The sequence below is a fragment of the Coenobita brevimanus genome, chromosome 54 (assembly GCF_032717465.1).
Source record: "Coenobita brevimanus isolate Jiangsu-jjx chromosome 54, ASM3271746v2, whole genome shotgun sequence".
Classification (NCBI taxonomy): Eukaryota; Metazoa; Arthropoda; class Malacostraca; order Decapoda; family Coenobitidae; genus Coenobita; species Coenobita brevimanus.
The window spans coordinates 4,155,058-4,227,146 of NC_137007.1; the positions used below are offsets into that span (position 1 = coordinate 4,155,058).

General features: G+C 42.1%; 1 protein-coding gene across 1 annotated transcript; it reads right to left on the reverse strand.

The window, feature by feature from the left end:
- Nucleotides 1–27,396: 27,396 nt before the first annotated feature.
- On the reverse strand, nucleotides 27,397–51,765 carry LOC145400991 (complement factor H-related protein 4-like). Its single transcript, XM_080273350.1, has 17 exons — nucleotides 51,712–51,765; nucleotides 50,313–50,359; nucleotides 47,492–47,685; nucleotides 47,097–47,184; nucleotides 45,420–45,538; nucleotides 43,798–44,007; nucleotides 42,976–43,161; nucleotides 40,901–41,022; nucleotides 38,596–38,689; nucleotides 36,015–36,091; nucleotides 34,154–34,274; nucleotides 33,775–33,969; nucleotides 31,683–31,762; nucleotides 29,629–29,749; nucleotides 29,156–29,347; nucleotides 28,457–28,642; nucleotides 27,397–27,458 (listed from the first exon to the last, which is right to left on the reverse strand). The coding sequence occupies exons 1-17, from the start codon at nucleotides 51,763–51,765 to the stop codon at nucleotides 27,397–27,399; spliced, it is 2,148 nt and encodes a 715-aa protein (XP_080129476.1).
- Between the last annotated feature and the right edge of the window lie 20,324 nt (nucleotides 51,766–72,089).

The window sequence follows — 72,089 nt, forward strand, 5'->3', positions numbered from 1 at the left end:
ATCACACACGCATTAAGGGTATGACAACTCTGGCAGATTACCACCTCTCCTCCCTAACCATACACTTCAACTCATATAAATCTTCTCGAGGGGAACGATGAGCAGCGTGTGAAAGGTTGTTGATCAAGATGGCGCACGACGGGGAAGGAAAACTTAATTCTAAAAACACACAGGGTATCCTCACTACACAACCACAGACATATAAAGACACCAATAATTCTTGACTACAACCACTCACCCCACAAATCTAATCTCTCTATCGCCATAAAATAGACTGAGGTTCGTATTTTTATGGGTTTAGGGACTTCCGTAACACCTCTATCTCAGCGATTTATTTTTCTTATTGCGCCTTGACATCCTCTTTCATGTCGCTATTAAAAAGGTATAAATAGCATACTAGGGAATGTTAAGCTGCTTAAATGCTGCGGAAATCACTAAGGAGGAGTTGCTACGAAGTCACCTATGCCAACAATAACACGTCCCAGAGAGAGAGAGAGAGAGAGAGAGGGGAGGGTATGGTAATGTGTGAGTGTGAGGCGTGTATGGGCGGCCGTGAGAGAGGTGCAAAGGGACGCAACTGCCGGGGGTGATGGAACAACAATGCATTCTGGTGTCCTGCGTTAACCACAATTATGTCGAGAGCTACACTGAGGGAATATAGGGTTTTTACTCCTCCTCAGTTCCTTTACAGTGGTCGGAATTTTAACACCTATGCAGCTTGGATCGCTATGGGCCAATACAGAGTAGTAACTGAGTGCTTACTGGTGTACTGAAATTGTGTTCCTTTGGATACCGCGATAAATAAAAGCGTATGAATCCGCTATGTAACGCAGCACATGTAGGCTAAATACTTGGTGTGTGTGTGTGTGTGTGTGTGTGTGTGTGTGTAAACAGCAATTAATCACTAACTAAAACCTGTACCAGCAAGGAAATAATATGATGCCGCAGTGTATACCAGATTCCCTGTGTACTGATGGGTGGAACAACTTTTGGTACAATATAAATGGGCTTAGGTAATAAAGGGCTTGGTAGGCTGGAGATTTTTTTCATATCCACTGAGTCATCCATCATCAAGGTCATCATTATCAATTTACTGTGAAATAAAATAGGTCATATGTAACTTCATGAGATACTTGCGCACACAATTAGTCGATTCCATAAATGAGAAGTCGAAGCAAGCATGTAGGTGTAAGCTGGGGGCACAGAATTCATCAAAAATATTTCAGGTCAGTAAGAATGAATGCGCTACTAGTAAATAAGTCTTCCTTTAGGTCTGATCTGCATTAATAAAAAGAAATAGATGATAAAAAGGAACTCTCGGGGAGTGCAACATCCGCTCCCTACAATCGATCGAAATGCGGAATGTTTGACCTTGCACTATAACCTTCATGTGTGACAGATTGACCCCAGAGTCGAATTACTTCATCCTTGCCTTGTTTAAGTTAACCTTGTCCTTTGACCTTGACCTTTATGCTGTTTCATGCAACAAAAAAATGTTTTACTTTTTGACTGAACCGCAACCATTTCACCAAGTTTGGTTCAAACAAGATCAGAACTGTTTGAGTTATACCGTTCACAAACATACAGATACAAAGACAAAACACACACACACACACACACACACACACACACAATACACCCGCCACGCCACCGCACGTGCGGATATAAATATTGCAGAAATCAAGAGGCAATGCCTCGAGGTTAGATGACTGTTTATCAGTAATGTATGGTACTTTAGATATTTATCAATGCTCTAGCAAGATTCTAAATATCTCTGTATTCTTCCTGGTGACCATGTGGACTCCTTTGTACCTAGCGGTATTGTAGCGACTTTTGGGAGCAGGTTCAGCAACATTCGTGGATTCTGAGCTGGCAACTCTGACGACATCTGATAAGGACGTTTAGGCCCGTATTCTCGTCGGGTAAAGAAGATCCCTAGCACCTCTTCCTTGGCGATTTCGTTTTGAATATGACTGGTTAATATCTTTTCGCACGTTATTTATGCAGAGTATGTTGATACTGGAGAATAGTTGGATGCAGCATGCAAACTAAATCGCAAAGGAAGGGGCATTTGGAAGACTCTGCGTGTGTCGTGGAAAGAGCTATCGTTAATGATTAGTGACAGAAACGCCTGAGGGTCCTTTTGTCGAGACCTGCCCCTGCAACATACGGCGTCAATAAATATATATAGATAGATAGACAGATAGGTAGGTAGGTAGGTAGTTAGGTAGGAAGGTAGGCAGGTAGTTAGATGAACAGATAGCTGGATAGATAGATAAACAGATATATGGATGGGTGGATGGATGGATAGGTTGGTAGGTAGGCACATAGTTAGATGGACAGATACATAGACTGAGTGATTGATTGATTGATTGACAGATTGATTGATTGATTGATTTACAGATTGATTGATTGATTGATTGACAGATTGACTGACTAACTGACTGATTGATTGATTACGAGACCCTACACCCGAAGAGAGCCATGTGGACATGACCGACGCTATCAGACAGACCCAGAACAGCAATTTCCACACCGCAATTATATCAGGTAGGTAGGTAGATAGACAGAAAGATGGATAGACAGATAGATAGATGGACAGAGAGACAGATAGGTTACGAGACCCCAGAGTTGAAGAGAGACCTGTGGACATGACCGACGAGACAAGACAGACCCAGAGCAACAACTGTCCACACCGCAGTTATGACGGGTTAATTGCAATCGTAAACCATCGCCTCACCTCGCCCTCATGCAAGGTGTGGTGGTGGTGGTGGTTTGGGGAGTGGTAGGGGGGATGTAATGATAGTGGTTGTTGTGGTGGGGGTTGTCGTGATGAAGGTTGTAGTGGTGCAGACTGGAATGACTGCAAAAACAACGGTGACGGTGGTTGCTGTGGTGGGGATTGTTGTGGTCAAAGTTGTTGTGGTGAGGGTTGTTGTGGTGAGGCCTGTTATGAAGGATGTTAAGGCTGGGGTTGTGCTGGTGATGACTGTGGTTAAGGTTGCTATAAAAGTTGCTGTGGTGGAGGCTGGAATGATTGCAGAAACAAGGCTGACTGTGGCTATTTTGGTGAGGATTGTTCTGGTGGGGATGTTGTTGTGGAGATCGTTGTGGAGGATGCTGGGGTTGTGGTTGTGTTGGTTGTTATTGTGGTTAATGTTGTTGTAATGAAGGTTGTTGTGATGAAGACTGCTGTGATGGGGAATGTTGTAGTGAGGATCGTTGTGATGACAGTGGCAGTGGTTGTAGTTATGGCCGTTTTGACGTTGATGGTAATGGTGATGCTGTTAGTAGTGGCTATGGTGGTGCCCGTAATGATGAAATAAGTAGTAGTAAAGTAATTCTGTCGTTAACAGAAGTGACGTAATAATATTGGTGGTGGTGGTGGTGGTGGTGGTGGTGGTGGTGGTCTTGATTATGGTACTGGATGGAATGGTGACAGAAAGAGATGGTAGTGATGATGATTGTCGTGGTGCTGGTAATTCTATAGTCAGTTGTATTAGTATGCAATGATGATAGTTGTGATGATGTATACGAGCGAGTAAGCGATGTTTACTATCAGTTTAGTTTGGAAATGAGCGGCCCGGCCCGACCGTCACACTAAGCTGAAGCTAATAACTTTACTCCTAAGTGAAGTAGAGTTGAAATTCTTTCTGCATGTGATACATTCATTGACTAAATTTTGTTATCAACTAAAAACTCATCCATACAGGAGCAGATACCACTTGGAATCTCCACTTTTCTAAAGGAGTGTTCGGCTCTAATTGGTGAACGCCTCAATTACGAAATCAAAATTTAAAAGACTTTCCCTCGTAAAACTGGTTTTTGGTATCAACTCTAGCAATTAAAAATCGGTGATTCAGCCTAAAATTTTATTTCAAAGAGAAATTGTGATAACAGAGCGCTCGCTCTCTCGCCACGCTCTCACAAAGCGCACTTTACTGGTTGTTATAATGTTGGTAAGAGTTGTAATTGGTAATGGTGATGGCGACCGCTTGGCTTGAGGTTGTAATTGTGACAATTTTAGCAGTAATTATGAAAATTATAAGAGTAGGTGAAATGGTTAACGGAGCCAGTATAGGTTAACTGAAGAAGTGGAGGTGCCACTGGAGGCAACAGTAGCAGAGGCAGAGATGGAGATTGGGATAATATCAAGAGTGAGAGCAGTGGAAATGAGTTATTTAAGAGGAGCCTGTGGAGTCACATGGAGAGACAGGCTGACGAATGAGGATATAAAGGAGCGTTGTGGTGTTGATGTGGATGTGATAGGAAGCGTTATGAGGAACATACTGAGGTGGTTTGGCCATGTGGAGAGGATGGAGGGTGAAAGACTGACGAAGAGAGTGTATGTGAGTGAGGTGGAGGGGGAAAGAGGGAGGGGGAGGCCGAGGATGAGATGGAGGGATGGGGTGGAGAGGTATATGAGAGAGGGGGGTGTGAGTTGGGAGCAGGGGAGTGAAATGGCGGGGGACAGGGCGACTTGGAGGCGATTTGTTTGTGGCCACCCCAAACGGGACTGAGGCGTCTGGCAATAGATAGATAGATAGATAGAAATATCATTATCATCATCATCATCATCGTCACCATCCTCTTTCCGTTTCTATTCAGACTCTTAAAAATGAGGATGGCAGGATCCATAACTGAAACAGGAGGACAAAAACACTATATAAGGGGAAACTATCATCGCCCAGTGAAAACAGGCCACACATGCAGTACGTGCATTCACCTACCATACCCTCTGAACTCTCGGCTTCATCCCAGCTGGTCTCGTTTTTTTTTTCTTTTATACATGACCACAAAATAATAACAATATAACCAACTTAATATTTAGCAGGAAGATATTCTCCAGTATCCTTACAATTCAAGCACACAGTATATCCAATGAAGTGTACTGGTGTTGTTCTTGATAGTCAAATTCCAAGTTTTTACAACATTACCAGTAAATGATTCCCTTTCTGCTGAAGCTGTCTTTCATTAGTACCCTAGAAGCGAGATGATGGTCTAAGGGTTAACGATACTTGAATCATGGGTAGGCCCTACTTCGAACCATCCAAACCTTGCTATAAATGTACTAGTTACCCAGTTAGAGACTTCGTTTTCTATTATGGGTCACTTCCACAAAGAATAAATTTTAAAGGAGTAACTAAACTATCTCAATGTCATTCGGGCACTTATGGTAAACGATGGTGTAGATGGCTGTGTGTGTGTGTGTGTGTGTGTGTGTGTGTGTGTGTGTGTGTGTGTGTGTGTGTAAGAAAGAGAGAGAGAGAGAGAGAGAGAGAGAGAGAGAGAGAGAGAGAGAGGAGGGACAGGCATCATCTTGAAAGCAATTCAGATTGTTAGTAAGGCTCTTTACATACATACATACTTACACTTTCTGGCAATAGTCAGATTGCTAATAATGATTTTAAAAATGAATCGATTCAAGTAAACAAGTTAATATTTGCCTCTGATTATAAACATTGCAGGATCTCTCTTAGTCGCATGCTCGTTGACCTAGGAAATTTCGTAACCCCTTTTCCCTAAAGATTTATTTTGCTGAATACACCTTAATATATCCCTGTATGCTACTGATGCAAACTATGTGGATAATATTAACATATACTGTTTATAAAGGGCAAAGGAATTTTTAAAGTGCTACGTCGAAATCTCCCGTATCAAAAAGAATACTCATACTGTATATAGATTAGATTTATGCATTTCCATATCATTATTTAGAATAGCTTTGCGGGTCCTACAGACACTGGGGAGGCATACAGAATTTACAAAGGCATGAAAGTAATAAAATGAGAATAATTTGACGAAGAAATGTGGAGTTCAGTTGATGGAGTTCCCTGAGTATCTAATGAAGTAAAGTATCTGAACACTGTCTTTCTATTCATCCATCTCTCTCTATATATTCTACCTATATTCTCACAGGTGTATATTCCCCCATGGACCACTATTCCCTGTATGGATCCATTTTCTCACACGGACCTAATTTTTTCCCAATGGACCCACGAGTATTTAATCCCTTGGGCCAATCTTACCCTATGGACCTATTTCCCCATGGACTTATTTTCGTTCATGGAGATAGTTTTACCCATTGATTTTTTTTTTCTCCAGTGGACCTATTTCCTCTATCCCCTGTGGACCTAATCTCTCCATAAGCCTATTCTACCCACAAACCAGCTTTCAAATTGGACCTTATTTCCACCATGAGCCTTTTTTTCCACACTGACCTACACTATTTTCCAACCACTGACCTCTTTTCTCCCTTGGACGCAGTTTCTCCCTGGATTTATTTTCTCCCTTGGGGCTATTATCTCCATGGACCTATGTTTATTCACTGATCTGGTTTCTCTCAAGGTAAAACACTGAATCTGTACATGGACCTGTTCCCCCATGGACCCATTCCTCTCTTCGACCCATTTTTACCCATTAGGTCTATGTTCCTACTTGGGCCTCAGGGGCATACTCCCCATGGACCTATATAGATAGATAGATAGATACAGCTAGACAAACAGATAGATAGATAGATACAGCTAGACAAACAGATAGATAGATAGATAGATGGATGGACAGATATAGACAGATAGACTATGCTGGGTACTGTCGAGGCTGGGTGGGGTAGAGTGGGATAAGGGCTTTGTTGGGTGTAGTGACGAAAATATGACCCTTGAGTATTTGGGCTGGAAGTTAATAATCAAGTTGGAATGGAAATAAGTTGCCTAACTTGAAAAAATTTTTAGCCAAAGGTGAAAATTAAAGCATGGCGAAGATAAGGTTAGCATAATCCTACTGTTTTTCACCTTAACTTGGTCAGGACTTTCGTCTACTTGTAATTTAATTCAAGTAAATGACAGACAGATTGATAACAAAAGGTTCTATACCATTCAATAGTATTCCTTCGTGACTAATATCGCATTCTTGTCCATTGTTATAGCTCGGCATTTAGGAGAGACAGAAATCAATTTAGGTCAAGGTAAGGTGAAAAAAGTAGTGCTGGAATGATATTATAGATAAATATTACTCAGCATGATAAAAACGAGCCTGCCTCGAATTGGAGCTTTGTGAACCACAGAAGCTTCGAATCCCGTCAGTCACCCTCTAATCGTGAGAGGATGATGATGCTGGAGCTGTGTGCATAATTATTTCGTCAGTGTTAATAGTGTTTACACAAATTCCCTATCCTTCCGAGATAAACAGTGGTAAGCAAGGATATTGTTTATCTGTTCTTTGATAGCTACCGGCTCTTTCATCTGAACCAAATCGTCTTTAATGGTGTGAAAAGTGAAGTAGAAATAAGTTACCGGAGAGGAATGTAGCGTTAAGTGAAGAGACAGACAGACAAATGAAATGAAGGAGTGTTGTGATGCTGATGTGGATGTGGAGTTAGTTGAGGAGACAAACAACTAAATGAGGAAGTGAAGGAGCGTTGTGGTATTGATGTGGATGTGTAATTACGTAGAGAGATAGACAAGTGAGGATGTGAAGGAGTGTTGTGGTGGTGATTTAGATGTGAAGTTACGTAGCGAGATAGAAAGACAAATGAGGAAGTGAAGGAGCGTTGTGGTGTTGATGTGGATGTGGAGTTACATGTAGAGTCAGACAGCTAAATGAGGAAATGAACAAGTGTTATGGTGCTGATGTGGATGTGGAGCATGTAGAGTTAAGTAGAGAGACAGACAGACAAACGAGGAAGTGAAGGAGCGTTGTGGTGTTGATGTGGATGTGGAGTTACATGGAGAGACAGATAAACAAACGAGGAAGTGAAGGAGTGTTGTGGTGATGATGTGGATGTGGAGCTGGGTGGTGAGACAGACAGACAAATAAAGAAGTTACGATTCATTGTGGTGTTGACAGGGATGTGCAGGAAAGTGTTGGGAGAAGTACATTGAGATGATTTGGCCATGTGAAGATAATGGAGAGCGAGAGATTCAGTGGGAGAGTGTGTTAGTGAGATGGAGGGTGAGAGAGGGAGAGCGAAACCGAGGAAGGGGGTGGAGGGATGCGGTAGAGGTACGTATATGAATGAGGATGATGTGACCTGGAGAGGAGGACAGACTGATGATGGAAGTCGAGGTGACATGGAAGCAGCTTGTTTGTGGCTACCTTTTGCGAAATTAAGGAGTCGGGCAATACATAGATTAAAAAAATATTATGTCTATAGTAGAGTAAGGTCAACTGAGAGACCTTTTATCGAATTGCTGTTATGATTCCTTCTGTTGAGAACCTTACCTTCTAATCAGAGGAAGTGATAGCGAGAATTGGTAACTCACAGCACATCTTCATTACTTGCACAATTTTCCAGCGTAAATCTGTTGTTACATCTCAGCTCTGAAGATGGAGAGACTTGTAATAATAATAATAACGGGCTAATGATGATGATGATGATAATCTATCTATCTATCTATAGCCCGACGCCCTAATGATAATAATAATAATAATAATAATAATATGATGATGATGATGATGATGATGATGATGATTATAGTGATGATGATGATAATGATTTTTGTCGACAGACAGATATACAGAACTGCAGGAAATCCACAGCACCCCAGGAAGAAAGTCAGCCAGGAAGAAAAACGGAAAGAAAGCCAGGGAAGAAAACAGAAAGACAGCTAGAAAGAATACCAGGAAGAAAACCAGAAAGAAAGCCAGGATGAAGGCCAGGAAAAAGCCAGGAAGAAAGCCAGGAAGAGATCAAGTTAGAAAGTCAGTAAGTCAGACAACCATCACTTCCCTCCGAGGTAAGTTATAATATTTTTTTTACTAAGCTGTCGTTATCTTTCACCTGTTAGAATAGATTCAGATTAAACAGATAGATAGATAGATAGTTAGTTAGACAGATAGATAGATGGATGAATGGATGAATAGACAGACAGATAGGCAACTTCACACTGCCACATTTCGCACTACCACACTTTACTATACTTCATACTGCCTCACACACACACACACACACACACACACACACACACACACACACACACACACACACACACACACACACACACACACACACACACACACACACACACACACAGCCTCACCTGACTTTTTTAACACTGACCATAGAATTAAGTCCTACAGTACAGTTGTATCCATCCCAGAAGACATCTCTGGTAGCTGATAGAGTTAGTGGAGACTGTTTACAACCCATTTACCTATGAATTATAATTATTAGACTGTGCCAGGAAAAATATTAGAAAGCCACCATGGTCCTGAAGAAGTAAGGAATTTTCAGGAATACGTAAAACCACCCGAGATATTAATGCACCTGTTTTGATGCCATTTATAGATTGTACGTGAATGATATTTTTTTTATTATGAACTCAAAATGTGGCATCCTGGCTTGTATATCTGATGCACACAAGTCTTCCATCAGTGACCCTCAAAATCTGGGGTCTTTCATACTTCTTTGGCCTCTTAGTTTTGAGAATATGAACTGCCATAATAGGAAACATTGAAGACAATCTATATCATTTCTATGTATATTTTTTCCAGGCGGGGAAGACGGAACCAAAGGCCATTTTACTGGATACCCCAATGACAGGTCTCCCACATTTATTTATTCATTCTTTTTAATGTTCATTTTCTTCCCCCACCTCTTTTCTTCTACTTCTTCCTGTCAGCCTCATTCCTAACAGTAAGTACTAATAATATAATACACGGATAATATTTTTTTTTTTTAGAGACAAAGAACCAAAGGCTGATCACCTACGAAAGTTTGCACTAAAGGTGAAGTCAAACAAAATCAAGCCAAACTCAAGACCATGCTTGGATACACTGCGTTAGAGAATTGGAGGTGTAAGGCCGGTTGAGTGGTAGACTGAGAAAGAATGCTCAAAAGGTGAATTTTTGACAATGCAGGTGAGTGATTGCAAGACATAGCATTTTCACATAATTTCAACAACCCCATAATTTTGGTGGCGTTTTCATGTCTGTCTGTCTGTCTGTCTGTCTGTCTCTCTCTCTCTCTCTCTCTCTCTCTCTGTATACACACACACACACACACACACACACACACACACACACACACACACACATCTTTATATATATATATATATATATATATATATACTATATATATATATATATATATATATATATATGTCACTCAACCTTCACCAGACAAGACTTCTCTTCGTCATGAATTATACTCTCAGGTGGTAAAATAATAAATACATGTGTCATCGTAAAGTTCATTAGGTTCATAACACACCCCTTCGATCTGACGGGGTTAATGTGTTTATCCCATCATCCTGTGATTTTTTTTTTTTTTAAGCTACAGGAAATAGTCTGAAGCCAACAAAGAGTAAGAGTAAAAAATATTGTAAACAGACTGAGATCGATGTGTTCTACGTGCCACGATTCGAGTCTCGGAGGTGGCAAGATGTTATTATATATGTAAGCTTTTTTATATTTAATTATTGCAACCTTCAGACGATTTTATTCAGCTTGGGGTAGCCTTGTATTATGGAAGTAAACTACATTTTTTTCATGTATCCGACTTTGGGCATAGGCTTCTCAGCCTATCCCCAAGGCCCAGCAGTCCTGCATACGATACACCTTAATCTACCCCACCAAAACTAATCTGCTTTTACTGACTCCCCTGTCATACCCTGCCCTACCTAACCTACCCTGTCTGACCATACCCTGCCCTAATCTACCATACATTGCCCTGACAAACCTAACCTACCTTGTCTGACTATCCTGCCCTTCTCTATATAATCTAACATATCTGATTCTACCCAACCAAACCTAACTTATCTTGCCTGAGTACTTTCCCCTACCCTACACTACTTTACCCTACAGTACCCTATCCTACCCTACATTGCTGTCCTCTACCCTACCCTACCTACCGAACTTAAATACCTACCTCACTAACTACCCTACACTACCTCATACCTGAAACCTACCCAGCACTGCATCCCCAAGCACTCCATAATCCGGGCAAGAGAGAACATTTTTAAATCACCCTGCTTTAAGTTTTTTTCCCCCAAAAGATAAGTTGAATCATAGTAGAATGAGGTTGGATGGGGTGCAGTGGGGTAGGGTCCGGGTTGGGTGGGGTGCAGTGGGGTAGGATCAGGATGGGGTGCAGTGGTGTAGGATTGGGGTGGGGTGGGGTGCAGTGGGGTAGGATCAGGATGGGGTGCAATGGGGTAGGATCAGGGTTGGGTGGGGTGCAATGGGGTAGGATCAGGGTTGGGTGGGGTGCAATGGGGTAGGATCAGGGTTGGGTGGGGTGCAATGGGGTAGGATCAGGGTGGGGTGCAATGGAATAGGATCAGGGTGGGGTGCAGTGAAGTATGATCAGGATGGGGTACAGTGGCGTAGGATCGGAGCTGGGTGGGGTGCAGTGGGGTAGGATCGGGATAGGGTGCAGTGGGGTAGGATCGGGGTTGAATGGGGTGCAGTGCGGTAGGATCGGGGTTGGATGGGGTGCAGTGGGGTAGGATCGGGGTTAGGTGGAGTGCAGTGGAGCAGAATCGGGGTTGGGTGGGGTGTAGTGGGGTACGATCGGGATGGGGTGCAGTGGGGTACGATCAGGATGGGGTGCAGTGGGGTACGATCAGGATGGGGTGCAGCGGAATAGCATCAGGGTGGGTTGCAGTGCGGTAGGATCTGGATCGGATACAGTGGGGTAGGATCTGGGTTGGGTGGGGTGCAGTGAAGTACGATTGAGGTTGGGCTGGGTGCAGTGCAGTAAGACTGGGGTCGAGTGTAGTGTAGTGGGGTAGGATCTGAGTTGGGTGGGGTGCCGTGGGTTACGAGCAGGGTTGGTTGGGGTGTAGTGAAGTAGGATTAGGATTGGGTGGGGTGCCGTGGGGTAAGATCGGGGTTGGGTGGGGTGCAGTGGATTAGGATTGGAGTTGGGTGGGGTGCAGTGGGATAGAATCGGGTTTGGGTGGGGTGCAGTGGGGTACGATTGGGGTTGGGTGGGGTGCAGTGGGGTACGATCGGGGTTGGGTGGGGTGCAGTGGGGTACGATCGGGGTTGGGTGGGGTGCAGTGGGAAAGGAGCGTGTTTGGGTGGGGTGCAGTGGGGTAGGATCGGGATTAGGCGGGGTGTAATGGAGGAGGAAGGGAATGGGTGGGGTGACGGGGGTTGGAGAGGAGCTGGATAGGGTGTGATATTAGCTTAAACAAAGTAATGAAGTCGTTGTCAGTCTAGGAGTTAATGGAGACTGTTTCTGTTCCATCATCCTGAGGTGATTTTCTTGAGCTGCTTGAAATCGTCTGAAGCCTGGCTATGAGAAAGAGTAAAAAATGACGTCAGCAGATGGAATGCGCTGTTCTAGGCGCCACGGATCGAGTCCTGGAGGTGGACAGATGTTTTTATATCATGTAGACGTTTTATATTTTATTTTTGGTCCCTCCAGATGATGTTATTTAGCTTTAGGTTGCCTTGTCTTATGGAAGGGCTCAGTGAAATCTAAATCTAACCCCTCCATTTCGAAAAAAACTGATATGCGTCCTTGTACTGAATTGGCCTGGAATTCTCTCATTCCACGCATAAGATGGCGCCACCGCTGCACTGCTGCGACGGGAGGAAGTCAAGCGGACGACACTGCTGATTTTACAATAACTTGGCCTAGAATTGCCCTCTCTCTGTTTTTCAATGCTGAATCGTAACTATAGATTAACTGGACAGGACTTTTCGTCCTATTGCAGCTTGTTCCCCGTAGCTCAGAGGCAGAATGAGACAATGTTACGGCCCTGCATCCTTTCCAGAGCATTTCTTCGTTGACTAGCATCGTATTCTCGTGCTAATGTATTAGTACAGGTCAGAAATCAAGCTGGAGGGATGGCAAGTGTACTTTTAGCCAGATTAGAGTGAGCAATATATCTTATTATCTCTCTCAGCCTCCTATGATTCTCTCTTAACGGAATAACATAGTCCCCCCGTCAGCTGGACATAGAGTACAACCGAGCATTATAGGGTTAACGTAGGCATTTATTAAGCCCCCAAATGCTAGGGACAGTTATAGTGATATTCCAGTTAAACCAGAAGATTTGACTGAGCTGAGAGTGAGTAATAAGAGTAGAGAGTTAATACGCTGTCAGCATTCATTCCTGCATGACTGGAATAACTCTAGCATTTCTTTACAGCTGACAACAGGCTGTTTGTCCCAGCCGAGTGTCATAGGAGTCTGACAGACACAGTAAATAAAAATAACACATTGCAGGTAAGGACATTGTAGATTATTCAAAATAAAAACGAGGAAAAAATACTAATTCCTATTTTTATTTGGTCCCTACACGGTATATAGGTAGATGCACGATAATCTTTACTTCTTCGTGATTAGCCTTAAATTACAGACTTATGTATTCCAAGTTGTTCTAGATCGTAACAACTCTTCCTTAGCAACTTATTTTTCATGTTACACTCTCATATTCCTTTTTTTTTTTTTTTTTTTTTTTTCTTTTTTGCAGATAAAGAAAATACAGTAGAGGTTCCAGACAATTATCACGTGTGACCGTGATGGCCGAGTCTGTATAGGTTTGGCTTGCTAATACAAAGGACTCTGGTTCGAATCCCAGAAGAGTATAGGAATATTTAATAATTGTTGTGGCAGTGTCCGTAGTGACCTGCTACACAGTATACACACTTAGACATATACACGTACCTCCTACACGAAGACACTCACAAGACATATGCTTAAGGGTGGGGCGTGGAAGGTTGGGGGGTTTTATTTCAAAGTTCAAAAAAGCCATTAATGGCTTTTTTGGACTTTGAAATAAAACCCCCCTACCTTCCACGCCCTACCCTTATGCCTTATGTTCTTGGTGTGTGTCTGTGTGTGTACAGGTATGTCTCGTGTGTGTCTCTTGTGTTAGTGTGTGTGTACGTGTCTTGCGTGTGTGTACTTTTACTTCCCCCCCCCCACCCCGGCAGGTCAACTACGTGACTGCCCTCAAACCCTCGCCACACAAACCCCACAGGGCAGGCTACTAAGTAACTGCCAAACTACCTCAATTAACCTCTATGTCAACCGGGAATCGAACCCAGGTCTAAATGACAGGTCACTACGGACACTGCCACATTTTTAAACATTTCTCATCTTTCCGGGAAGCGAACCCGGGTCTCTTTGGTTGGCAACACACCTCTCTATTTACTCTGCCACTACGGCCCCACCAAAGTTGCGGCCGGAGCTGGTACTGTAGTTTAGTGATATAAGTAATAAACAAGGGGAGACTGAACTGAATGGCATATATTTAGTCACTAAGGAAGAGTTGTTACGATATCTCCAAAGCCACTTAGAATAATTAAGATTAATTAAATGCAATGCTGGTCACGAAGAAGTAGGATATCATGTATCTGAGCCACATTCAGGGCTGGTAATAAGCTTTAATAAGGAAACAATATCTACCCATCAGGAAAACCCTGATGGATTTTCGCAAGAATGACTATGAAATAAGCTTGGAACTTAAACTGGCTTTGATAACAGTGCCAAGGATGGAAAGCAATCGGTTCTTGGATCTCCTTTAAATCATAAGTAAAAGGACGAATCATTAATTACACTGAAAATGGCTTGGACAAAAGGGTACCACTTGTAAACTATCTACAGTGGCTTTGATAACATAGGCAGCCCTCTTCCTAACACAGACACCCTACTTTCCAACACAGCCCTCTTCCTAACTCTTGGATGTGTCCTGAAAACTTGACAGAAAACATACCAAACTAGGAGGGAGCTGGCAAATCCGTTCCATAGGTAGCAAAGGAGTTTCTAATAGTATATTTGCTCCACTATAGACCTAAGTTGTGAGGACTTACTTTATACACTAGTTACATAAAACTTACTTAGCTACTTAGCTGGGGGAGGCTGGCAAATCTGTTTCTCTTTATCTATCTGCCGTATAGCCAGATGCCTGAATCCCATAAGGGGTGGCCACAAACAAATTGCCTCCATGTCGCACAGTTCCCTGCCATTTTGCTGCCCTTCCCCAACTTACGCTATCCTCTCCCATATACCTCCCTACTCCATCCTTCCTGCCCATCCTCTGTCCCCTTGGCCACAAACAAATCGCCTCCACGTCGCCTTGTCCCCTACTATTTTACTGCTCTCCTCCTTACACCCCATCTCTCACATACCTCTCTACTCCATCCCTCCATCTCATCCTCACTCACATACACTCTCCTAGTCAATCCCTCCATCCTGTCCACATGGCTAAACCACTTCGATGTATTTCTCCTAATGCTTTTTATCACAAAGCTGACAAATTTGTTCCATAGGTAGCAAGGGAACTCTAAATATATTTTTGCTCCACTTGAGACCTAAGTTTTGAGGACTTTCTGTGCACATTGGTTACTGAACAGGTTTGAATAAAAACTTTGATATAGATGTATGAAACCGATATAGAATCTGGATAACTAGACAATACTTGTATAAAACACGGTATAAATAGTGCTGGTATGACGTGGTCTATGAGAGAGGGAGGTGTAAGTTAGGAGGAAGGCAGCGAAATGGCAGGAGACAGGGCAACACGGAGGCGATTTATTTGTGGCTGCTCCTTACGGGATTAGGGCGTCTGGTTATAGACATAAGGTAGTACTGTTATATAGAGCATAATCCTCAGTAACTAAGACAAAAGTAACAGATAAAATAAAAATAAAAATAACAAAACTAAGTAATAAAAGAGGACCTGGAGGACTCATCTACAGAAGCATCACCAGGTCTCTCCCCTAATCTGTATGAAATACCATGGCAGTAGCAAGAAATAATGCAGGTACTATGTGAAACTCGCACTGTGGAGTTTATAAAGTCCCGCCAAGATTATGCTAATATTTCGTCACTTATCGCGGCAGTAAGTAGAACCTGGGACTGAAAATTACGGCACTTATCTATTAATAAAGCTTAAGTGATGGAAGTCCAAGTTTTGCTATCCTTTTCAGTGAATTCTGAATATTCAGTGTTAAAATGAGGGTTTTATAATTGCAAGGTTTATACCATACTCCACTGGGACTCGGGGGGGAAAAAAAAAAATCGAGATGTGGGTTTTATATCTATAGACTTTTACCCAGTTCCCTATGCTGTAAAAAATACTAACCATACCATAAAAGGTCGAATAAACTTGATATACAACTTGTTCTTCTATTATATATTTTCTTACAAGTGTTCACATTTGCAATGCATATTTACAAAGTACATTAGCAGCTATGACGGCAGCATGTTAAGTTACTCTAGGAGGTAGTGTTGTTATCTATAGGTTTATTAATAAAGTATATCGAAAAAAAATTTCAAGCATGTCACAAAATATTTCATGTATTATCAAAGTATAGCAGTGAATTTAGTGCATTTATCTATCTCCATCTCAAGCTCCCTTGCTCTTCTACTCCCCTCTACCCTGGTCACTTTACCAATACACACTCAAATCACACCGTAAAGGAAAAATACAACCTGTAACTTGTACTGTCTGGTGCTCCTATCTCCTCTCCGGTCTCTCTCAACCATTTCCCATTTTGCCTCTCCTCACTCCCAAGCATCAGTCTCCCTATGGCCTGATGGAGCACAGGAACATTAAAGGTGCCTAAGGAGTGGATTGCCTTCCAGAGTAACGGTATACAAGTGCCGCCTTAAGTGCTTCTATCATGCCTACTACAACACCTACAGATACACACTACAGGGTCGTACTGTATGCGATTTGGAGACTTCATAGCAACTCATCCTTAGCTATTTAGTATTCACATTTCACTTTAATCTTGACGCTGATGTAAACTATGGATATTAAAAATATAAACAGCATATGAAAGGAAACCTGGGTGTAAAGCGCTAAGGGAAAGGTGCCACGAAGCCTCCTATGCCACTTTTGACCCAGATGCTGATGGCTTCTCTGGGCTGCTATTCTTGCTCTCAAGGGTTGCCATCTTGTTCTCTTGAGTTGTCCCCTACTATTGCCATCTCACTGTCCAAGGCTGCACCTGTCATCTTAGGTTGCCATCTCATCGTCTGCTGTTTCAGTCTCGCCATCATTGGGTGCCATCTCATCGTCTGCAGTTGCTTCGTTGTCATACTGCCATCCCACTGTCTAGAGTTGTCTTGTCTTCTGGGGTCGCCATCTTGTTGTCTTTGGTTGCTGTTTTTCTTAGACTCCAACTTCCATCAGTTTCTGTGGAAGAAAATAGCAATTAGGCAAACTTTTTTCTCTGTCTTATGTATTTCACTACAAGCACATGACACCACACACTTGACATACTACACACGCAGTACCCTACTCTGTCACAGGGGTTGACACCAGCAAGGGAATGCAGCCAGAAAATTATGCCACCTTTACTAGTGGCAAACCTGATGGGAGGCATGATTCGGCCTCTGTAGGTGCACTTTTGGGGCAAGTATGGGCACAGAGGGCCAGAGGATACAGGGCATTGTGGTTCCTAGGCTGTGTCTTCTACCCGATAAAGAGGAGCCCGAACCTAAGAGTAGTGCCCCAGGATGCTGCCCTATCATCGGGTGCATAATGGAGGGGCAGTTACAATGCCAAGGTGTGTTTGGAGGGTGCCCCTTTGGCTGTCCTGACAGCGTGCCCTGAGGTCAATGCAACAGCCACTGGCCATGGCTGGTGAGCTATGGGTCCTTGACCCCCTGCCTGGACTTAGGGCTGTTTGGGTGGGCAGGGCCTGTGGTTCATCCTCTCCTTCACTTACTTAACAAGACTAAATCAAAACCAAGCGTAGAAAGCAAGCCAAAGGAATCCAAATAACCCATGGGGTTCAAAGCGGCATCTTGGAATGTAGGTAGATTTAAGGGTAATGATGGGGAAGTGGTGGAGATTTTGACCAGGAGGCATGTAGATGTCCGCTGCTCACAGGAAGTTAAATTCAGTGGAGGGCCAGTCAGGATGTTTATTGGGAAGGATTGTAGGTATATGATATTCTGGAAGGGAATTGGGGACTGATATAGTAGTGTGGGAGTTCTGGTCAAAGAGAAATGGGTGGTATGTGATAAGGATGTACAGAGGGTAGAATGAAAGTGTTATAGCATGGAAAATATTGTTTGAAAAATTCCTGGCTACATTTATTTTGGAGTGTGCCTCACAGGTTGGCATGATGATGAAAAGGACAATTTGGGGATGATTTGATATGCAAGATTGGTGGTATGGAGGACGATGAGGTTGTCGTTTTGGATGGGAATTTAAATGGTCATGTGGGTGCCGCAGCGCATGGATATGAAGGGATGCACAGGGAGTGCGCATATGACACGAGAAATGAGGGAAGGGAAAGGATACTATAGTCTGTGGAGACAATGAACTTGACTATGTGCAACACGTTTTTTAGGAAGAGAGAGAATTGGCTGATTTCCTATGAATCAGGAGGTTTGATAGAAGTTTAGTGAAATATATTAAATCTATAAGGAGTGGAGAGTGTATGCAGCAACACAAATTACCGGTAAGTGACAGTGCTGAAAGAGGGAGTAGTGAAAAGGACCTACGCACCCAGGAGGAAAATATGAAAGGTGAAAAACTAAGCAGTAAGGGATACCCATTATAGCAAGATGACTGGAGTGGTGGTGGAACAGAGAGCCGTAGATAATGAGTAATACATAGCTCTCAAAAACTGTTTCTTTAGAGTTACTGATATAGTGTGGATGGACAATGGGCCCACAGAAAAAAGGTTGCGTGGAGGTGGGATGATTATGTAGAAGTCGCAGTCAAGGAGCATAGAAGACTTTTCTGGGAATGGTAAACGGGTGATATCAGAATACTTGACTGCCTAGTGTATGAAGAACAATGAAGGAAAGGTAGTGGTGGACATGAGGATATTAAAGATACTTTGAGAGAGCATTATTGTGGTAGGTGGGGGCGCTCACCATCCACTCACTCGATGTAGTGCTGCTCTCGGGTGTCTGCCCTTTCCTCTCCTCCCTCTTTTCCTTCCTTTCTCTTCTGTTTTTACTTCATTCTTTCCTCGTCCTTCTGCCTACGGGTGACATTACACTCCCTCTCCTGTCTTTCTTTCCTTCATTCTTTCCTGTTCCTTCTCCCTATGGGTGACTCTACACAGTGGCAAGCCAAATGGTTTCCTGTACACCAGGAAACCATTTACTATGCTGGGTGGTAACCATATAACCAAATTATGGCGCCTGGTGTCTTAGTGGGTAATTCCAGCACTCCAATCGGATTGAGCCGGTGAAGGTTTATATCCAAGGGATGGTTGGGGTTATTGCTCGCGGAATGCCACTCAGGGATGAGTGAGGTTGGTGACTTTGATCTTCAATGTCAGGACCAATTTGCCTAGCCCCGGGCTCCTACGCTCCTCATGGGGGCAACGTAGGATTGGATTATGGATGGATGGATGAGAGAGCATTATAACTGGTTGCTGACTGAGGAGTCTGACTGGAATAGGGAAGGTTTGGAGTCAGTGGATCCAGTGGCTGCTACTTTGAGCATGGCAATACGCAGGATGCATTCGAGGAATGCGGTGTGTGTGTGTGTGTGTGTGTGTGTGTGTGTGTGTGTGTGTGTGTGTGTGTGTGTGTGTGTGTGTGTGTGCGTGTGCGTGCGTGTGCGTGCGTGTGCGTGCGTGTGCGTGTGCGTGCGTGTGCGTGTGCGTGTGCGTGCGAGTGTTTGACAAGACCTTAGACAGTACGTTAAATGATTATCTATGAATAAGTACTTTGCAAAAATTTAATATGTGCCTGAAAGGCAAAAAGTGTCATTGAATTATATGAAAAAGTCAAATCCTCTCAGAGGTAACCAAAAGTAAGGTCCACCCTCTACCAAATACCTGTATGTAGAATCAAGCAGAATAACGACTTCTGAGTGGTGGTAGGGGTGTGCTGGTAGGGGTGTGGTGGGGGGTGTGGTGGGGGTTGTGATGGTTTGGGTGGTGGTAGTTGTAATTATAGTGGTTCTTCTCAACTTCTCTCTCTTCTTTGCTTCTGTCTTGTCTTTTATCTTTTTGTCTTCTCTGCCATGAACTCTTCAGGTCCAAATAAATCTGAAAAAAAAAAAAAAAAAAGACAGCTAATAGGAACATTATTTTCTCCATTATAACCATCCTAAAAAACTTTTGGGAAATGAAAACGTTCTGCTACTGAACAGATTATTATTACAACGCTAACATCATTTCACTGAAGGGGGAAACGGAAAACACAATAATAAAAATAATAATACAGATAATATTGATGGTGGTGGTGGTGGTGGTTGGCGTGATGGTGATGTGGATGGCGATGACGATTGCGATGGCAATGACGATTGCGATGGCAATGACGTTGGCGACGGCGATGGTGGGATGGTGATGGTGGGATGTTGATGGTGGTGGTTACGGTAGGATGATGGTGGGATGATGATGGTGGTGGTGATAGTGATGGGGTGTGGTTGGTGATGGGGTGGTGGTCGTGGTGATGGGGTGGTGGTGGTGATGATGGGGTGGTGGTGGTGGTGGTGGTGATGGGGTGGTGGTGGTGGTGGTGGTGATGGGGTGGTGGTGATGGGGTGGTGGTGATGGGGTGGTGGTGATGGGGTGGTGGTGATGGGGTGGTGGTGATGGGGTGGTGGTGATGGGGTGGTGGTGATGGGGTGGTGGTGATGGGGTGGTGGTGATGGGGTGGTGGTGATGGGGTGGTGGTGGTGGTGGTGATGGGGTGGTGGTGGTGGTGGTGATGGGGTGGTGGTGGTGATGATGGGGTGGTGGTGGTGATGATGGGGTGGTTGTTGTGATGGGGTGGTGATGATGGGATGGTGGTGGTGGTGATGATGGGATGGTGGTGGTGGTGATGATGGGATGGTGGTGGTGGTGATGATGGGATGGTGGTGGTGGTGATGATGGGATGGTGGTGGTGGTGATGATGGGATGGTGGTGGTGGTGATGATGGGATGGTGGTGGTGGTGATGATGGGATGGTGGTGGTGGTGATGATGGGATGGTGGTGGGGTGGTGGTGGTGGGGGGGTGGTGGTGGTGGGGGGGTGGTGGTGATTGGATGGTAGTGATGGGATGATGGTGATGGGATGGTGGTGATGGTAGTGGTGATAAGGGGCAGGTGATGAGGGGCAGGTGGTGATGGTAGTGGTGATCGCGGTGGTATTGCAGCAGCTGTTTTATTCTGTCGCATCTCCTGTCTCGCGTTTTGTCCTCACTTCTTCAGCTATTCTGGATAATTATCTGAAAAAGAACATGAATTTATTAACGGAATAATAACAGTAGCAGTAATAATTACACCAATAACGTCAATAGTAAGTAGAAGGGTACTCAGTGGAGGGCATATCTCCGACATGGGCAACGTAATTTCCAAACCACTGTTCATAATGCATTAGGTTTTCTCATCACTGATTAGGGTTTCGCAAAAAGTGTTTTCCGGATCCAGAATCTGTAATACCATCCGGATCAGTTCCAGAAGTTAATCGATTGTTCCCTGGAACATGGACTACCTACCCACCAATTTTGGTCCAAATATCTCTCATAATCCTGCTAACAGGCAATCTAACAAACAGACAGTGGTGAAAACTTACTCTCCTTGTCGGAGATAATAATAGCAACAGCAATACTACTGTAGTAATGAGTGGTATCAGTAACAGTAATAAGAGTAATACCAGTAATAGTAATGAGAAAAAATAGCAATACATATTATGGCAGTAATAGTAATAGCACTAACACCAGTAGGAGAGTCGGGTAAATGTGCTCGTTTTACTTTAAACAGCAGAAGGACCTTATCAGTTCAGATCCTATCATTCCAGTTTCTCTTCTGTGTTTTTCTGACTATTTTCACTGCACTAAACAATTGTTCCCTGTTGACTTTTTTCCCCCTTGTTATGTTGCTTATGCTTCACCACGTCTGTAATGGAGGACTTACTGAAACTTCCTTGAATATCGGTAAGGTAGAGATAAATTGCTAGATTAGGCTAGGTTAAATTGCTATACAAACTCATTACTACAGCAGAAGCATGTTACCAAATCAATTCTCCTTCCTGTTAGTATTTTACATTTTTCTTACTTTGGGAGGGTGCTAAATGAACATATCGCGTTACATTCCTTCCCCTATTGTTTGTAGCCATGTTCCTTCAGCTTATCAACTTAGGCTACATTTTAACCCAACCTAACCCAACAACCCAGCAACTTAACCTAACCTAGCAATTGAACCTAACTTAACCTAAGTTAACCAAGGTTCGAGTAAGTTTTAGCAAGTGCACATATGGAACGTGATAAGGGGGAAACAAGTCAACAGAGACCGCCATGAAAATTGTCAAAAATGCAGAAACTGGAGTAATAGCAATTGAACTGGTAAGGTCCTTTTGCTGTTTAAAGTAAAACGTACATTTATCTTTGCTAGGTTAGCTCAGATTAGGTTAAAATATAAGGTTAGGAAGGGATACTAAAAGGCGACCGGGACGTATGCTGGAGGAAGTCTTGGTCATTCCACTCGAGAAACTGTTGATAACAGCGGAAGGATCATGGATGAAAATTGAGAAAAAAAAAAAAATTACGCGAAATATTCGTTTACCACCGCATAAATAACCAGGTACATATAAAAAAATAACAGGAGGAAGAACTGATTTGATATGGTACTAATGCTGCTTAAAGTAAAAAGCATGTTTACCGGAGAATCGTAATGCTAGCAAAACCAATAATAGCACAGCAGCAACAATAACTATAGTAATAGCGATACTAGCAACAGTAATCCATAGTAATAACAACAGTAACAACAACAGCACATTCTACAAGCAGCACTCAACAACACTTGCGCTAGCCAACTAGTTTACGGCCGAATATTTGACTCTGCCCTTTGTCCTTGGTCTTCCGACAGCTAACGACATATCGTGATAGTTTTAAGAATAAGTCGCTAAGTATGAATTGCTACGAAGCCTCCAATACCACCTAGAATAATCACTATGTAACTATTAAACAACCATACCCAATCACAAGCTTCTCTGGCAGTTTATATTTAGGAAAACACACTAACCCATAAGACACCTCTCATCCATGTTTACTCACTTTATAAGAGTGTTCTAAGTTAATATATCGTGATGTTAACATACACTCTTCATTTAATGAAGAAAAGTGTCCCAGAAAAGCAATGAGCACTTCTTCTTTCACAGCACGGATCCAGTTCAAACTACCTCGCATTACACTTATCCTCGTGGCTAAATTAACCCATATTGGTTCACACGCGTATTAACCTAGTCTAAATTAGGACACTATGAGTTTTTGTTCATATTATTTACCCTTAATGTAGAAAAAAATGTCTCAGAGAAGCCGTCTACAACCTCCTCAACAGCACAGCCTACACTGACACATCCTAAACACGTCATTTTTTACGTCATCCTTGCTTCTCGGACGCCTCTATTCGAAAAGTTAAACCTAAGGCCTAACAGGCAACTCAGCCAGGCGATGAAAGAAAACGAAGAATTACAGAGAGAACGTGAAGCTTACATAGAACGTAAGCTTCAGAGAACGTAAGAGAATGTAGGCCCCAGGATGAACGTAAGCAAACGAGAAAGGAAAGATGAAGAGAACGAAATTTTAAAAGAGAACATAAGCCTATGAGAGAATAAGGCTTAAGAGACACAGAAAAATGAGAAAGTATAGGAGCATTGTGGTGTTAATGTGGATGAGGAGTTACGTGGAGAGACAGACATATAAAGTAGTAAAGGAGCGTTGTGGTGTTGATATGGATGTGGAGTTAGACAAATGAAGACATAAAGGGGCGTTTTGTTGTTGATGTGGATGTGGAGTTACGTGGAGAGACAGACAGACAAATGAGAAAGTAAAGGAACGTTGTGATGTTGAAGTGGATGTGGGGTTACGTGCAGAGACAGACAGACAAATAAGGAACTAGAAGTGTTGTGGTGTTGATGTGGATATTGAGTTACGTGGAGAGACAGACAGACAAATGAGGAAGTAAAGGAGCGCTGTGGTGTTGATGTGGGTGTGATGGAAAGTGTAAAAAAAAATACTTTGAGATGGTTTGGCCATATGGAGTGCATGGAGAATGGGAGACTTACCAAGAGAGTGTACGTGAGTGAGGTGGAGGGCCGACAGGCGGGGAGGGAGGAAGCATACCTCCGCCATCGCCTATACTTCTGTATGTATGCATGTGTATCATCATCATCATCATCATCCAATCCTATGTTGCCCCATGAGGAGCGTTGGAGCCCGGGGTTAGGCAAGTTGGTCCTGACATTTAAGATGAGAGTGACCAGCCTCACTCATCCATTAGTGGCATTACGTGAACAATAAACCCCAACCACCCCTTGCTTATAAACCGACACAGGCTCAGTCCGACTGGAGCTCCTTAATTAACCACTAAACCACCTGGCGCCATATATATATATATATATATATATATATATATATATATATATATATATATATATATATATATATATATATATATATATATATATAATTCTTCATGGTTGTGATAATTCAACTGTTTGCCTAATATTTGTTGTGCCCAAGTTTTGACACAGGCTTACTGTTTCATTCTCTATCGATAAAAATTATCTGTGAAGGAAGCTGAGGGATTTTGTTAATTTGTTTCTGTCTTTAAACATCCGATTCTTATAATATTAGCTCTGGGTCCTGGCCCTGCTATGGTAAATTTCAGTCTGCTGTGTGTCCAAATACTCGTGCATTGTGTAAATAGTCTCCATTTGATTAAATACTACTTTTTAAAATACTTCTCATGCCCCTGAACTTTGCCTTCCCAGTTTTATGATGAGCTAATCCTCTATCTTTTAAAGGACTTTATAATCTTATAGGTTATTTCCATAGTTTTTAATCCACTGAAGATAAACGAGGTGAATAAGTTGAAATGTCTGGACAGTGTGAAGATGCTCTTTGTGGTTACATTGGTTTTACTTTTCCTCTGCAAGATGTGGTTCCTCAGAACTAACATATCTCGAAAATAAAAATTTCTAACCATATTTCTTTTCAGTTTCTGGAAAATGACAGTGTGAATTGGTCAAGACAACCAGGATGATGCGCGTTTTTGCGCATACCAGATGAGTGAGTTTTTGTAATTGTTTTCCCTTTTGCACAGTGTTATGGTGCGATAATGGTTTTAAGTATCATAAAGTATAAAAGTGAGTTGGTTGGCCTAGCATCTAGAGAAAAAAAAATCACTGCTCTAGCTTTATTAGGTAGCCTCTGAAAAGCGTGATGGTTGGTTCGGACCGGGGAGAGCCGCTCATCATAATTTTCTGTCCGGACACTGATGGTAAACCTCTCTTGCCTTCTCGTAATGATATTAATGAACTGTGGGGTGTGTGAGATAGATGCTGATGGTGAAAGAGAAACAAGTGGAGCCATTAAATGAGTGGTGGTATTATTGGTGTGATGCATTAGTGAATTAGTGTAAAAAACTCTAATTAACATACATCGATAGACCGGATATCAGATTAGCAGACACTACCAAGCCACTGGACTTCCGTCAGCTATAACGAATAATGTCCATTAATTGGGTCGCAATAAATGTGTTTGATGAAGTGCAATGACAAGAATGTAAAATAAACTGCAAAAGGGCAAAATTATGGGCCAAGGTGGTGTAAAATGGGTACAGTTTTCATTCTTAGAACAAGAATAGGCTGTTGTACTCATATATTTTCAAACATGTCCTTGAAATCCCACCTCAGGGGAGGCCATCGTATACAATGATTTTCGGCTTTATTGGTCGAGGCTTGCCCAGATTAGTCTGTTCTAGTAAGGTTTTACTGTAACTGTAACAGTAAACCATATTAAACAGTATTAATAGTAGACACACTGCCATGTAAATAATGTTAATAAAAGACTTATCACAGTATATCAGTTTAATACTGCAGTTAATAAACTTTGTATTAAAAAAAAAAAAAAACGACCTCCATCCACATGGAACTGTGTTGTGAAAGGCATAATGGCATCAATTCACAATACAGGTCATTGGCCCCAGGCACGCCAATGACTGTGGTCGCCAACCATCTTTTTTTTTTTTTTATTAAATACATTTGTCATAAGTGAACTACCACAATACATTAATAAATGAACTAAGTTGTATGTATTTATACATAACCAGTCACCAACCATTCGCTTATAGACACATTCACACATATTCATCAAAAAGTGACCCAACAGCACTGCACATGTATCAAGTTACTTAATAATTATCCATTTCACAAAAAACACGGCAGGAAAAGCTGAAAACTAAAGTAAAGTGAAATTAGTATTCATATTTATGGCAATGAGAAAATACCAATATTATTGATCATACAGGAATGGGTAGGATAAGAGTAACTGGTTATTTATTCAGCTTTCAAGTCATTTACATATGTATCTCATTTTATAAAAGCATGCTGTAATGCTGGTCATTGGAGTGGCGCTTGAAATCAGGAAAAATCAACCTCCTTCATTCATATTCAGTCTTTCACCAGTCATGTTGTAGCCTGTATGATGGTCTCCACTAATGTAAGTTTGAAATAATCAGACCCGGCCGCTGGCTCCAGTTCTATTTACCATTTTTGCACCCTTTCGTATTAAAAAAAAATCCAAGGTTAGATTTGTTTTCTTTGTATCAGGGTAGGTTAGTTTGTTAGTCAGTTATACAGGTATGGCTAGATTAAGTTAGATTAGAGAGAAAAAAGAAAAGAAAGAAGAAAACAGTGGAATGATTATCCTGAAAAAATAAAACTTAGCACCTAGTACAAAAATGGTATACAGAACAGACATCTTCCACCCGGCCCAACTGATGACTGCAGTTTACCCAAATAACTTCACTTCTTTCCTGTTATCCATCAGAGACAGCAGCTCTGCCCTTGTAAACCATTTCATTGCCTAACGTGTCTCTCACTCTCCCAGATGCTCAAAATATTTCTCACACCATCCCTCCAACCCATTCATAACCCTCCCCCCTTTCTTCTCACTCCCACGTCTGATCCATACATCACCTTCATAAAAATCTCATCACCCATTTTCTCCGTGGGGTCACATTACTTCAGCACACTCGCTTCATACCTTTTCATCAGACCACCTGCTTACACAATCTCTTGCTGCGTCATTTGTTCTCCTCGCCTCCCAGCATCCCTTATGCCTTTGAATCCGGGCGGCAGACTTTCGTTCCGTGTACCATTTTTTGCACTACGTGCTAATTTTGATTTTCCCAGGATGATCATCGTTCCATATTTTCTTTATCTTTGTATTTACCTTTGCCTAATTTAACCCAACCTAACCTATGAGATTAACCTAAATGATTAACAAACTAACCTAGCCTGGTACAAACACAAATCTAAACTTACCTAGACTTTCCTGGATAAGAAAAACAAAGTGAAAAAAATGGTACACGAACGGAAATCTGCATCCGGGTGACGTCCTCTATATTTTAATCTTCCTGCCACCAGACGATCTCACTCAGTGTAAGGAAAGTCTGTCCCAAACTGAATAAAATCGTCAGGAGATAGCCAGAACGAATTGAAAGAGGCATCCCAGGGCTTTGTTGGTTAATCTTGCCCTCCACCCAGTAGCTCTGCAGTCACCTCTCCAAAGCCCATGCATGAGCAGACTGAATAACCATGAAGACATTACACAAAACTGGCGAAACCTCATCTTTACCTCAGACATTTCTCCTTCTTCCTTTCCCACTGACACATTCCATGCTTTAAGTGAAAAAGGCATTGTGTCGGCAGTGTTTGAAAGACGTGATTGTATAAGAATGGTAAGATACAGGAGATTATAGAACTTAGAAAAAGTGGGGTAGATTATCTAGTCATTAAAAGAGGAGCAAATGAAAGATAAGTTTTAGTGACAGAGTACAATGATAGAGTATGGCAAAATAGGAGAGATTTGGAAGAACTTAATTATTTCAAGGTATTTAGGGGTGGACACAGCAGCAGACAGAACTGAAGGTCGTGAAGTATGCGTGAGAAAAAGTGTAAAACACTAAGAGGCGTTCATGAACATGTGACAGGAAAGATTATTGTCGAGGCGAAGATGAGTACATATAAAGACACAGCAGGCCTGAATGTGCACTGAAGGTGAATGGGCCATAAATGCTAAGATCTGGAAAAGGGCAGATCATAAGGGCTATTTGTACGGTGATGTGGCTGGAGAGAGTAAAGAATGATGTGATATGAGACAGGTGTGGAAGAAGATGCAGCATTATGGAAAGGGATGACGAGTGTATGCTAAAGTGGCATATCCACGAGGAGTGAATGGGTGAAAAACAGACTGAAAAAGAAAATATACACATCACGAGTGAGAGTGAAGAGACCAAGGAGGGTGAGAAGCATGGATGGAACAGAACAAACAGGAATGAAGTTTCTTATGGAGGGACAACTAGCTGTCAGCGATCTATAACAGGCAAGAAGAGAATCAGTTCTGACAAGCCACCGAGTGACCATCATAGCCTGATTGTGAAGATAATTGTCTAAAAAAGATGAAAGGCAGTGTGAATGAATGACGTCGCTTAATCCTCCTGCTTTTGAGCACCAGCATTTCGTAATATGTATGTATGTATATATATAAAAGTGAAAATGTACATAAGCAACAAGAAATACTTACCGTCACAGCCAAAAAGGACGGAGGGATGCCATTTACCATCACTCATGCAGGTGGAGGTGAGAGTTAGAGCTCCATTGTCGAACCCTTGCTCCCCACATGTGTACGTCACCACCGTCCCCCTTGTCTGCAGTCCACGATCATCACTTAGTGCGTCCTCAGGAGGAAGAGGGGCTCGTTCAAAACATCCTAAAATTAGGCAAACTGAGCGTCAGTAAATTAATGCCTCACTTCTGGGGATCTGCTAGCTAACCGTACTCTCACTGTAAGGAAGTACTGAGAAAATTAGTCTTATGAGATGATAAAATAAGGAAAGTAACAGTATACATTGTATGACCTTCATATAGCACTGTAGGGAGTATATAAACCGTAGTATAATAGGGTGAACAAAGTAGGCATGATATGGGTCAGTGGCAAGCGATGACCAATGCTTAATCTTGCTAAATGGTCAAGAAGGTATGATAAAAAGTTTTAATAATTATTTCATCAATTTGTCATGAGAAAGATACATGTCCCTGCCTGTTTTACACTGAAATGGACCAAAATGCGTTTGTACAATATTTGGTCAAAGAAAATGGCACTTCGGCGACTTGGGTCAGGTGTTAAGAGGGAGAAAATTCTCTCTCCCTCTCTCTCTCTCTCTCTCTCTCTCTCTCTCTCTCTCTCACACACACACACACACACACAAACTAAACCACTGACCATCGATACACTCGAAACCCTCAGGGATTGTGGTCCAGGTGTTGTTGGTGCAGGTGAGGGTGACGGAGGCTCCCCCAGTAGGAGAGGCGTAGCCGGCAGGACAAGAGTACGTCAGCTGGTCCCCCTCCCAGTATGGTGGGGGTGAGCTGGCTGTGGTGTTGGCGGGGGGTGCAGGGGGCGATGCATCACATGCTGTTTGGGGTGGAGCGCAAGATGATAAGTTGATATGGGACACAGTGGGTGTTGTACTGCACTTTGTTAAGAGTGGGGTGAATGGAACTTTGGCTACAATGGATTCTGCTGGCTTGTTCAGATTTACTGTCGATGTAAGGTAGGAAAGGGCATGAAATGCAGCAATTTCGCTGCAGAGGGAGAGAGAGAGAGAGAGAGAGAGAGAGAGAGAGAGCTGATAGGTATAAAAAAAAAATGATAGTCAAGAAAGGCCAAACACATAAAGTGGAGTAATTCTGTACCTTTCCTGCAGACGAGGATGGTGGTGTCAATAACAGTCCAGGTGGAGTTGTCCTCACACGTCACATCTATGGAGGAGGTGAGGTCACTGAACACCAGACCATCCGGGCAAGAGTACGTCACCTGGGGGCACAAGTGATCAGGCTGTGTTACTTTATTTTAATATGAAAAAAGCCAAATACTAGAATCCTAAAAAGTTGCTTTTCTCGTGGGAAATAAATAATGGAGAGCCAGAATCAATATTCGTTCGCTGTAAGATACCTTGGCACAATAGCGTAAAAAAAAAAAAAATGGAGGACATGCGCAAAAGTAAATACAGGCTGAGGAAGGCGTTTCCAGACGTGAACAGTTGAATACACGAAGGACTGAGAGAAAAGGCTAACTCTTGCAATATAGAGCTGGACAGAAAAGAGATGGTACAGCATTCTTTAGCTGTGCATCAGCCTTACTTGGGGAAAAATACAACCAAACAGACTGGAGGAGCAGTGGCCTTTGAAACATGATAGTAGAGCAACAGAGATGCAATATTGTGACCAAGGGATAGAGGCTGAAGGGAGGAAGACGATGGGATCGAGTTGAGACAAAAACTCTTTGCTTTCACCATATTTAGAATAGCTGTATGTGGAGAGCCCCCCGCACAAGGTAGCAATATTCTACACAGGGATGAATATGGCCATTGTATAAACTGAAGAACTGCGGTATGTAATTAAAGAGAGTACAGAGGCTGGTTTGCACACTAAGTCTCTGAGAAGCTGATTTTACTGGGGAGGCAGTATGATTTATCCACGGTAGGTCTCAAGAGAAAGATGCCTAAAAGAAATTGAAAACTGATGCAGGACTGAATTATATTCAATTGAATATTATGGGATATGGTTGCCAAAGAATTTGCCAGGCTGAAAGATGAACGAGATGAGTTCTAATGCATTAGAAATACAGGTGATTTTTCCCATTCAGAAGTTATCGACAAATCTGAAACCAGGTGTGCCATACCCTCATCTCGCGTTTGGTGAAGTAACTGTTCTTATGGACGCTGCAAAGAAGTGGGAAGAGAAGTCGGGGAAAGAGTCATCAATGTGTTAGTGGATACAACTAGATGTGCAACTCAAATCACTGATGAATACAAGGAAGAGAACTGATGAAAGGACAGAACTCAGAGAACACACTATTGATAGCTGTAGAAGAACAGGACCGTCCACATTAACAGAAGCTACAGGATGATCAGAAATGAAACCAGAGATGAAGACACAGAAAGAATTATAGAAACCAAATAATGACAAAATTACAGCTTTGTATCAGACCCTGTTGAAATTCTTTGAGATGTCAAGTGCAATAGCAAAGGTTTTACCATAGTCCCGAAAAGATGATGAGCAAGTAGCTGAAAGGAATGTGCGATCACTGATGGGGCGTCCCTCACGAAACCCATACTGACGGTCCGGAAGAAATTATGAGAATATAGGTATTTCAGAATCTTGTCGACGAGAGACAAAAAGAAAAAACTATGGATTAAGATATCAAAACAGTCGGACAGCTTATAGAAAGTTGTGAACGATCAAGCTTTTTCGGGACATGTTGAATGAGAGCAAACTTCCATCTAGAAGGGACTGTTCAATTTGACAGACATAAGTTACAGAGTTTGCCTAGAAAGGGTGTTAGAAAGGAAATACAGTTTTTCGAGTACAACGATGGGGGGGGGGGGACCCTATCAGGACAGTGCACCAATTTAGCCTAACTATCCTCTTCTATGTTATTTCAGTCATTTATGTACCACCATGTTCAGCAAAAATAACACAAATTGATATTAACCAACCTTATCCAAAAATAAATCGATAAGGAAGAGGCGCTAGGGATCTTCCTTAATCGATGGGAATATGGACTCCAAGTCACATGTTCAGTCATCTTGAAACGAATGGATCTTAATTTTTTCTTCTTTTCTTTCTTTGTCTCTCTTTAAATGGGTCAGCGACTGTCTTTGGTCTCTTCTTTCCGCATAAGAATTAACTGATAAATAGAAATAAGAGCCCAACATCTCACAAACTGAAGGCCAGTGATTACCTACCTTCGTGCCCACAATTTTGGTCTTGTTATTCCACGATGAGATCACAGGGGATGTCACAGGATACGGGTCAGCCTGGCAAGCTGTACACGGAGTCAGGAAAAAGTATATATAAGTCCTCTCTCTCTCTCTCTCTCTCTCTCTCTCTCTCTCTCTCTCTCTCACACACACACACACACACACACACACACGCATGTTGATTAACTGTTTTGCATTCACCCCTTTAATTTGGGGGTGGGGGAGAATAATTATACTGCCTGGCCAAAATCTTCGTTCTTAGCCAAGTTTCCCTTCCAAGTCTGTGTGTCAACTGTTTTCACTATACATCACAGACTCTTAATATTTGCTCTGCGTTGTAAACTAAAACCAGTTTTTAAAATCCAAGATTGTGACTGTATATATAAAGAAAAAATCATTACACATATCTATTTTCAGACTTTTAAGTTAAATCTTTTCTCATGTCCATTACAATTCATGTGTATGACAATAAGAAGAGTTTCTTGTACTTGCTCAAGGTGTTTCTTTTTTCTCTCTCTCTCTCTTTTTAATACGAACAAGTTTTCAAGAAAAATGAAAATCTGGTAATGACAGCTGAGCCTTCAGCTTCATCTTCTTCGGTGTTCTATGTGAGCGTAAAAGTTGCCAATTGTTTCATTTTGTGCCACTTATTTTTCCTTTAACTTGTTTGAATACGAAGCGGGTAGCAACTTTTGTCTCGAATATAATATATGAACTCGAAATATCTCCCTCGTTGTTGACGCTAATGACGCATCAGGTATAATTGGAAAGGGAATTAATAACACACATATAATGTTCATACTCCATACTATGCAAGCTTTTCTCACCTGAACAGTTTATGAGGAACTGTCATCTGACAACATTATCAACATACAGTATATTAGTGAAATTAAAAGGAACTAAATATATATACGTCTCTATTGTCAGACACCTTAATCCCCTGAGGGGTGGGCACAACAAGTCGCCTCATGTCGCTCTGTCCCCTGCAATTTGACTGCCCTTTTTCCAATCCACATCCTCCTCCTCATATCTCTCTCCACTCAATCCCTCTGTCCCATCCTTAATCTCCCCCTCCTCTCCCCCTCCACCTCACTCACGTACACTCTCCTAGTCAATCTCGCACTCTACATGCTCTTAACATAGCCAAACCTTCTCAAAGTATTTCAACACCATACTAGTCCTTTACTTCCTCATTTGTCGGTCTCTCTCCATGTAACTCCACATGTTCCTCTCAAATGACTCAGTTCCACTCACTCTTGACTTGTGTCCTTCCAACAGGGTCCAAGTTTCATTTCGCTACGTTAGAATGGGGATCACAATACTGTCATGCAGCGACTTTTTTACAATGCACACTTCTCTATAGCATATCACTACTTCCAGAGAACAAGCAACCTTTCTTCCCTGCAGTATCCTTTCAAGCACTTCCTGTTCTAAACTTCTGTCCTTACTCATCACAAAGCCTAAGTACCCAACTTCACTCACATCCCGCATTTCTTCAACTGTGTATGCTGTGACTTCATTTTTCTCAAAGACCTTAACTTTACTCCAATCCGCATTCACTTTTAGATTCCATTTCCTACATACGTACCCAACCATTCATTAATCCTTGCAACTCACATTCAACCTCACTTGACAATACAGTATCATCAGGAAGCAAAAATACAGGAAGTTCCCATACCCTACCCCTTATCATTACACTCCAGTATCCACTTTCCTACCTAGTGTCTCTGTTATAACTCCATCTATATACAAATTCAACAGTCATGGAGACATGATGCACCCTTGCTTCCATCCAACACTCAGAACAACGAACTAACTTAATTCATTATTCGCTATTCACTATCCTCAAACATGCACTTCACAGCATTCAAGAACGTCCCATCTACAAATATTCTTATTACCTTGCACATCCTTAGGTATCCACTCTGACATATGCTTTCTCCATATCCATGAATGCAGTATACAAGTTCTTTCCCTTCTTTAAATACTGATTTTACTAACCATCTTAGAACAAAATAACAATTAATAATACATTATCACCAAGCCAAAGTATCAAGCTGCCACGTACTGTACCAACCATTATAGCAGGCAAAGGGTGTGCCCGGATCATTCCAACCATCCTGACCACACAGGAGGTCCAGCCTGGTGTCTCCGTCCATGCTCTCATGGCCAGGGCCACATATGAAGCTTACAGAGTCCTCGAGCCAGTGAGGAGCCGCTGGTCCCTCCATGGTGGCATTGTCAGGCGTGGCTCTTAGCTCAGTGGCACACGCTGTGGAAAAGGTCATGAGTGAGCCATAAAGGCAACAGGTATGGATTCCAGGTGGGAGATGGAAGGAGTAAGATTATTAATGTGTGACATATAAAAGAACATATTTTATTGAGCACTGGTAATTCCCAGCTTTATAGATGAAAATAAAGTAATCACTATGGCTGAAGTGTTTAGTGAGACTTACGTATGCGGCAGTGAAGTAGGTCGGAGTCTACGCTGGTCCAGTTGCCGCTGTCCTCACACATGAGGGTCAGGCTGGTGCTGCCGTTGGTGAAGGTGTGATTGGCCGGGCACGTCAGCTCAACCTTGAAAACAGGGTAAGGAATATTGATTGCCCGCACAACTGTAAGGAAGGAAGGAATTTAATGAATGCTGGCATAATGTTCAAGAATGGAGAGACTTGTGGAACTTAAGCACAGCCATGAATAGTGGGGACATCTATTAAATAGCGACTTAAAAAGATGCAGACATTTAAAGAATGTCAGCTTAAACTACAATTCATGGACAGATAAACGAGATAATTGCTCAGACTTCCACCCCAGAGTGTAATTAACTCCTCCCATGCAGGGATTGTGGAGATTCGATTATCCTGCTGAGAAAGGAATTATGTTCTTCAAGCCAAGTACTTTGAGCAGCACCGAATCCCATGCACCGGCCTACGGGGTGGACGGCTTCACCTCGGTTAGGTTCTCTTTTACTTTTGCTCACTGTCCTTCTCTTATTTCATCTCTTTGCATCCTTACATAGTCATTTTTTGCCTCCATGTATTCATTCCATGTTTTCTCGCTTTATCTTCTCAATATCTTGTTCCACACCTTTTTTTCCCCCTAGTGCTTTCCTGCATTTGTTACTAAATTATTCATTTTTCTGCTATCCTTTGAGTAAATTCTGGGACGTTTCTACTAATGCTCTTCGTATATTTTCATTGAAATTTCATATTTCCCGTGGACATTATCTGTTATTTTCATTCCACTCCGGTCTACATTCTTAAAATAGTCTCATTGGGAGTCAGACTCTACGTTTCCAAAATGTAACTTATCCCACTGATATAGTTCTTCTCTATCCCCCATTTCTCCCACCAGCGCCTCCATTTCACTGCCCAAGTAGCCACAGTTTCCCAAAGGACACTGGTACTGTATGCTGTGTACATTATGGGATCTTATGTGAATAACAGGTCCAACATCTAGGGTTCATCATCTCCTCTAATTCTTGTATTTACCTGAACTTGCTGAATTAACATATTTTCTACTAAATTCAATAACTTATTTCCCCACAATCCTCGAAAGCTCCCTGCATTCATTCTTTCCCAGTTAACCCCTGTTCAGTGGAAGTCTTCAGCAAACACCATTCTACTCTTTTTCTTTGATAATTTTCCTAACACATCCAATGACTCTCATATCAGTCGTCATTTCTCTTATTACAACATGTATTTTTATAGTCACAAATTACTTTAAAAATGGCATAAATTTCAAAATTATCAACAGGTTTTATAAATATTCGTACTTCATTCATTTTCCATTAATTTCTTATTTCTTTGTTACTCAGTATGCTGATAACGCTACTACACTCTTTTTATTCTAACTTGGCCTAAAATTGCCATCTCTCCATCATGAATGTTGAGCTGTAACAGTTGATGAACGGTAGTATATGGTGCTAGTTACAAAGAAGGGATGTGGAAAGGATGTAGAGCCATAGCACTGTCTGTTACTGCCACTGTGCTGCGTGAAATAAGCTACAAAAGGACAAAAATCTTGGCCAGGTAAATGTAAAAGAAGTATAGCTACTTCTCTCACGGCTTTAGGAAGAGTGGGGGATAGGAGACGAGACGTGGAAAATCAGGAGGAAGAATAGCTCAAGCCTTCCCACCTTACTGGAACCAGAGTGAAGCAGAGCGTTGTAGTTTCGGTAGCATGAGCAGAGTGGTGCTTTTATTATCTCCAAACAGATTAATATTAACGAAGAGAAAAGCGACCACAATCTTTAGTATACTTGGCGCCTTGTGACGCAGTTAAACTGAAAGGAGAGAACTTTTAAAAGATACTAACCTTGGTCTCGAAGCGTCTGTCTCCATCCCAGCTTGTGTTGCCATTCTGAGGTGGTGATGAGGGGTCACTGAAGCACACTGAAAGACAGAAAAAAGAAAAATAATGAGACTCAAGTGTGAAGTATGTTAGTATAACCTATGAAGTAACGTACTGGTAACGTATCCAGGAATCAAGACGAACAGAGCAGAATAGAGAAGCAATTTTTTTTTTCTAGCTCTGATGTAAACGATCACCAGCCCAGCAAAAATATGTACTCAAGTAAGTCTGAATTTTAAGAGGAAAGTTTTCACTCTCCTGACGGTTTCGAACTTGAGACCCCCGGACCCACCGCCTGTCGTGCTGTCCACTGAATACAGCGATTACCTTCTTCTACAGTACTTCCTTTTCTCCACTGGGTGCTTTACGACCACGTCCAAGGGCGTGCCTTCATTTCAATATAATGTACAATGCACCAGACGGCATAACATCTTACAGACCTCTGGCAAATGGAGCATTAGCAGTTTTCTTTGCAAAAATCAACAGATACTCAAATATATTTCTTAGCTAACAAGTCTCGCTGTGATTTTGCCCTACTTTACATTATGATTTTATAGTTTGTACTGCAGAATCTAATGTGAGTTGGCACATAGGCATAATTAATTAATTTTATAACATGGTTTAAACCGGTATATGCTAGAGCAAAATTAAGGATAAAAAGCTGTTGTGCTGTGTGATTATGAACACCAAAAAAAATTTGCAGCACACTGATGACACGCAGCAGATGACAGAGTGTCATGCTGATACCACCACAGATGACTGTCAATTTTAGGGTAATGACCATGGATGACAATTTCTTGTAATTACTCAATGAAGAATTCAACAGTTTCGCGAACGCTCGAAAAATCTAAGGAATTGATTTATAGGAGATGATTTGAAGTTTAAGCATACACAGGCTGGTAGGACGCAGCTTCTAAGCCAACCTTTTTTTTTCTGGCATGGTTCTCCTGGCTCAGTATTTAATATGTGAATATTACCCATTTTCGAGACATCATAAATTTTCAACTTACATACAATCCCCAAGTGACAAGAATGTTTTTCTTAGATTTAAGTGTTAATCTTTGTCAATGATATTTTTATTACTGCCTGTATTCCTGCTGTGTGGATTGGTCGAGATATGAAGAATCTTGGTAAGTTAGACGCATCCGCCAACCTTCCGAGTCTCTCAGCTATTCCTCAGCAAAGTTCCTTTCATCAATGTTGAGTTCAGTGCTTGTAACTACTGCAGATATTACTAGCCTTGCATTTGTGTCAGTATGCTTGCCAACTTCTCGTTCACTACACTGTCCATGTCCTCTTCTCAGAATGATGAAGGTGCTGAATCATCTCCCTGTTTCATCACTAGGGTCACTGGTTAACTACTAATGCCCCTATAAAGTAAGACCCAATGCTGTCACGTTACTTGTACCCTTTCGCAGCAAAACCTGATGCCACCCTGCCACTATAGTCTGTGTCAGCGAGGTGGAGGAAGATAAGGAGGATTGAAGGGTTAAGCAGAGGAGCGACTGAACAATGACGATGTGTCATGGAAGAAAAAACTTCACTGAGCAGAAGAGGAATTATCTCGAGGTCTAGTGCTGTCTGGATCGTCTCTCAGAAGACGAATCATGAGGCAACTGATGGAAAGGCGTCTTCAGTTATCCAAGACGTGTTACTGCGATGTAAGTCTAAATCCTTTCTGACAATGCTGAGATCACGAGAGCGTCGCCATAACAGAAAATCAGCTAATCGTGTGATCACATACTGTACTTATCATTTCATGCTTTGTTAACCCAACCATCCACATCACTTGCATTACATCGGTGTCCATCAAACTGCATACTTCACCACGGGAGGCTACACTGCACCTACGCAACCGATTCATTGCGTGTACTTACAAGGTGGAGAAGTCAAGATTACTTAAAATTAATCTAAATATCTCGCGAGCACCCTTGAGCAATCCTAATTAATCTTGACCAAGACTAAACTTCATCTCGAGTTTTGGTGCTGGCGATAACGGGGCAACCACTCATTACTCATGATTTGTTGACAAAATTTGCCAAGATTATTTTTATCTTGTGATTACGTGCTTCAGTTCTATCTCTCAAAGATAGTTCACCAAAGCAATAAATTTCTCACTGGCAGGTTCCTTAGCCATTAAAACAACTGAGCTACCTTACGTTGAGAAGAGACCTACTTGCTGTCTGATACAGAAAGAAATAATGCAATAAAATGAATGTTTTCGATTTTCACATAATATAACATGGACAATGAAATGGTCAAGAAGTAATGTGACACGTGGTGCAGTGTGTTTACGATAACCAACCAAGATTCCTAACTTTTTTCACCTAGGAACCCTTTTCACTAGGTTGGTGACCAAATGTATTCACGTTAGGGAACAGATTTTTCTAGTAGCAAAGGGGACTCATTCCTGCCTCATAACTAGGACAAACTGAATTTCATGCACCCACGACGTAGTCTTCAAGTTTTGAGAGTGACTCGGTTCCCTCAGGTGAAAACTAATCTAGTATAGTAACATGAGAGGTGGCGGTGAGTGAAGACGTACCCTTGAGGCATGTGATGGGGTCGGGGTGGGGAGGGTCCCACAGGTGACTGGTGTTGCAGTCCACCACATGATACGTGGTCCACTCACCCCCGTCCTGGAAAAACGATTCAATACCCAACGACTGGACTATGGTCCTTTCACCGCAAGAAGTCCGTTCAGGGTGGGGCCCACCTGGTGAATCACCTCTAGCGATGCTGCCAAATCAACCGTAGTACATGCCTCTCTCTCTCTTATTTCCTATCTATGTGCTATTTGAAATTGTTTTTTATATTCTGTATATAGTAAAGGAAGCTATATAGTACACTGAGTATCACTTTTTAGAATTATAACAACGATTTGAATGAATTCTATGACACGTGGCAGTGCTTTTTTCCCATGTTGCCACGCCGTAGAATTGCCAATTTGACCACCAATTATCGGATTATCACCTACCCCCATCCCACCTGTTTCTCTCTCCCTCTCTCTCTCTCTCTCTCTCTCTCTCTCTCTCTCTCTCTCTCTCTCTCTCTCTCGTCAATATAACAGAAAGTTCTGATGACGAAGAAAATTATGATTAAAGATCAGAGAGAGGATTAGGCCGACAGGGGAAACCTCTTATAAATAAAACGCGCCTAGACTTTTACCTCATAAGTGGTGTGGAAAAAAAATTGGAAATGAATAATATATATACAATATATATATATATATATATATATATATATATATATATTTTTATATATTTATATATATATATATATAGATATAGATATAGATATAGATATATAGATAGATAGAGAGAGAGAGAGAGAGAGAGAGAGAGAGAGGAACAGGTGTGATGGGGGTAGGCAGTGATAATCCGATAATTGGTGGTCAAATTGGCAACGTCGCACTCGGGGGAATTCCAAATTCTGCCTCACCCTGAACGGACTCCTTGCGGTGAAAGGACCATAATTAGTATTATTCACTAAACATTATATACTTACCTATAGGTCATATATATATATATATATATATATATATATATATATATATATATATATATATATATGGCGCTCACCATCCACTCTATTCGTGGTAGGTGGGGGCGCTCACCATCCACTCACTCGATACAGTACTGCCAAGTACTGCTCTCAGGTGTCTGCCCTTTCCTCTCCATCCTTCTTTTCTTCCATCCTTCTCTTTCTTTCCTTCATTCTTTCCTCGTCCTTCTGCCTACAGGTGACTTTACACTCCCTCTTCTATCTTTCTTTCCTTCATTCCTTCCTCTTCCTTCTGCCTGTGGGTGACTCTACACTGAGTGACAAGCCAAGTGGTTTCCTGTACACCAGGAAACTATTTACTACACTGGGTGGTAACCATATAACTAAATTTTGGCACCTGGTGGTTTAGTGACTAATTACGGCGCTCCAGTTGGATTGAGCCGGTGAAGGTTTATATCCAAGGGATGGTTGGGGTTTATTGCTCACGTAATGCCACTCAGGGATGAGTGAGGCTGGTCATTCTCATCTTAAATGTCAGGACCAACTTGCCTAGCCCAGGGCTCCTACTCTCCTCATGGGGCACTGTAGGACTGGATGATGATATATATATATATATATATATATATATATATATATATATATATATATATATATATATATATATATATATATATATATATATATCTTCCCTTGTACTAAATTCAATGTAGATCACACATGCAAGACTTGTGAGGAGGTAAGGGCTAAGATATTCTATATTAAGAACACTCAGTCGAGGGTGAAGGTCACAAGTTAAGGTTAAAGTTGTGTGTGTTTGTGTGTAAGCAATATATCTCAAACTGTTTTGTTCTGATTTTAACAAACTCGGTGGAAAAGTTGAGGGTCAGCCGAGGGATTGACGTTGTGAGAACAATAATTCAAAAATCAAGGTCACATGGTAAGAGCAACTAACACAATTTTTCTTTTCATACATCTTAGGTCAGGCTTTGTGGAAGGTTTCAGGGTAAAGCAAGGATGACAAGATTTGATTCTGAGAACAATCTGCCAAATGTCAAGGTTACAGAGCAAGGTCAATTTAGTTTTAATCCAATTTGTACCATATTTGGTGGAAGGGCTGAGGACCAGGCAAGAGCAATGTAATTTGATATTTAAATTAATCAGTCAAAGGAACAGAGCTAAGTCAAATTTCAAACCTTTAAAAAGTTTGAAAAGGCGCAGGTGTTGCTTTTTTTTTTTTTTAAGATAATTTTTTGAGATACAGCTACAAGTTAGTCATACTTGTAGGCATATGCAATAGCTTTTTACTGCAAGCTAAATATGAATGAGTGTATGTTTTGTAAGCTCACCTGCAGAGGTGGTAGGTAGAGTCCCGGGGGGCAGGTGTACCGAAGTTGAGTGTCAATGGCGTTGGTGGTGAAGTTATCACGCAGTGTGTCGTTACCAGCGATGGGAGGTGGTATGGGACAGGCTGGTGACGGAGGTTAGCTTAGGTTAGCTTGAGTTAGGTTAGGAACAATCACTCTCCTTAGGGCAGGTTAAATAAAAGTAAACCCTCCCCCCTCCCCACCCCCTTCGCTCTTCATATCTGAAATGGTTTATGGATGTGGCAGCTCCTCCATTCACCACTTCAATATAAGCAATCTCATCCTCTAATGCTACAGCAGAGGAGAGAGGGAAATTATACTCGAGTCTTTCTTTCTCCTCTGATTTATGTCCTGCAAGAGGTAAAGGACTCTGCTTTTGGACTTTCCGTCTTGATGCCAATATGAGAAAATGGGTCAGGGTATTTATGATGAATATTAACATAAAATTATGGAATAAAAAACTTAACAATTGAAATGTGAAATTAACCATTAAGGTAGTTTGCATACTGAAACATTAAGAGATATTCAAGTATTCATATACCACGACACAAACACAAGGGAATATCGAGTCAGTCCCTTGATTACGGTATACTTCAAGTGAGCATTGGTTTTCGTTAACCCACTATAGCAACTTTCCGGACGCAACAAATCTCCGCAGTATTATAAAGGAGTTTCAGAATTGTTCACCAAAAAAATGGGGCCATATCTGAAGCAGCTGCTGTTTGCAGATGATACTGCACTGGTGACTGATTCAGAGGAGAGATTGAGACAGTTGGTAGAGGAGTTTGGAAGGGTGTGTGAAAGGAGGAAATTGAAAGTAAATGAGAATAAGAGTAAAGTGATGAAGTGTACGAGGTTGATAGATGGTAGGGGGATGAATATAGTTTTGAATGGTGAGTTGCTTGAGGAGGTAGATTGCTTTAAATATCTAGGGTCACATGTTGCTGTGGATGGAAGAATAGATGCAGAAGTGAAGTTTAGAATAAATGAAGTAGGAAAGGTGCTGGGAGGAATGAAAAAAGTGTTTAAATGTCGTTCGCTTAGAATGGATGTAAAGAGAAGGCTGTATGAGGGTGTTGTGGTACCGACTGCATTATATGGGGCTGAAACATGGAATATGGGTGTAGCAGAGAGGAAAAGTTTGAATGTAATGGAGATGAGATGTCTGAGGAGTATGTGTGGAGTGACGCGTATGGATCGAGTGCGAAATGATGAAGTGCGAAGGAGAACTGGAGTTGTTCGGGAGATGGCTGGTAGAGTTGAGCAGAGGGTGTTGCAATGGTTTGGGCATATGGAGAGAATGGATAATGAGCGATTGGTGAAAAAGATAACTAGATCTGATGTGAGAGGTGTAAGACTGAGAGGAAGACCACGAATAGGATGGATGGACAGTGTGAAGAGAGCGCTGGATGCGAGAGGATGTCTGTTGAGCAAGGAAGAGTGGCTGTGCGTGACAGAAATAAATGGAGAGAAATTGTGAATGAATAAGTGATGACGCAGCCCTGAGGGGATATTCTCCCGCTTTTGGTCTGATCAGCTAGTCAGGTCAGGTGCGGGTAAGGGGATGGGTCTGTTATGATGTGGCAGGGGTAAACCAGTTCTGCTGTCGGGCCCTGCTGTGGATGTCACTGATTGCATTGCGCAGTTGACCCTTGTGCGTTGTGATGCAGTGAGGATCTGTCCGTTCTCCCCTTTGGGGCTAAGATGCGAATAAATGTGTTTGAATGGATGAGTAAATGGAGAGTGAGTCGTCCTGTCTCGGCTACCTCCCTTTCCTTGGGGGAAGCAGCCTAGGTATATAGATAGATAGATTACTGTCCATGAGTGTAGAATCAAAAGAAAAAGTTTGTTAACATTTGGCTATCAGCTGGGACAATGGAAAATATTGCAAGAACTGTTCTGACGTAACAGCAATATGAAGAACGCGACAAAAGAGTGTGAGAAAAAAAGATACTCCCTGTCATATTAGAAGGAATGAAAAATATCGAAGGCATTATACATAATGCCGGTAGAGGACTGTCTGCGAACTGTTGCTCAGGGCTGTACATTAAACTAACCTTCATAGCAAGCATTATACACCATCGTCCATCCTGTCTCTGTGCAGGTCACGGGCATCTCGCTCTGGTTGATGGCGTATACTTGGTTTGTGAGACACGTGGCGGTAACGTTGTCACCCACGTGGTAGGAGTCGGTGGTGCTGTGGTCGGTGGTGGCGTTCACAACTTCTGGCACATCCATACATACTGGTAAAGACATATCAGCAGCTTACATACAGTACAAGGAAGAATGGAGGATGGGAGAATGGGGTGAATGTACACACACACACACACACACACACACACACACACACACACACACACACACACTGCCAACGACACAACAACAGCTTACCTGCAGTACAAAGAAGATTGGATAAGAGAATGGAATGAATGCACAGAGAACAATGCAACCGCCGTGGTGCTGGCAAACATTATTGGTAATGTCATAGCAATTTGTGATCGCTTAAGGCGTCACGCTGGCGGTAATACCCACTCATCATTCAAGCCTTCAAAATCATCCTGTGGTTCACCAGATGAAAGAAGCAACACTAATAGCTATGGCAAAAACGGCAATACAGTAATAACTACAGCTACCAACTGAACAAATCTGAACCAGTCTCATAGATCAACAGTTACTCAGCTAGCGATGAAAGGGAACTGAACCCTTCCCTTAGATTGGCAATTATTCAGCTAACGATAAAACAAAGCTGAATCCTTCGCTTAGATTAGCAATTATAAAGGTAACGATAAAACAAAGCTGAACTCTTCTCTTAGACAGGCAATTATTCAGCTCAGCACGTATGCGGCTAACGGTAAATCAGTGCTTCATCCGTCTCTTACCTGAGCAATTATAAGCGGCTGTTGGTTCGAATCTGTAGACACCATTTGAGTCTTCTATGCAGGTGATATTCTGGACACTTGTGCCTAACTCCGTGCCCATGCCAACAGGACAAGTGTAGTTCATAGTGGCGTTGAGGAAGCGGATGTTGGGGTCACTGGTAGCGTTGGTCACTTGCGGGGATGCTGGGGCCGGGATGTCACCTTCGCACACTGTGTTATAAGTCGCAATGTAAGGTTCGCACTTCCTCTTTCTTGTCGATTTATTATCCCTCACCATTCTCTTATACGGTGCTTCAACATCGACATGAGTTTCGTCAATAAAATACAAGAGAATATTGAGGTGCTCTGTGCAAATAGATTGCTGATGAAAAAGTGTTGGGAAATATGCAAACGCCACTTATAATACACTTGTTAGAGAGATATTTGGTGAGATATGGGTGTAGGGAATGAAGACTGGGATGAGGGTTATGTGTTAAGTGTGTAGATAGGACGGGAAGGTTGTATAATAAAGATGATGAGGATAGGAATGGCGCTGAATTAGGAATCAAGGGAAGGGGGTATGATGCTGAATTACAAATGAAAAGGATGACAGAAGTGGTGAGGAGTTAATAATGGAAGGGAGGACAGGAGTCGTGCTGGGTTAGGACTGAAAGGGAAGATAGGGGTGGTGCTGAGTTAGAACTGAAAGGGAAGATAAGAGTGGAGATGAGTTAGGACTGGAAGGGATGTATAATAAAGATATAGAAGAGAGGAGTAGTGCTGAGTTAGGACTGGAGAGACTGTATGATAAAGATACTGAAGATAGGAGGAGTGCTGGGCTGGAATGTAGCCAATAAAAAGGATGGAAAACAGGAAATCAGGGTAAGTTGTGGGGACCGGGAATCTCAATGACCCCAGCACAACTACGAAAATGGTATACAGCTTTGGAAAGAGGTACTTGGCGTGTCAGGAGTTCAGTTAAACTTTGAATGATCGTATGGCATGTGTGGAATTTCGAGATAGGAAATGCTGAATTAAAAGAGACAGAAGGAATGAATATATTTAGTGAGAAAATTTGTGACTGTGTTGTGTAAAGCAAAAATAAGAGAGGCAGTGAAGTGTGAAGTGTGACTTGAATTTGTGAGATTGATGTGAATACCGGCATTATGGGAAAATAAAAATAACATACTGGGTTTTGATAAATAAAGAACGAAGCGAATGAATTACTAATTAAGTGTACATTAGTTACAGAAGACAATGTTTACAGCTCTCAAGGGGCTGTAGTTGGCATGAGCACCACTAGCATTCAAATCATTGCTTATTCCTCTGTGGTTCCTCCTATTTTGTGTTTTCTCATTTCTCATCTTTAAATGCAGTCCACTTCATTTGAAAATACCCTGAACTGAAGTTATGATGATGATGATGATGATGATGAAGTATCTGGGAAGATATATGAAGGTGCAGCACTGATTGAGGGTAAAAATGGGGTTAACAGAGGGTATGAAGTAAATGAATGACGAGGAAGCGATGTGGTAGGTTGAAGATGATGTATAAGAGTAAGGGTTAAGTGGATGAGTTAATAAAGACGTTGGTAATAATGCTAATGAATCAGAATGGTGGATGAATTAGCAAAGACGTCCCACCTTCCGCCGGTAGACAGTCCTTGAGCTCCCCTGGCCACCACCCGCCGAGAACACCATAACACGTTTGGGTCTGGTTCACGACCGACGTGTTCCCCTCCACGAAGAACCCAGGGTAGCATCTGGCGAGAGGTAGGTATCTAGGTCTTACAAATAAATTAAATAATAAGGTTTATCATATTACTAGAAGGTTGTCTAGTTCTTAAATATAAATTATTAGGGTTTATCCTTATACTGGAAGGTTGCCAAGTTCTTAAATAAAAATCAGCTAATAGGGTTTATCATTTTACTAGAAGGTCGTCTAGTTCTTACATATAACCAGATTAATAGGTTTTATCACCTTGCTAGAAGGTAATAGTTCTTGCATGTAAATTAGTTAACAAGCTTTGTCATTTTACTACTATTATGCCTATTGAAAAGATTCCTAATAGCCCAGGCCAAGAGAGATACACTTAGAGATTTTCAATTTCGACTATATTCCCCCACATACAGCCATGAGCAAAAGTTCGCCGACACTTTCCTGACGCCGGTGACAGTAGAAGGGATTAATTATATGAAGTATTCGTATACGATAGCAGTATAAAGCACACAATAAAAGAATATGTGAAGGGAGGAAACGCCGTGGCGCTTGTGGGGGAATGAAAAATATGGAAAGCAGGGCAGAGTGCTAGAAGAAGATTGCCGGCGAACTTCCACCCATGACTGTACAGATGCCATTTATAAAACACCCGTCAGTTACAGTGGAGTGGCTGCTGGTAGGACTGGGGGATTAGTTGCTACTGTGGCTGGACAAGTTGGTGTGATTTTCGATGCTGTAGAAGAATTGGGTGTAAGGGAAGTCAATAGGCAGAGAGTGGAAAAGAGCCAGAAGCCCGCCGATGAGACAAGACAGAAGTACATGGTGCCCTCACATCAAAAATAATTCTCTGGGGGAAAGTGAGTTCTACAAAATAAGGTAGGAGGGTTGATTGTGGAGGAATTAAATCACCTTACTGATGTAAGAGGGCACTGCCAGCATTTCCCACACTTGTATTAGGACTGTGGCTGTTCGAAGCATCAGTGGTATAGGCTGAAGGAAGAAAACGGATCCCTGGGGCTGTTATTTCATTGGCAGTGTGACCGCCACTGAGTGCTGGAGACAGCCGGAACGGTAATGTCATCTTGGTCACCATCACAGCCAACCGGCGACTCCGCAATGGCCACTATAGTCTATCAGTCTATCTTTTGACAGACGCCTTAATCTCGTAAGGGGTGGCTACAAACAAATGGCCTCTATCACGCTGTCCTCTGCCATTTGGCTGCGCTCCTTCCAACTCTCACCCCTCCCATAATCTTCCACTTCATCCCTCCAGCTCATTCTTGACATCCTCCTTCTCCTCTTCCCCTCCACATAATTCACATATATTCTTCTAGGCAGTCTATCATTCTCCAACCTCTCCACATGGCCAAACAGCCAGGTACATTAATTTTCATATTCTCTCACATAAAGTAACATTATGTCTATGCCAGTTTCACAACAGTGGAATCCCTCTGAACCTAACCATCTTCTCTAGGTTCTAAAATGCTCACATCGCAGCATATAGTGAACCTATGCCTTTCCAGTCCCACCATGACGGAACGCTAAACCTGGAATGATGAGAGCCATGCATCCTTATTGATAAACACTATATCAAGACTTACGTATACAAGGCGGTGGCAGCCGAGCTCGTGTCATTGTCCCAGTTCTGTGACATGTTGGCAGTTGGTGTAGGTGGAACTTGCCAGCATCCTTTGGTAAAAAACAAGAAAAATTATGGTATAATTTTCAAGACATGAAACCTTAACAAATGCATTATATTGGAGGCAGAAACAAGGTGAAGAATTAGCTGTACCCACAGTTTTATATTGTTCATTGTTCATGAATATTTAAAGCCTTCCACTGATTACTTTTGTTGCTTCATTCTGAGTAATATAAGCAGGGGTTACACTGATTTAACTCAGAATCCAAAAACACCAAATTCATGAAATCAGTAGATACAATAGTTCCACAGCCTCTTAACCAAATCGATCCACCATCAGACAAAGCAGAGACTTACCTGAAAAAGAAGGCACTTGGCCGATAACATAATGCATTGTAGAGATATCAAATGACGCAGATTTGAAGGTGATATTGCCGGCGGCATCCTTATGCAAAAGGCGATAGTAATTATCATCAAGGTCATTGGCGCCCATAAGCTGGATTGTGTAGTCATCGGGTGCAAACATCCCTCCTCCTGTCCAGTTCCCCCATCTGTGGTAAGGAAATTCAGAAAACTCTAAGGAAATAATCATGCGAGTATGAACATAATCAGCAGCAGTAATATATCCATGAAATTATGATGCATACGCAATTTTTTTCTGTTTTTTTTTATTTTTATCTGTGTGTGTGTGTGTGTGTGTGTGTGTGTGTGTGTGTGTGTGTGTGTGTGTGTGTGTGTGTGTGTGTGTGTGTGTGTGGTAACAGCTCAGTTCATCTTTGGAAGTACTTTTGGAGCTATAATAGCTGAATATAGCCTTAATTAACCCCTCACTGCCTGGGTGTTCTTACAAACTTAATGCAATCGTCTGGTACAAGCATGAATGAAATAACATTACGTCTCCAGGCTGAAAGGGAGAAAGGTTGTGGTAATGTAACTGCTCTGCTACATTCCTTTCTTAGGGCATCAGGACTGCAAGGTTCGTAATATTGGTTCTTGTCAGCCATAAATAAAGCAATATCGTCTTCATCCTGTCTGAAATCCTCCATGTCAACCGACAACCTCTCTAGAATATTAAATGGCTTGAAAAATTTATCCTGGTGGTTATTGTCGTCTGCTGGAATAACATGTTCACTGCACCCGAGGCCGTAAAGCGAGACAATGCTATGTCTTAACGCATGTGTGTGTGTGTGTGTGTGTGTGTGTGTGTGTGTGTGTGTGTGTGTGTGTGTGTGTGTGTGTGTGTGTGTGTGTGTGTGTGTGTGTGTGTGTGTGAACAAAATAAGATGAACAGTTTTTATCCAGTTTCAACCAAATTTGGCTGAAGGGTTAAGGGGCCGTCAAAACGATGATGTATTCTTTTCGAGAATAGTAGGTCAAAAGTCAAGATCACAGGGTTAGGTCAAAGTCTGGCCAAGCAAAGACAACTTATTCAGCTTAATTGATTTAGACCAAACTTAATGGAAACGTTCAAAGTAGGGCAAGAAAGAAGGGAGTCAGTACTGAGAACAATCACTCGAAGGTCAAGGTCACATGGCAAAGTTAAAATTTGACCCGTGTGTCTGTGTATGAACAAAACAACTAAAGCGGTTTTATCTAATTTCGATCAAACGACGGAAGTGTTGAGCACAGCAGAAGAGTTGGATATTGAGAACAGGTCAAAGGTCAAGGTCATGCAGCAAGGTCAACTTAAACCATTTTTATCCAGTTTAGACAAAATATCGAGGCATGGCAAGGATAAAGAGATTCCATTTTGAGAAGTCAGTCAAAGGTCAAGGTCACAGGGAAAGATAAAAGGTCAAGAACACAATCATGGTCAGCTTAATTTTTATCCGACTGAGATGAATGGGGTGGGCAGGGCACAAGGTGGGTGGCCAGGATGGGTGGGGTGGTTAGGTAGGGTTGGTTAGGTGGGGGGATGTGGTGGGGCAACATGGGGATTTGTAGACGGAGTGGGCAAGGTGAGTGAGTGAGTGGGCAGTGGGAAAGTAGGTCTATGAGGATCCGTTCCATGAGGTGAATAGGCCCGTGCCAGGAGTAGGTCCACGGGAAATAGATCGTTTGGGAAATGGGCCCAAGAGGGAAAATTGTGTGGTTTAATGGGTAAAACGGTACCTCTGGGGTCATCTTCCACAGGGGATGGGTGGGGGGTGGCCTCCCGTGGTCCAAGGCAATGCCGGTTTGCAGTCATATTTTTTTTCCTTTTATCCAAGAAACGCGGGGAGCCCTGCTAGTCAATCAAAGTTTTATAATTAATAATTATTCCACGTCACGTATTCGTCAAACAGACGCTAAAACAGATATGAATATTACTGCATTACCAGTTTTTAAAGTCATTTATCATCAATTCCATCTGAGAGAATATATAGTCTACAAATAAGGGAAGAACTGCACTGAAGCCACCTCTCTAAACAATGCCCCAGTATCATCAAAGACAAATTGTCGCTGAGAAGAAACTTAAGTGACTTTGATCTGATGTGGTGTGACTCTGACTGTAGAGTGACTCAGACTGCGGTCTGGTGTGGCAGTGACTGGCTGTGGTATTGTGTGACTAACTGTGGTATGGTGTGACTGTGGTGCGGAATGATTGTGGCTGAGTGTGGTGTGTTGTGGCTGTGACTGTGGTATGGTGTGATAGGAATGTGGAGTGAGTGAATGTGGTGTGGGGTGACAGACAGCGATGTGGTGTGGAGCGACTGTAACCGGTGTAATGTGACTGTCTGTAGTGTGATATGACTGACTGGTGTGGTGTGACTGCGACTGAATGGTGTGGCGTGACTGTGACTGACTGCAGTGTGATATGACTGAAAAACTACGACTTTAGTCTGTTGTAACTGTGGTGTGAAGTGATAGGTCTTGTAATAACTGTGATGTACTGTGATTGTGGTCACACACACACACACACACACACACACACACACACACACACACACACACACACACACACATATATATATATATATATATATATATATATATATATATATATATATATATATATATATATATATATATATGTGTGTGTGTGTGTGTGTGTGTGTGTGTGTGTGTGTGTGTGTGTGTGTGTGTGTTATATATGTATTTACGGTAGAGAGAGAGCGAGAAAGAGAGAGAGAGAGAGAGAGAGAGAGAGAGAGAGAGGTGAGGCTGTATGAGTTCAGTAAAACACAAAAATACTTACGCGTTATTGATGCCAATTTTATAAGTTTTCTCCGCACCTGGTGCAGACTGTGGATAGGCGAAGAATTAGTAATGTGTATCGCATTGCTTGCAATACACCGTTAGGTCTAATAAGCATGTCTAAATGCAAGGCCTGGTAGCCACCTCGCCACTGTGGGTCTGCATGGTGTGAGAGCACCACTCATTGTGACGCTTAATTATCGGGTCCTCACAACCCGACCCATTTCAATAAATACAACTGTGAGTTTAAGTTAATGCAGTCATGATGGATGACAAATGTACAAGGAATGACAGTATGCAATATACCCACAGTGGCGAAGTGGCTACGAGACCTCTCTCGTAGAGGTCTTTAATTGACCTGATAATATATGGAATCTGTCATTCTTCATATATTGATTTCGGTATAGATAGACAGATAGATAGATAGATAGACATAGATAGATATGTGTGTGTATAGATAGATTGATAGATATGCAATAACACCTGCATGATTCAAAGCTAATAATAAATGTGGTTTCAAAATATGAATGCGTTTGGCGTCTCAGACAAAACTGATCAGTACCTAGTTCTATCATGTTTTGTTATGTCAGTGGCTGTAGCGTCAGACCAAATAATTTTATAGTTATTAACATTTCATTTCGTTCGTCGTTTCGTTTATAAAAGCTCCAACATAATGGCAGCTCTCCACGCTGCTCGATCTCTAGCAGCTTCTCTATTCAGTCCTCCATTCCTGAAGCCAAACTCGATAACCTCATCCCAATTCTTTCTCCATCTGCCACTCGCATTTCTACCCTCAACGTTCGCACCTCTCACCGGACCCATTTGTCATCCTCCCTCTCCACATGCCCATGCCATTTCAGTCTACCTCTTCTCATCACAACACATACATTCAACTCCCATCCTTCACCTAAGCACTTCATTAGCAGTCCTAACCTGCCCCAAGTCTGTCATACAAGGACTCCCAGCACATCCAGCTCACAATTATCATCTCTACATTTGAGTCCACAAATATCCTCCTCTCCTTTGCCCAAGTCTTATTACATTACAGCATTACACTTCTAACACATGCTGCATACAAGGGCCCCCTAGCACGAAGGGGGAGCCCTCTCAGTGTAAACGACTCACTAAACTTCCTCCAAACCACTCTTTTCCCCTGCAACCGAGCTAATTTCCGTCCCACTTTCAACACACATCATGTCCTCCAAAGAACAAAGCTTCTCCACACTCAAGAGACTCTTCAGCAAGATTAATCCTTTCCCGCCTGTCTCCTTCTGTATTCTCTCCTTTATATACCGCACACTCAAAGTCAACATTATTTTTCAGCTTACCTCTAATATGGCTACACCTGTTTTGCATCCATTATCACAGACACGGCATAAAATGACAGTTATTTCCCTCACCCTTGTAGCAAACTGCTCATGGTCACACTCCTGCATTGACAGTACCGCCACCATTCCTAGACATCATGACTTGTTTTGTCTGCGTTTACTCTCAAACCCTTGTAACCCATTCCATCTCTTCACTTTCTAAATCGTTCCTCCGCTACTCTCTCATTCTCTGTGATCAACACCGAGTCATCAACGTACAACACTCACATCGGAGTCCAGTTCTGAAGTCACGTGAGAAAGTTTCAAGTACCATGATAAACAATTAGGGTCTTAAAACTGACCTCTGATGCACACCAACGCTCACAAAAAGCTCCAGTGCCTTTTAAATTCAGAATCTAAGTAGGCACAATCTTATAGTTTCGGACATTACCATTCCAATATATTACCGTACCTTAACAGCTCATTTGTCATGTGCATCAACCAAGAAATGCTATACCACCCTCGACTAGGATTAACAGGCAAGATTACCATATGCTGTGATGTCTCTTTGCTATAATGCTGCATAAGTTCTGTACTCGATACACCTAGAGCTGGCCTCCGACTCAAAATGCAGATGTGAATCCTTGACACCGATTGGCTGGTTGCATGAGGCGGGAATAAACTTGGGTTGGGCTTGCATCACTATTCAGCTTCCTTTATCTGTTCCTCTGTTGCTACACAAAATACGTAACTGCTCTTGACAAAACCAGCGGACATAAGAATAGCTGAAAAATAGACTTGCATCTTTAAGCATTCAGTCTGACCCAAATCAAATGAAAAACAGCGAGTATGAGTGAAAGATTGGCTTACAAATGCAGCTTTTTATACTCGTATATCACTTTCTGACGCAATTCATTAATAATTTTGAAAATTAATTCATGTCAGAAAATTAGCTAGCCTGAACATCATGATGTTATTAGACTTTAAGTTATATATATATATATATATATATATATATATATATATATATATATATATATTTTTTTTTTTTTTTTTTTTTTTTTTTTTAAGATGAAGCTGCCTGACGGTATCAAGCAGGCCTGGCCTTGATAAGTATGTCCAGTTAGCTTTTTTATACGTACATATTACCCATTGCCTTCTATGTCCTGTACACCTGTAGATCCAGAGAAGACTGCTATACATTTCAGAACTGCCATCCAAAAAGGTTAAATCAAAAATGCTCTTCGGCTGCTTCGATTCACGTGGTTTCCATTTGTATAATATACTGTACTATAGTATCACCTGAGGTCGTTGCTTCTGGTGAGGGTAGCAAATGCGGGTTTATACTCGTATGCCGTTACACTGGATATTGGAAAATGCAGTTCAGTTTTTCGGCTCATCTGTTTATTGTCCATCAGTGTAAAAGGAAATTACTGTTTGATGTGTAACAGCAGAGCTACGGAGAAAATAAGCTGAATTAATAAGCCGGTGAGGCCAGTCCAGAGCAGGTCTTGTGCGAAGTTCACGCCTTATCCCACCAACCAGTCAGTGACGAGGATTCAAACCAGTTCTAGGAGTCAGAGGCCTACTGAGTGATCGGACAAAGTAAGACCATTAAAGTAAACCAAAAACTCATTCAGACAAATAACATCACAAATCTCTAAATTTTATAATGAAAATTAAGACATGACCACATGAAGGGGTCATCTTAAACCTGTCTTCATTTCCTATCTATTTCTGCGTGAACATATTTCCGTAATAAATATATTTAATATTCAAGCTCAATTTATGTTCTGTCCTAAAATTTACAACCTTGCACTACATTACATGTTCGTACTGTTATGAGTTTGAATTATCGCCTGCCATGGTATGCCTGGGAGAACTAGGCTTGACATTTTAAAGTGACAAAACCAGGGATGGAATTCTCAAAAAGAAAAAAAAAAAAGTACGATCGATTCCCTGTCGTACCCATGACTTCCTTTTGCAGGAGGGACAAGGAAAGACGTGTGCAGAATGTTTCCAAATGTCGAATTAATCCTGCAAAATGCAAATCTGGTTACGAGAGCAACATTTTTCGTAAGTTTTCTGCAGGAAGGACACGGAGAAGAACAAGCAGATTCTTCCCAAGTCTCTAGTTCTTACTGTAAATACAAATCCAAGTTACGACAGCCAAGCGATCGTAAGTGTGTCTGAGAATCCCAACCCAGGAACATAAGACTTTGGAATCTGATACATACATAATCCATAGCTACAAAAGAGAGATGTTCCAGGTCCTCTTGACTCTCCGGGTAGGCTAGAGTGCCCCTACACGTATCTTCATAGTGTTTCAGTCCCACGAGGAATGTGGGATTAACAAATGCCGAGGCTATGTAGCACCTCCCATTCCTCAAATAATACTCGACATTACAGTCTTTTCGTTTTACACACATACCTGTTAAGAAAGGATAATCTAGTGTAAGAAAGCAGTACTAGAGAGAGAATAAATAAAGTTCAAAAGGTTCATCTGTTGGGTTCAAAATATACTGGCCTGGGAGTAGAGGCTCAGCTGCAGACAAATACAACTCTTAGGCTCGTATTCTCGTCTGGTAAGGAAGCTCCCTAACACCTCTTCCATAGTGATTCATTTTTGGATATACTGGTTAATATCCTTTTGTACGTTACTTATGCAGCGATTGGTGACATCAAAGAGATTTACATAACACAGACTAGGGCAGTGATGCGTAATAAGCAAAATGAATAGTTTAGGAAAAGGGGTTAGGGAGCTTCCTTAACAGACGAGAATACAGGCCCTAAGCTCTCGCCTTGACTGTATCTCACTTACTACACTGTTGATAATTAATACTTGAAACAATGGCTCGGCCTGCGTGAACACATGAACATTACGAAGGGTGATCAGAAAGTAATGACAGTTCGTGCTATAACATGAAAACCTTGAATGATGGGAGGTAGGGGAGCAAGGAGAGTGCAGAGTTGCCTGTCCTTACAAGTTTGAACTTGTCGCCGTATGCCTGACTTTTCTTGTTTTATTGTTGTGAGTGAATGCTTCACTCTTGTTTTTGCTCTCTGGCCAGAAACATGGATTACTCGAAAGAAGGCTGCAGGTTCTACATTTTTACGAGGTGGAAACTGGGAAAGAAAGCAACAGAGATTCGAGGGGAATTATTACAAGTTTATCCAGACACTACTCCTTCCCTGGAAACTGTTTCCCGCTGGATTCGTGCTTTCACAGCAGGAAAAACTGAATTGAAAGATGAACAACGCTCTGGACGCCCCCGGACATCCGTGACCGAAGCAACAACTGTCCGTGCACGGTCCATCATTGACGAGGATCCAACTGTAACTCTTAGGTTCTTAGCCTTGGAGCTTGATATCAGTTATGGGAGTGCATATGACATCGTGCATGAACAATTACACTTGAGGAAGAAGTGTTGTCGATGGATACCCCATTTGTTGACTGATGAGCAAAAGGCTGAACGGGTGAGGATTTGTCGTGTCTGGCTTGCTGAATTTGAACCAAATGGTCCAAAAAGGTTCTCAGATGTTGCTACTGGAGATGAGTGTTGGATTTCATTCTTCACAACCCGTGACAAGCAGTCAAACATGGTGTGGTTGGGCGATGAAGACCCTCGACCTCAGATTTTGAAGGAAGGATTTCGCAGCCGGAAGCGCCTTTTCACCATCTTTTTCAATTCTCAAGGACCAATATGCGTGGATGTGATGCCTGAAAAGTCCACTATCACAGCCCAATACTACACAGACCAGGTCCTTCCACAAGTCTTGGAACACAAGGCCAACACCGCACCAACCCGCCGTCGGTCTCGCCTTTTGCTGCACCACGACAATGCTGCACCCCACAAAGCTCGCCTCACTATGCAGTACCTGGAACAACAAGGTATAACTCTGCTCCCCCACCCACCCTACTCCCCTGACCTGGCTCCCTGTGACTTTTGGTTGTTTCCAAAAATTAAATCTGCCATCGCTGGGAAGCAATTTCATCGCATCCAAGACTTGGCACGGACCGTCAATTCAGAACTCCGAAGTATAGGCTACCGTCTTCAGAGTACCACGCTTGCTTCATGAAGTGGAGAAAGAGAATGGAACGCTGCATAGAGGTTGGAGGGGAGTACTTTGAAGGAATGTGAGTCATAGTTTGATAGTTCTTCATGCTAATAAAAGTTTATGGACTCACTGTCATTTCTTTCTAATCACCCCTCGTATCACAAGCAATGGAATATGGAGGACATGGAACAAAATCAGAGGGGCTGGGCAGTCCCTCTTCCTTCAGAAACCTCTCAGCAGGTCAGTCAGTTGATAAAATACACACACACACACACACACACACACACACACACACACACACACACACACACACACACACACACGCACGCACGCACGCGTTTCGCGCAGAGTATGAATTGGTATCAGTATTTTATCAGGATTCAATTAGTGCAAAAATTTGCAAGTAGTTTGTTGTATTAACCTTGGATTTCAAGGGCATAGGATGTAAAGTGGTCTAAGCAACTAAGCTTAGCATGGCTTTACCACTGAACGACTAGAGAAAACTAAGAATAAATTGTTAACACCGTGAAGAATATGAGCATATGAATTTAGCTATATATATTTTGCTATGGTAGTTAATTTCGTCTCATAATAACGACAGCTTATATTTTCTATTTGTAACTTCCGAGAAAAGTTTCATTTCTTTGTCCATAGGCAGCTGTAAGTGTAGAAAAGATCTTTAGAATTTCCTTGACCCCAAGTTTTCACATTTCTCATAGATTCTCTCATGAAAAAAACATTCTTTATGGCCACAGACAGGCTAAACTAATGAGACAGGTACACAGAAACCATGCATGGGTTTTGAGGAAGGGGGTACAGGAACGAACCCCCATTTCCGACCCAGGAAAATAATATCCAAAGGATTCCGAGATAAATGGGTGTATTAGTAGGTGTCGTGTATTAGTGAGTGTCGAGTATTAGTAGGTGTCGTGTATCACCAAGTGTCGTGTACTTGTAACTGTCGTGTATCAGTAGGTGCCGTGTATCAGTAGGCTCCGAGTATCAGTAGGTGTCGTGTATCAGCAGGTGTCGTGTATCAGTAGGTGTCGTGTATCAGCAGGTGTCGTGTATCAGTAGGTGTCGTGTATCAGCAGGTGTCGTGTATAAGCAGGTGTATGCAGTGGGAGTTGGCATAGCGGAGTGAGTGGATGGACTTAGATATATTTTAGCTGGAGTATTGTCCATCCAAAAAATTATTCCTCTTTAGAGTTTTAGAGTTTTCTTTTATATCTAATCCTAATTTGGCTAACCTGAGCACTACAGGTAGCAGTAATAGTTACAAATATATGATGTTCACTTCACCTCTAACGAAATCTTAAATAATGCCCCTGCACAATACAATGAAATAAAATAAAATAAAAAGATAGGCACGGGCAAAAACAAAGAAGGAAAGTCTAATAAGCCTTAATATCGCCACATAAATAGTTTCCCTATGTCACAAATCATTGCACATGACTGCTGCCCTCAGATTAATTGTTCTTATTTCCATACACAGTGCACGGAATTATGCACAGAACCTTTCAGGTGCAATGACATTGTTAAGAAAAAAAATAATTGGTTCATGATGAAAACTTTTGACTATCTATTTTGTTATGCAAAGAAATGATGGAAGCAACGGTTACAATCCTGCAAAGGTCGTCCCATCCAGAGTTCAAGCAAGAGTGTTCCAGTAACAACGTCCATCAACTCCGAGATGCGGGATATATTTTTAGTTAAGAAGATTGGAAGCCCTGGCATATATTGAAAGATTCATTTTACTAGGTAACTTAAATTAATAAGCTTGACTGAAAATAGTTTGACTCTACTGTCTATCCACTAAATCAAACATTTCAACTGGCCGCTAAATTTCCCAGAACACTATAATGGTTGAGTGGGTTGAGTGTCTGATACAGGGGCAGAAATCACTTGCACCTACAGCAGATATGTGAAGCTATCTTTGCTGTGGAGAAAACTATGCAGTACTGCAGGACGAGAGAAAAAATTCAGAGAGATAACAAATTATCCAACAGTGAACATATACTCGTATTAAGCGTTCAATCTTCATCATCATAATTGCTCTGTCTAAGATGAGGTGATGCTGTGAAGACCAGTTAATCATAAGAACACGATCAGTGACTTGATTAATTGTGGATAAAATGTAACTGATTGATTACATTAAAAATAACCTATAACGTAACGATAGAGGTATTTGCTGCCGCACATCGAAAGAAAAAGCAGAACAAGGATAAAATATTATACATTAAACCTCAGCAGGGCATATCAGTAGGTCACTTGACAGCAAGTACAGACAGAGATACCAAAGTATCTTCCCAAAGTTTAACAAATACATAGAGGAAAAATCGAATCATATGAAACAAGCACTGATAATGGTAGGGCTTTCTCAGTATATAGCAGGCGTATTTTTCTTCAGACAAAACTGAGAAGATAGTTGTTTCTTTGACTGTACATGTAGTGTGTAACAGAGTCTGTGCAGGTGTGGGCACTGTACTGGACTGCAGGCACTGTAAATCACTCACCTGGCAGCATACACATATAGCGGGTAGAAGAGTCAATACAGTTGTGGGCTTTATACTCCCCCTGTCGCATGGCCACACACCTCCCATTGCGAGCCTGTCCAGGTGATCAGTTTTATCAGCACAACTGGGGATTCATTATCTCTTGTGGTTCGTAGGTATCATTTTTATTTTTACGGAAGATGAGCAGAGGATGGAGAAACAAATATAGAAAAATAATCCATACACTAGAATATAGGTGTCCTCCATTCGTTAAAGACAAAAAAAAATCTGTAACAACTGGACTTAAACAACTGTGAGTTGAGGGTAGGGAGGGTACTAACCTGGGAAAGCAAACATCACAGTGATATGCTGAGACAATAACAAATACATACCTTCACATAAAAACAGGACACAGAGCCAACACATATCATCCTACAACACATACCGATATAGTTTCAGTCGTCTTTCATGTGTGTGTGTGTGTGTGTGTGTGTGTGTGTGTGTGTGTGTGTGTGTGTGTGTGTGTGTGTGTGTGTGTGTGTGTGTGTGTTTAAGGTACGAACAGTATCCTCCAGCTGTATTAATAAAATCTTTGGTACCTCATTACAAAAGATAAAAAAAAGCATTTTCTTTTACCCATGTGTATCTGTGAAAAAATACACATACTAAAATAAAGCGACTTACATCCACACTCACCTGATCGACAGTCTTAAAACTATGCCACTTCATTATCTTCGCCCATAAAACACTGGCACAAACTTCTCAACAGTTACACACACAAAAATATGCAATACTCAGCCCACTTACCTATACACCGTATATAACGAAGGCATTGAGTTGTTTATTACACTTCAAATTCCTTAAATAGAGACTAGTCTGTAGCGGGGTAGACAACTTTACCCTGCTTTCTCACTGTGAGCTTTTTTCCACTCCAGTGTAGCTCATCAGGGTGTCGCCTAAGTGCATCGAAAGTGTCATGATAATGGTATTAATATTAAATAACCATGCAGTGCCCAAAGGTCTCCCCCAGTATATATATATATATATATATATATATATATATATATATATATATATATAGATAGATAGATATATATATATATATATATAAATGGATGTGATTCATTCGTTTTACTGCCTGGACTTTATTCGGAGTTTCCGGCGCACTGCCGTCCGTGCATCTTCACACATTTTATATAATGTTATTTATACCTGCTTTATCAGATGTAGGTACTGTGTCGAAGGATGCTTATGAACCAGTAGTTCCAGAAAAATAAGGAAATAAGTGAGCTTTCTGCAGGGTATCAGTCAAACCGTGAATGCAGAGGCTACGCCCTCTTTATTTGTTTAAAAGAAAAGCGTAAGTGCTTACTAGAATGAACAAAAAAATTATACTAGTGGCAGTTACTGTACAGTGTTACGCATATGTAAAAAATAATCAAAGGAGTGTGAGGGCTGGAGGCTGCTAACCCACGGCAGTTTTACGAGTATTTTATTTTCGTTGTGGCATTGCCTCTTGACCAGTTGTTGGTACCGGTCGATATATCATAGGCACCTCTGCCTTCTTTGGAAGAATCCTTGGGTTTTATGTCATTAGACGATCCCTGGATGGGTGGTGTAGGTGGGCAGGCAGTGTACGATTGTAGGTAATGTAGGTGGGTAGGTAGGTTTTTTTTTTTCTTTTTATGAGCTCGACTCTGGATATAGGCTTCACAGCCTGCTTTCAAGGCCCAGTAGTCCTCCTACATACCATTCACTTCCACATGTCACCACTTCGGCGCTAACACCCACCGTCCATATTGAATACATGCTAGGGCTGTCTCATATACAGGACTGGTGTATTGGTATTAGCGGGGGTATTTTTACGACATGTCGGCGGGTCTTCTGGTAGATCAGTAAAGTCTGCCTTTATGAAATTCAAATCCTTAAACTGTTCCCTGCCCCAGCGGGATTTGAACCCGGGTCCTTTATGACTGCAAGCCAACTCTCTACCGACTGAGCCACCGCCTCGGGTAGGTAAGTGTGATTTATTAAGCGCGGTGTAACACAGCCCAGGAAAACTGCAATTCGTCTGTTTCTGCCCCTTCTTCCTCTCCCATTTGCCCCATTAATCTCTTCCACACCAAGCACTATTTGAAAACACAGATTAACCTACTGCAAGACCTACAAAGCACTGTTAGATGTACAACCCTTATTCAACCTATACCAGATCAAGTCTTTCTGAAATTGCCATGTTCGCCTATTCCCTTTATATTCACCCCAAGTCCAGCAAAAAGCCCACGCCCTCTCCCCAAACAACATGCATGATACTGTTATATCCGAGTGCTTTCCCCCCACATGCTACTACTCCCTTGACATACCCACATACATCCCCTCACTTTCTCATCTTGTCACCATTTCGACCTGTCTCCATTAAGCTCTTTTACCAACGCCACACAAAACCACCATCTACCAAAACCATCCAAGCAACACCATACACAGCTTCTCACTCTCTACCTACAGGTAACACCAAACACAGCACACTGCAACACTTCACATCCGCATCATCACCTGTTTCACGCCACTATCCTGCCCGTCACGCAACTACCACCTTCCACCCGGCAACCATCAGCATAGCACATAACTGTATATACATTACCAGTCTCACCCGCCCCATATCCACCAGTGATCCAAGAGCAACAACCCGCTCAGGCTAGAAAAGTAAGCCACCCTAATGCTTTTAGTGGCTTTTGCCAACCGTTACCTCTGCTTTTGCCAAGAGCGATGGTCATACTCACTCTGTCCATAACACAAACGTTCCATGAGAGTCAAGAGAAGCGATTTCTTCTCGCAGCAACACTGCTATCGAGTCAGAGGGTCAGATCACCTGGGGGAACTAAAACTCTACACAGAGATCCTCGAGTCTTTTCTGGGATTGAGGGTATTTACATGGTTTAACCATCGTAAATTCCTCAGGTTATAAAAATAACATGATGATGATGATGATGATGATGATGAAGATGGCGATAAAAATAACAAGAAGGAGCACTCAGAGAGTTCATCACTTGCACCCTACATGATTGATCTTGCCCTGTGACACTGACTTTTTACATCTTGTTCTCAAAATCGCATTCAAGGACGCAACACACATCCATCTAATCAGTGTCATTTCTGTACGTTTGAGCCTACGAATATCTTTTTCCTCTTTTCCTCTATTGCCCAGGTCCCACTACCATACAGCATTACACTCCTAACACATGCCGCATACAGAGATCCCTTAGTACAGAGGGCCCTCTCAGTGTTAGGAGAGGCAACAGATCCCGCAAATTTTTCCAACCACTCCTTACTCTAGACACAAAGGTAGCCCACCCTCCAGCACATAACATGTCCCGAAAAATTTAAAAAAAAAAAAAAATCCACACACTCAAGAGACTCTCCAGCAAGATCAGTTCTTTCACGCCTGACAGCCTGTACATGCTCTCCCCGACACACCGCACACACGAAATCAGCATTATTTCGCAGTCTACCTCTAATACCAGCACGACTCTTATGCACCCATTATCACAAACACTGCAAAAAAAAAAAAAAAAAAAAAAAAAACTATGTACCAGCCTAGCAACACCAGCTGTAGGGCAAACACTCACTACGGGACCATGTGGGGATGTCACCAAGGCAGTGTGTCCTTGCCAAAGAAAACTGATTTAAATATGATACTCACATCCCAGTCACATTCGGTACTGCAGGTGTAGTTAGATGGCAGGGTCACGTCGGGTTGGTCGCCTCTGATTGGGAGGGAGGAATGGCAGGATTACACATAAGGTAGTTACTGAACATTAATACAGCCGCAAGCGATAGCACGGAGCGTATTGCTTTGTGTCGTGTGTGTGTGTGTGTGTGTGTGTGTGTGTGTGTGTGTGTTTGTGAACAGTATAACTCAAACAGTTTTGACCTAATTTGTTCCAAACCTAATGAAAGTGTTGAGGGTCAGCCAAGGATAAAGTGATTCGATTTTGAGAACAAGTGGTAAAAAGTCAATGTCACAGGGCAAGATCCAACATGTAAGGAGCAAGTGATGCACTCTCTAAGTGCCCCTTCTTGTCATTTTTATAACCTGAGGAATTTACAATGATTAAACCATAAATACCCACAATCCCAGAAAAAACTCGAGGACCTCAGTGCAGTTTTAGTTCCCCCATTCTGTTCATTGCCTTGAAGTGAAAATGGAGACCTGAACGTAAAGTGCTGGGTTTTGTGTTATGTTCTGGAGCAGTGTTATGTGTTTTCATTACCAGTTATGCTCAATAGAGTTGAGCGAAAATAAGCCTCTCAACATTGGCTTGCTGAGGAGAGGAGAGGTGTTTGCTCTCCACAGGGTAATAAACTTGTCAGGAACTTAACTCTAATTATATACATCGCATAGTAACGTTTATAAAGGCTCCAATATACCTGCATGGGCCGGCCAAGGTCACCTAACGGTGGCTGTCCACTCTGTTCGACCACTGGCAGCCTCAATATTCAGTCCCTTATCCCTGAGGTCACACTATGACCTCTACCGAAGTCTTTTTCGGTCTCCCTCTCGCAACCCTACCTCCGAGGTTCATACTTCTCAAGGGGCTGGAGGAAGTTCAGCGGGCTGCTGCCTCTCCTAACACTGATAGAGCTCTCCCTCCGTGGTAAGGGGTCCTTGCATGCTGCATGTGTTAAAAGAGTAATGTTGTATGGTAGTGGGACCTGAGCGGTAAAGGAAGAGGATATTCGTAAACTCAAACGTTCAGAAATGACAATGATTAGATGGATGTGCAATGAGTCCTTGAATGCGAGGCCTGGGGGGGCTAAGATTGCGATTGAAGAATTGAGAGGAAGGATGGGACTTGAATGTACTGGTGCTGTGATAAGGAGGGGTAGACTGACACAATTTGGGCATGCTGAAAGGTTGGAAGATGACATTTGGGTGCGGAGGGCGAGAGATGTGAACTATCGATGGTAGGGTTGAGGAAGGCAGACAAAAATGACCTGGGAAGTGGTCACAGAATGCGGCCTCAGAAATAAGAGACTGAATGGGGAGGTTGCCAGATATCGAGCAGAAGAGAGAGCAGCCATTAGGTGACCAAGGCTAACGCATTCAAGAATGATGAAGCCTTTTACAAACTATACGAACAATACAACATGTAACATTAACTTTTGACAAATTGTTCTCAAAATCTACTCCCTTCATTCTTGCCTTATCCTAAACTCTTCCACCAAGTCTGATCTAAATAAAATAAAAACTATTTGTGTAGATTTTGCCGTTTGACCTTGAACTTTGATTTATTATTCCCAAAAATAGTGCATCAGTCTTTTAGCCGGCACAAAAATCTTTCGATGAAGTTTAGTTAAAACAGAATCAGAACCGACTAAGTTATTTTGTTCACACACACACACACACACACACACACACACACACACACACACACACACACACACACACATTCATACACACAACATACACAAGCACACACGCGCTGAGCAAACATTACGCCCACCGTGCTATCGCAGTTCATGTGTAATATTCACCTGAAAGTAAATAGGGGAAATCGTTACGAAAATAACATTATAAGTGAAATGAGATATATTACAAGAACTCATCCCCTCAGTGGTCACTCACATTTCATGGAAGGTGAGGTAGAATTCTTCAGGGTCAGCTTTGTTCCACGGGACAGTGTCGTTTTGAATTACAGCTAAGGTTGCGCCCATCTTGTAACACCTGGAAGGAACAACTAGACTCATTAAAGATGAGTGTCATGCCAATGTGGTAATACCTACACTCGTGATAGAAGTGTGTTAACAATAGGTGTGATGGAAGAGTGGCGCTAACACGTATGGTTGAATACTTGCACTGACACGTGTGATGGAAGACTGGCATTAACGCGTCATTGGAGACTGTCACTAACATGTGTCACGGAAGAGTGGCACTGACATGTGTCATGGAGGAATGACACTGACATGTGCCATGGAAAAATGACAATAACACAACACATGTGGGGGAAGATTAGCAGTAACACAACACCTGTGGGGAAGACTAGCACCTCAAAAACCACTAACATCCTCTCCTGTCCTTAGTGGATTATGTTAATACTCTTGACCATTGTACACTACCTAATAACAATTACCACTACTCTCTAAGGGACATGAATAATTCAATGTGTAAAATAATGGTGGTTGACTGAAAAGGTAACTCTCTGTGTCATGTACTGATGAAAGGAGCGAGACTTGAACTGGTGACTGGTACTTCGATGCAGCAATAATAATTATAAGAAATGGAGATAAATGTTAAAACGAAACAGAGAGCAAACTGGAACAGAGATGAAAGATGGCTGGTGCTATGGAGGTCTTGATACTGAGGCGTGAGTGGAGGCTTCATGAGTTTGCATAAAGGCGTGTAGCTCTTTCATATTAACCTGGCCTAGATTGCCGTCCTTTTACTGCTAATTTCTCTCGGTTCAGTAGCAGACACAGACAATGATTGTGATCCACCTTTTTTCCATAACCTTCTCTTCGTAACTAGCATCATTCTCTAGCGTTAGCCTATTGGATCCTATTTCACCTCATCCTTATCCTTATTTTTATCCTTATCCTTATCCTTATCCTTAGGTAGGAAGATGTCAGATTAATGATGAAGATGACGTGCATTTGTTACTGAGCTTATTGTTAAAGATCTATGAGTGCAAATGGTCGCACATCCTTTTCCATCGAGAGAATGAAATTTATAACTCGGGAGAAGCTTTGCGGAATTTACCATTGACACATAATATTAGAAGCGATATATGCTCTCAGAGAAATACTTTGAGATGGTCTGGCCATGCGGAGAGAATGGACAATGAGAGAATTGCTAGAAGAGTGTATCTGAGTGAGGTGGAGGAGGAAAGGAGGAGGGGGAGACTAAGGATGAGGTGGAAGGATGTAGTGGAGAGATATGAGAGAAGGGAATATGAGTTGGAGGAAGGACAACCAAATGAATGACATACGGCAAGGGGAAGTGGAGGCAATTTGTTGGTGGCCACCATTATGGGATTAAAGCATCTGCCAGTTGTTACATAGAACATATCGCAGTAACTTCGCCCGTCAGTCTAACCTCGCCAGTTGTCTTGACTTATAAATGCTTCCTAACCATGACAATAAATATGAATTGATTCCCACTATTTCTAAGTGATTTAAAGACTTTACATATACGGCCTTATTTCAATTCCCTGTTTCAGTGCTCTTTAGGTTCATCTTATATATTACCTAAACTCAGCACTTTACTCCCTACCCAGTCATAAATACAGAGAGGTCCATGTATGATGCTCCATTTCCATTCCATCGGCCAATATCTCGTCTGCTGTGGGGACGGCTCATTCAGTGCTATCAATATGTATCCTGCATCACTTCTTCATTTCCCACTTCCACTGCCACAACCACGCCCACGCTAGCCAACTGAGCCATCTCCGCAACATGTTTCTAGGGGAGCGCTATTTACTGGCCACCCAGTATACTCATGCCTCCCACCTCCTGCCAATCAATACAGCAGCACAATGACACACATGCATAATGGAACTCACTCTCTTGACGCCCCCAAAATGCCAGCAGGGACGGCAGAGGCAGAGAAGTAGAAGCAGGTCTTATTGTCTGTGGAGAAGTGGAACCCCGAGGGACACACAACTGGAAGAGAACGGATACGTGTAGAAAGTGAATGTGCAGAAAATCGATTCGTATAGAAAATGGGGATATTTAAACAATGGGTATATGTAGAAAATGGAGGAAATTAGAAAATGGATCCGTGTAGAAAATGGAGACGCATACAGAAAATGGATACGTGTAGAAAATGAAGGAATGTAGAAAATGGATACGTGTAGGAAATGGAGACATACAGAAATGAAACACATGCACACAACTCCATGCGATATTTCTTTCACCTTGACTTTGCCCAGATTTTCTTTACACCCGTGGCTCAGTGATAGATTACAACACTACCGCTCTACATCGTTCCCACAGCACTTCCTTGTGTTGGCATCATATTCTAGTGTCAGTCTGTTCTTACAACTCAACATCAATACGGTGAGATGGAAATTTGAGGCCAAGTTAAAGTAAGAAAGGTATAGTACTTTTGGGAACCAGTGCTGATCACTAGAATTTTAACAGTAATTCACAGGATGATAATACGTACTGTGGAGCGTATTATTTTCACATGATATAAGCTTTGTGCAGAATGTGATTCTCTCAACTTGATATATGTATTGTGCTGCGTATACTTCTGACATGATAGACGCACTGTGTAACTTATAATTCTCACATCATTATATGCGCAATGTGCAGCGCATACTTCACACCATGATATACAGTATGTATTGTGCAGCGTACAATTCTCACAGCCTGGTATACAAGCACTGTGCAGCGTATAATTGTCACAGTCTGACATATATATACTGTGCAATGTATAATTCCCACAGCATATATACGTACTGTGCAGCGTATGCATAATTCTCCAGCTTCATGAAAACATAAATGACTGTGCAACGTATCCTAGGCGCCTCAGGATTACTCCTAACACTTGTCCCTTGGCTATTTATCTTTGCCTTTCTCTCTCTCTCTCTCTTTTTTTTTTTTTACATTCTGTTGTCTGATATCTTTTTAATACTGATGTAGGTGGCATCAATAACATATAAGAGAACAAAAGATGTGAAGAACAGATCGCTAATGTAGATGTGTTGCGAAGCCTCCATAGCCCGCTCGAACAGGTATCAGTACAGGGTGGTCCATATTTTGCGCTCCACATTCACTCCGCCTGGCTACTTCTCGTGTGTTGTCGGGACGGCTCAGACAGTGTTATCAGCATCTACCCTGCATCATCTATTTACTCACTTACTACTCCCATTGCCACAACCACGACCACACCAGCCGATTGAGCAGTCCCCGCAACACATAAGCTACTGCCTGGTGAGTTTCCAGTGGAGCGCTATTTACTGGTCACCCTGCATATCACACTGCCACAGACTCACGTGTACAGGGAAGTATGAGTGAGTCGTTCCACTGTGGTTTTTCCGCCGCCATGTCACACTGAAGGGCCCCCTCCCTTGACCTGTCCTCCACGCCCACACCCTCCTTGTCATTGGCGTCTCCTGTGCACCTGTAGGTCACCATGGCACCGGGGGCGCGGGTGAGGGGCACGTCCGCCTCGTAGTTCAGGGGGGGTGGCGACATCCACTGAATGCCCAACACGTTCAGGGCTGGACAGGAACGTTCTGAAAAGCATTAGTAGTTGTAGTAGTAGAATCGTAGTAGTAGTAGTAATAATAGTAACAGTAGTAGTGTTAGGAGGAGGAGGAGGAGGAGTAATAGTAGTAGTAGGAGGAGGAGGAGGAGGAGGAGTAATAGTAGTAGTAGTAGTAGTAGTAGGAGGAGGAGGAGGAGGAGGAGGAGTAATAGTAGTAGTAGTAGGAGGAGGAGGAGGAGGAGGAGGAGGAGGAGTACCAAGAATGAAAATGAAATGCTCTGCTGACTGGAAATGAATGTTGTTATTGTTATTGTTGTTGTTGTTGCTGCTGATTATGCCCAATCTGCCTGACCAAGAAGATCCATTAACAGGGCAAGCAATTGTTCCTGCAGGGTTGTCCCGTGCAATGAACTAATGTATATTTGTGGTAGACAAAGCGTCACCATAGCGAGACTCAGGGAAGGGTATGGAGGTTTGGTCCTGGATGGATGCAGCATTTGCGTCTCTCCACCCAGTTGACACGGGTGCCATAGTAGGTTCCATTTCACCCCATTATCTGGTTATGTGGTTACCACCCACTGACGCAAATGGTTACCTGGGTAAGAGGAAACCATCTGGCATGTCACTCAGTGTAGTCACCTAAAGGCGGCACTACATCGAGTGAGTGTGTGATGGGCGCCCTCACCTGCCACTTGGAAATGAATGTAAAAAATCATAATTTTTACACGGAAATAAATGCGACAATTATGAATGGTGAGAATACCATTAAGCGTTCATAAATCCGTCCATCACCCAGCACCATCAGTCTCTTTCCATTTACCCAGGAATTTATCCACACAAGGTCATAGGAAAGATATACTGGCATCTGTTGTTGCTGCTGTTCCTGCCAGCAAGGCAAAGGTTGCACAATGTCACTATTATGATGTAAATGAACTTTCATGGTACTTATAGTAGTCCCAGTTTGATATTTTGTTAGTGAACGAAAGTCTTTTACTGTAGTCACTAGATATTTGTGATGGGATGCAGAAAAAATTTTCTCTTAAAATTAAATAGAAATCCATAATTTTATATGCAGTTTGTAGGTGTGGATTATGATTGCCGATGAGAAGTAGGAAGCAGCTGCAACAACTGCAGGATGTATTTAAGTCCTTAAATCTGACAACGTGCTTTATAATGGGTTCTTGTTTCCTCCAAACGCTCTTACATTTTTGAGAGGTTAGATAAAGCATTTCTGAACCTCTTCAGTACGACATAATTCCCCTTAAGATAAAGAAATATAATCTGGACGCACAACCACAAGCAATAACAGCCGACAGTCCTGCTTTCCGTATTTCTTATTCCTCACCAAATGACAGAGTTTCCTTCCTTTTCACACTCTTCTGCTGTGTGTTCCATATAGCTCTAACACAAAAAATAGTTCAGGGAGCCATATTGCTATCACGTAAAAATATATCAGTGTTCTATATTGCTTTCACACAAAAATAATTCATGTAAAACCTTCTCACCTGGCAGAAAAGTATTGGCCAACTTTTGCTCATGACTGTACTAAGAGATTAATAGAAGTTTTAACTTCTTGAAATGCTGGGAGGGAATTTGGCTGAAACAGACTATTGGGTCACCCTGTTTTCTTCTCGGCCTATTGCACGAGGATCTGGGGAGAAGTTTTTACTACTCTGTTCTTTTCTTATGTCACTGCTGTTTACTTTGTTTCTGTTGGTAGTGAAGCCTGGTCACCTCATAGGGAACATAAGGTCTGTGTGATGTGTAAATCAGTCAGTCAGTCAGTCAGCCAGTCAATCAATCAGTCAGTCAGTCAAGCAGTCAGTCAAACAGCCAAGCAGTTAGTCAGTCAGTCAGTAAATCAATAAGACAGTCAGTAAGTTAGTCACTCAGTCAGTCAGTCAGTAAAGTAGTCAGTCAATCATTCAGTCAATCAAGTAGTCAGTCAGTCAATCAATCTCTCTCTCTCTCTCTCTCTCTCTCTCTCTCTCTCTCATTACCAGTAAATTAATCAACACCTACACAGCAAGTGTTTATCATTTCAGGAACTGCTTACCTTCATCATAATCTTTTGATCGGACACGAAGAATTATTTTATCAGCTGTGAGATCACCCCAACTTAGGCTTGAGATTGGTTTGGTCTGAAAATAACAGTGGAGGTAAATTAGCTCATGCTGTGTACTAGAAAATATATATGTATGTATGTAGGTATGTATGTGAGTGTATGTTTGTATGTATTTATTTATTTTGATTTCTGACCCTCGTTGTCGTGTTAGAAATCCAGGGCCCGTATTCTCGCCGATCAAGGAAACTCCCAAACACCACTATCCTGGGATACATTACCCGGGTTACCACAGTTTGCACCTCTACATGTTACCCCGAGTGTTCATTCTACCGACCTGCCCACAAAGAGGCCGTGGACGTCCGAATTGCCCGCCACAAGATTATAGCATTGACGCTAACATGGGCCAACAATTTCGTAGTTACGAACTCTACTCGACTACTATCGCTATCTATGAAGTATCTGTCTGTCTGTCTATCTATCTGTTTGTCAATCTGTCTGCCATATATAAGCATACAGTATATACCATTACTTATATACTTACTGAGGGTGCAGTGGCGTCACTTGGGACCCACCACATAGCGGTGCTGACATCAAAATTCTCCCCCACGGCAGCACTCATGTAGTCACCTGCGAAACACAAATATTGTATAATCGCATTTTGGCCCACGAGTCATTAAGCGTTAGTCAGATGTCTTAAACCCGGAAGTCGTGGACGCGAACGAAATGCCTTGATGGTACATTGTCCTCCGTTACCAGGCTTCCCAGTTATTATTTGCTTGCCCCAAATGACTGTTTTTGAATGGAAGGTGTGTTCGGTAAAGAATTAGCATACATGGTGAGGGATTAAGAGCTGGATTGAAGTTGACCATCCTTTTCAGTGAGTAAGAAAAGCCGGTTTACTGACAAGTCGCATAAGGAGAGCTTGAAAGGAAGATCCTCTGAATAGGAAGATAATGATACTTTAGCTTAGCAGTGATTCTTTACCTGTTCTGGTACTGGAGATGAATATTTGAATGTCTTCTAAGTATATTACCTACTTCGGACGAACCATCCAAATAAGTAAGAATATTACATGGGTTTATAATATACAAAGTAAGGTCAGTAAGTTATATACCATTATCTAAACTACACTAGTAAATGTTGTATCCATCCTGTTATTTTATTAATTTAACAATTACAGTAATGCAAACCCTTTCGATTTAGGCACAGAAGTGGGCACAAGGGAAGGTACAGGAAAGTGTTTGGTATGGAGCAGAGGCATATGAAAAACTTCTTGTGTAAAGGAACAGAAGAAATACAAGATACTGTACATTAAAAAAGTAGAAATACTCACGGGCAGGTCAAGCTTTTCACAGAACATAACAGATAGTCAACCCAGCGGAGAGAAGTAACTAAAGAATGTTGGCAAATGATACATTGTTTACAGCTGGCTGCTGTCTGATGACTGCTGGTGTTTACTGCCGCTACAGAGTGCTCTCCTGCCACAGTACGTTCCAGACATGGGACTGTGGCCTAAAGCAGATAATATTCCTTACCTGCGTCGCCATGAAAGTTGCCAAGGGAGATCAGCTTGTAGTCGTCTGCTGGACCGATGATGACATTATCGTAGGTGACGTGACGCTCGATGCCTCTCACCGTCACAAGGAACTGCAGACAAAAAATAAAAAATAAAAAATGTGTGTTCCATTTTTATACAGTTATATACAGATTATCTACGTCACCGCCAAAAGTCGACCGAATCCCTAAGAAAAGTGCCGTCATATATTATGTGGTTGCGGCTGAACCAGTGACTGGGAAATGATGACTAGGTATGGTGCTGGACGCTGATGTGTGTGTGTGTGTGTGTGTGTGTGTGTGTGTGTGTGTGTGTGTGTGTGTGTGTGTGACATCGATTAGGTCTAAATACAGATGACTTTCGTGCTTAATCCCCCTCATCAGTACAGGAGGCGCGAACGTGTGAACAAAACTCCATATTTCTTTTCACATTCGTTCGCAGAGCTTGAGTATCCACGTGTTTGAACCAGCTGGACAAGATTTTCATACCTGGAAGACGAGAGGCCGATCTGATCCATCCCGGTGTTTGTTGAGGGCTGCCAGATTCTTCAGGCCTGCAGAAGAAAAGCTGGCGTTATTGATTTAATTTCCTACTTGTTTACTTATCATTTATCATGGACTTATTTGTTGATTTGTGTAATTTTTGAGTGCTGAGGAAGGGATGGGGTTGGATGGCAGGGACGGCGGGAAAGGCTAGATGGTAAGGGATGACAAGCAAAGGCAGCTGGATGGGAAATAAGGACTGTAAACAGAAAATGCGAGAGAGTGTTAAGTGGAGAGATGACACGGAAGAGAGGAGCTGGAGAGATAAATAAAAAATGAAAGAGAAAATGAAGAGGAAATAGTAAGGGATAGCAAGCAGGAGAGTGGTAAATGGAGAGGTGGTTCTGAAGAGAGGAAATGGGAACTGGAGGAAAGACTGCATATTTGTTTTCACTGTATTTAACAGGACAATACAGACATAATGAATAATGCATAGAAAATGGCAAGAGATATAGGCTACTATGCTCTTTTCACCTCAACTTAGCGCAAATTTTCATCTTTTAGTAACCTATTTCTTCTAACTCAGTGGCAGATACAGACACTGCTC

Bases quoted from the DNA above. Each gene is read 5' to 3' on its own strand.
- LOC145400991 (XM_080273350.1), bottom strand. From the start codon at position 51,765: ATGGTGGCGGTACTGTCAATGCAGGAGTGTGACCATGAGCAGTTTGCT. The intron at 45,539-47,096 runs GTAAGTCTTGAT...ACCTCTCGCCAG, and splicing joins GCTGCCACCGCCTTGTATAC to ATGCTACCCTGGGTTCTTCG. The intron at 38,690-40,900 runs GTGAGCTTACAA...TCGTTTTTCCAG, and splicing joins TCTACCTACCACCTCTGCAG to GACGGGGGTGAGTGGACCAC.